Genomic DNA, 72,089 nt, shown 5'->3' on the forward strand with positions numbered 1-72,089 from the left:
ACTACTACATCATCTCTGCCGCTCAGTGCTGGTATGACGGAGAAGCCGAAGGCAAGGAAATGCAGGTGAATGATAAACAATATAATACCTATCGCAGTTTATACAAATGTGATAGCCCCAACATGCAGGATAATAAACCCTGTTTGTAACCAGATAATCACAAGGTTTATTTTGGGAATTTGCGGTCCCATCTTATCTGATGCGTATTTCAGATCTTTAGAAATATTTTCTGAAATAGTTACTGTTATGCGGGTCATCAATAAAATAGGAATATTTAGTATTTGTGTTTTCTTATTGTAGGTGGTACTGGGTACTTCGAAGCTGTTCTCTGGAGGAAAAAGGGTGTTTGCCCAATCGGTGACTTTACATCCTTACTATGACATGGACACACTGGAGAACAACATCGCTATGATCCAAGTTCCTTACATTTCATACAACAGTAAGAATATTATATTAATTCCTCAAAATAATCCTGACGTTTCTTGATTCACAATTACATTAATTATTATCACTTTTAAGGTAAATTAGTACAAATGTTTGCTGTAACGTCTCTACGGGCGACATTTTTATAGGTTCTGTGGTCCCCAAACCAGGCGCTATCTATATCTTGGGGACCTAAAAATAACCTTGTAAATCTTCTCTGTGACATTTTGCGATTTTAAAGACAGGTAGTAGTTTTAGTTATTTTACTTTACTTCGCAGTTTTAGTTTTTACTAATTTTCTTTCAGGTTATATAACTCCGATTACTCTGCCTGTCGCGTACTTCAGCTCACTTGCGGGCTACAAAGCACAAATCATGGGCTTCGGAAAAACATACTCCGGTAAGATATTTTTACGAGTGACATTCATAGCATCATTCGGATCATTTGATTGGCCCTTTTGATTTATCTTTTTACATGTCTTCTTTTCAGGTGGTCCACTAGATGGAAGTACGAGTCTTCGTGATGTAAATGTGACAGTTATGAGTAATAGCCAATGTCAGGAGACGTACAAGTCTCTTGTGACCAATGATATCGTGTGCAGCAGTGGTGAGGGGGGCAGGGGAGCCTGCGGTGGAGACCAAGGTGGTCCTTTAGTCCTGCGCCGAAACGTTCTAGCCAATGGCAACGACCTGTTGGTAAGTCTTATTTTATTGATCACGGTAATTTTGGTAGTATTATCATAGTCATTTTATCACCCTCAAGCGTCGTCCTAATTGGCAGCGATCGCGCGATGGCGCGATGCGTTTTTCATCTCACGTTCTCACTTGCGAGGTTCCGAGGTTCAAATAGGACACTCTGATGAAATCTGTATGTTTGAACTCATCGCACGACGAGAACGCATCGTGTCCTCGTACGATCGCTGTCAATTAAGACGATGTCTTAGATGCAAAACGCATCGCGCCATCGTACGATCGCTGCCAATTAGGACGACGCCTCAGTCTATAGGCCCTGCCTGTTCCTGAATTGTATAATATTTTCAGGTGGGTGTGGTGTCGTTCATGTCTATCCACGGCTGCGAGGCGGGCTACCCGACGGGACACACGCGTGTCACCTCCTACCTGCACTGGATCAATAGCTTCTTGTAAGAGAAGCATCTACTACCGACCTACTTATACTGGCTAAACTATGATTGATGTATTAAAAACAAAACATGTAATTAACAAAATTTGAATTTATTAAACCGAAGTGGTCACGAATTATTATAATTATTACATTTCCATTTAATTTAATATCCCATATCTCAAGTCAAGAGTCCAAGTGTTTAGCGAAATGCCGGGTATGCAAATTTAGATAGTACGTACAGCAGCATGAAATTTCACATAAATAATGGCTTAATAACTGAAGCAAATAGTGGTTCCGTAGATAACGCCGAGTGGGTTATAAATTACTCGCTGTGACGTAAACACTTGAGAGCCTCGTGGACTAACTCAGGACTTGGAGTGCCAGGGTCGGAGTAACGGCCTCCGCGACTGGTTAATGGCATGTTGTAGTGATTGAGATGTCACTGCCGACAAGGAATGAGGCTATGTGTCTTGTATAGGTTTCTCTACCTTGTGGATATCGTGATGTATGCTCAGGGGATTGGTGCACTGAGCCAGAATAATAACAAAGTGCACTGAGCCAGAATAATAACAGCTAGAGACGGAGGTAATGTTCAGTGTCACCTTTAAACATTTTATAAAAGAACGTATTTTGCAAGACAGACGGAGTGGCACCTAACACTTAGCCTTTTATAATTAAATAAGTCCAAGTTTCCGCACAGTCGCCCCGGCGATTCAGGTGCAGGTGACACAAATATTAGAATAGTGCTGCTGAGACACCCTACCTTGTAACATTACTTGAGACTACAACGTAAGCAGGGAATCGTTATTTATTACCCGATATTTTATTGGACTTTGAAAACCAATGTAAAGGGAGTAATAGTTCTAGATATGCGTTTGAAAATTGCCAACGTCAGCAAAAGTGTTATGTCAATACTTTTTGGTGGTAGACACGACCAGTGTACGTACACACTTAAGGTATTATATTTAACAAACTGAATGGTAGGACAGTTAAAAATAAAAGATATAGGGGAATTGGGTACCATTATTATTATGTACGTTATAAATGTGTCTGTCTACTGGATAAAGGACGCAATCAGATGTTTAACCTATTTCAATGAACCGGAAAATTGTTAGCTTTAATTTCACGGAATCCGATAAAATTACCAAATTCACTTCTCAATATACAGTTAAAATAATGGAATTAATTCATCAATTTGCTGTCATTTAACACTTGAAATTTAATTGATTACACTGGGCTCTTGTTACTGAGTCAAAATAGCCGGCACTTACAGTCGTCGCCGAGTGCGTCGCAGGTCGGAGGACTTTCAGCTAAGCGCCTCTGAAGAGGGTCCTCGTCAGAGATTTACTCTTCATCGTGCAGCGACGAATGACATTTAGATACACTTCGTTTTTATTTTGTAAATAAATAAGTGGTAGTATGTTTGTATATGACAGGTTTATTTTCGTTATAATGTTAACAGCTTTTCGTACCTGGTCTTCTTGACATGTGAGTCGCCATTTTGAATTCTACCATTCTTTTGTTCTGATAAAAATAAAACTAGGTGGTTTCGAACAAAGAAGTGTTCTGACAAAGATGGTATTTCTTTAGCCAATATTTACTTAAAGAGATGTACCTATTAGTACAACGGAACTTCTAACAATGAAAACGTCTGCCGGAAAATTGCCTGCGAAACCAAATTAACCTTTTTGTCTTCATCGCTCTTAACAAGTTGTTGTACCAGAAAAGCTGGAGATAAACAGGGTTTTGTGTTTACTTTGGAATCAGCTTGAATAGCTGAAGTCCTGATTCTTTAGAGCCATGAATATAGATTAGTTATTTATGTACAAGTTAATCTCCGTTTGTCACGTTGTGTTGCTGCCGTGACCCGAGGGGAGGTGGCTTACAGATTCATGCGTACGTCATACTCAACCAAGGTATATCAACTTGTAAAATGTGTGCAAAAAGTGTAATAGAATTGAAGTACCTTGAAACAAAACAAATGGTAAAAAAAACAAAAAGCGCTGTATTTATTGACGTTCGCTATAAACAATACAATAACTGTCTGTCATCGGCGGTGAGCGAATATATTTATTTGTCGTTGTTTGTGCGTTGATCAATCAGCCGACGGATCACTTGTTTGTCAAGCTATCTAAAGGGAATCCACTGGCGGAGAATTCTTTGTGATATCTATGTTATGTTCATAATAATTACCTAAATTGATCTCTTTGTTCTCAGTTGAATAGATTATATTATCGGCCCATGGTTACATTATTATAGAAAGTTTTATAATGTATTGTAATCTAGAATTTACTTATGAATGCAAAGTCCATTAATGTATGTGGGTGTGTTTTCATCATCCGTTATGCTTCCAACTTCGGCACGCTGGCTGTTCATCCGTATAATAACACAATAAAACTTTATAATTACTACATACTTCTAGAACATTCCACCTTTCAAATTGCTGAATTCTAGGATTCAAATATTCGCCAAACTTTAAGTTAAGCATTAAGAAACTTGGACATTCTGAAGAAACCATTTTCATAATAAATCTTGGAAACTTTTCAGCATATTGTCACCGAGAGCGATAAAATAAAGCGTCCGAATCAAATCTAGCGTACTCTCTCCGACCAACTAAATGTTTACTGTATTTACTTTACTGAAACATGTCTTGAATTTGAGGTCGGAAATAGCGAAGTCTTTTTCGGCTTTATATTTATTTTTTGTGAACATAAAACCTTTTCACCTTAACTTAAGAATAGCCTCAAGGACTTTTATCATTATTTCCGAAATACGCAGAAATTATAATAATAAAAAGCTTGCCTAGACATGATACAGATAATCTCTTTAACATGGACAAAACTTATAAATAACTATGCGAGCCATTATGTATGTAGTATAACTAGAATAGTTAGGTAATCTTTTGTGTCCGTTCATCAAAGTTGACATTGAACGAAAATATCTCATTATATTAATGATCGGGGAGGGCTGTTCCAACCTCCTTTCACCCATTGCTTGTAATACAAATTATATGTCAATCAATAATAAATGTTTCGAATAATGATGTATGTATTTTGTAAATATTGTGGTGTATATGAAAGCCAGCACTATTATTTTTTATCCCATTATAAAAAAGGAGCTCAACATAACACGGTCTACTTCTATTTTAAGCCCGTGCGACACTGTGCCGCACAAAGACTTTCATAGACCGTTCGTCCTATTTTCGTGCCCATTTTACACTTTACGATCTCCAATATTTTCATGACAAAGTTTTTACGTGCTTGCCAAGCAGACGACGTGATGTGGAAGAGCACTCGGTCATGAAGGTATAACAATGACATGTACCTGTAATAAACACCCTTTAAATGTCAAAGAGCTTGTGACATAAATAAATGATTAGGTAACCAGTGAGGTTCCTATAGTTCGGCCATTCAGAGAATGCGTTCCTGACACGTCGCGATTGAACTGACGACGTAACTTTGCAATGGCGTTGCAGTTACGATAAAAATATTTTTGCTGGTTGTTTACCGTTTTAACAATTGAGGAGCATTAAAACAACATTATTATATCAATAATCAATGAATGTTATTACGTCGTCAGTTCAATCGCGACGTGTCAGGAACGCATTCTCTGAATGGCCGAACTATAGAATGTTTAGTGCGGTTGCATGCACTACACCAGTGTCAGTCAAAACTAGCCACTAAACAATTCAACCTTTCAAAACTAGGCGATGCTGGCATTATTATTACTATTATGGTCGCGTACAATCGACCGCGCAATAAGTTAATAATGAACCGAAATGAAGTAATCGCGATGTGGCCGACCGCAGCGCACGGACGCCCAGCTGACAACTGTAGTTCATATTAAATTTTATTAAAATGGCCCCTTGGGTATTGCAATGCAGTTGGAAATGCGAAAATATAATGTGTTTCAGTTTTCAGCGTGAAATCTGAAGTGACGTTTTCATAAAGAATGAATGGTATCTTGCACTACCAACTTTCATGTTGGTATACTTACTGTCAGTTCCGTCGATATTAGAAATCAGAACTTTGGCTCATTTTAGGTTTTACGAAGTAGCACACTTAGAATATTGCAAAATGTATGGAAACTGAAGTACTACAACTACGGGCACATGAAACCAGAATAGAAGCCATCAACGTCTCCCACTTCCAGATAGAAATAAAAGCCCTCAACATAGGTATTGAATTGATTCCATTATAAGGCAGTAGCGTTCATTAACACCAGTAATGCTCAATGGGTCGGACAGGCCCGCCCCGCTCGATCCCGCACGCCTCGTTAACGACAACCTTTCATCTGATTAACTGCTAGCCTTTTAAATACCCCTCTGTTTCCCAGTTTTATTGCTCGGATTCCTTCCGCGCGACGTGACTCGTCATGTAAGGGATGCGAATTAAACAGCTTTATTGCATACCTAGTGCTGTCCTTATTACAACCCCCGGATCATAATTACACGCATAAAAATCAATGGATGTATGAATAATTATCGTTTCAAATTGAGGTTTGTGTTTCGGTAATGCGTGCCCATTGTGGAAATGAATGGTTGTTAGCGGCTAATTGGATTGACTTTCGTTACTAAATTAAAACATTCCAAACAATTCTGACTAAATGAAAATGCTTTTCATTCGATGTTATCTATGAGCATACGTTGGACAGAAAATGTATTGGTGCCTAGTTAGGGTACATAAAACTAACTGGTACATAAAACTGACAGGCTTATATTAATAAAAGTGAATGTACTATCAAGAATTTATTGCTTTGAATAGAGAAACAATTTTACGAATGAAAAAGTGATGTTTATACGGTGAGGTATCTTTTATACCCATTACCTTCTGAAGGGTTATATAGTTTTTTACGATCAGCATTTAATCCAAAAAGCGTAGAAATAAGAAAATGTATTTCAACAACTCACAGTAAAATGGCACGTCTATGAAACTTGTAATTTCGGCAAAAAAGATGTTAAACATTTATCTAACGACTGACTTTCGCAAGAACTAAAGACGAGATTTTTGCTACTAATGTCGCTATTATCACGCACAATGTAATGAACATATAAAACACCTTATAAACTAGAGCTCTGCACACTAAATTACACCGTAAATTGAACGTAATAGGGTGTAATTTAGCTTGACACCGAGGGCCGGTTATTGAATTTTTTCTGGTCAGTGGGTTGGCTCACGTCGTTGTTTTCACATAGTTTGTGAGCATGTTTCCAAAGCTAATGTATACTTGTTAGGCGAACTAATTACGACGTGAACATAACTGATTAATATCTAATACTTACATTCAAATATCTATAGCTGAGGTCTGATTTTCATTGAATTGTACGTCCCATCTTCATAAAAACGTGTTAAAATATTGAAATACTTCGAAACGAACTTTCCAAAAAACAATTGCTTGATTTAAGCAATTGTTTTCTGGAAAGTTCGTTTATCACAGAAAAAGCTTATTTGATGCTAAACAAAAAAGCACACTAAACCGTCACGATTCAATACTTTCTGAATAAAAATGCAAATAGTCGTAACTCGTCAATGAGAAGTACGGTAGTGACCGATAGTAGCAGGAGCACATAGAACGGGTCACGTACAGTATAATGCGAGTCGTGTCGCACTGTACTACAGTGCGCCCCACTGATCGTATCGCCTGATTGCCGTTCAAACTAATAGCGCTTTTCAAATTGTTGTTGTTCTCCATTATATGACTGGACGTAATAGAATTTTGACATGAATTCGTTACTGTTTGTTTTGAATTATGTTTTACAAAAAAAGATATTTATGGACAATGCTATAAAGTATTTCGGCATAATTATAAGAAATCTGATTACCTTGAACTGTTTTTCATGTGATTTAACCAAAATGTAGAAGAATTTTTGTGGAAAGTTAAGATATTGTATTCACGCACAAAACCCGAGTAAGTCGATTGTACTACATTACAATTTGTAAATAAATGGGTTATGAAAAATTATAACTTGGAGCCCACATGTTCGATACGTAAAATAACTTTCAATTTGGCCTTTTAATTCAATAAATAAAAACTTAATTCGATTTACAAATTAACAGTGTGCAGCTGACATTCAGATCACGTTTTCAACTGCCATCACAAACAAAGTGAATTATTTTAACTAATTGGATGAAAAAACAATATGTTATATTTGCATTACTCTCAGTAATTAAAACTTTACATCCAAACGAAATAACAAACGAATTTCATGAATCAATTTAAGACATTTTCGAATATTTAAACATTGAAAAGGGTCTTTTTATGCGTAACATCAGCTAGTAGGGCGACGCAAATTGAATTGAATTTCAGATAATTTTTAAAAACCCTCATCAATGGAGTCCATTTGATCGGGATGAGCAGGTCCTTGAAAAACGCGTAGAAATTGGGAATTGTAGGCTAAGTGAGTAATGGATTATATTGACGACATTATGTGGGGAGGGATTTACGAACACCGCCTCGGGTCGCCCGGGTAAGGCTTTCGGGATTGCCCTAAATTGTTTAGAGAAATTCCCAGTCTTGTTCATTTGCGAAGGCTCGGATGTTCTATTTAATATTTATTGATACTAATTTAAGGTTTGCTTTCTGATCCTTGACCTTGACCTTAATATCAAGATTGTGTTGGTATGATCACAGAACCGGAGTACGCATTCATTATTCATAGAATAAGATCGATAGAGTATTATAAGGAGAGTCTGTTTAAATGAAATGTTGGCGCTTAAAAAGGCATTATATTGTTACTGGCTATACTGACACCAAAACGTGGCTTTTCGCGTTTAAACTTGGCATTACAAACAGTTGGTTACAAAAATCATAACAATATGAAATCTAAGCTGTCATTGATATATGAATTAATATCTCGAAACTCAAGCACTCCCCAACTAGCACACTGGTGGAAATAGCAGCCTATTTTACAACTGTTAGCTGTACAGTAGTGCTTTAGGGGTTCCGAAAGTAACTTTAAGTTCTACTATTGCTTCCGTAGCTGCTCATAGCTGTAAATATCACTTAAGGCAGCAGAAACTGAACCAAATGTCACTCTAGGTTTTACAAGAGATCATTCTACAACCCATTTGCAGCCTACATCTTTAAAAGAGAGTTCAAACAATTATGTTAAAGGTTAAAGCTGCTAAAAACTCTATTGCCGCTGATGTACGCGTTAGAACTGCATAAAGACTCTAATTGTAGACTTTTTAACGGAACTGTATAAAAGATATATTTATCACTTTTCTGCCACTAAAGGTTCCATTGCAGAAGTGATTTGTTCTTTTGTGCAGGCTTAAGTAGGAATTTGAACCTCTGTTCTACTTATAGCCACATTAAGGCTCCACAATAGAAGCAGGAGGTTAATAGACATTGCCAGCTCATTTGGATACATTCTGTTATTTTATTCACAAACACAAGCAAGGGTCCCGTAGATTTTGTTTTCTCAATTACTGATAACGAATCAGTTACAGAGGAAAAATAATGTTTGTTTTGAAGTAAAAAAAAACTTATAACAGAAAATATGTATTTATTCAAGAATATAAAAAAAATCAGTAGCTCCATTTATTTACTCTCAAGTATAGTGAAACACTCCGTTTTTCCCATTTAGATGGACAGATGCAAAGTTCTTGTTTATTTTGTTGTGCATTATAAGTTTGAATTATTTTGAACGGTACTCTGAAAACAAGGTAACACATAGTAATTAAGTGTTAAACAATTAAGAATAATATATCATCGTATTATAGAGTTTCCAACGACTTCTACGGATCTCTAAACAATTAGCCATTAATAGTGTGGTTTGATATCTGCAGTATCACAGTGCAGACTTGAACTTCAATAGTGGTACAGATATTACTTGGACCTTCAGAAGAGTGAAACTTAGCGCTATGAGGCGCAGAGAGGAGTTTTTAAGGTTGAAGTTGCAACTTAAAGCTGCTTTCAATGGACGCCATGTTTACAAGATAATTATTTATTAGTAATCGAGAAATTAATAGGTTTTTATCGCATTTGTAGTAAAATGTATCTAAATATCGAACAAGCAACTTACTAAAAACGAATGTAGTCCAGTATGTAATTTTAGTCCCCAGGCCGGCGAAAAAATTTTATTTTGATACATATACATTTAAGACTTTGTGAGTGTCTTCCTTACGGTGAGTCCGACAAACTTTTCGAATGCGCAAATTTTGGTGCCGCTGCGTTTTTTAATGCTTGACTTCTGAAATTGTCGATATGACGTCACTATGGCTCTTCGTACATACACGTTTCATCTTATGAGATTCGTTTAATAAAGTTAACTGGAGAATGGTGGTCAACTTGTCCGATAAAGATCGTGCTGCGTTTGGAGTGTCCACCATCCTGAAAATGTCGGTATGACGTCACTACGACTCTTCGTACATGCACGTTTCATTTTTTGAGGTTTGTTTAATAAAGTTAACTAGAAAATTATGGTCAACTTGTCCGATAAAGATCATGCTGCGTTTGGAGTGTCCACCATCCGAAACATGTCGATATGACGTCACTGTGTCTCCCCATACATACATGTCGGTCAAATACAACAATGATAGATAATACTATTCTTATTGCAAATATCGACTTGTCCGACAAATGTAGTGAGGCAAATAGTCAGTTCGACAAGAAAATGAGAAAAAAATATTACAATTGGAAGAAGTTTATTCTTTTTGTCAATTTCTGACTTAAATATTCACGTGCATTATTTAAGTATATTGAATTGGCATACTACTTACCAATTTTAATTAATATTTTAGAAAAAGTAGCCTGACTAAGACGTATTGTTGATAGTTTATATTATGTTAAGGAATAATATCCCACATCTATTAATGGACTATATATCAATCAAAAGGTCTTTTTAAGTGCAACATTTTGTCTCAACATACCACTTACCGATTCTTAGTATTTTGGAAGACATAACTGACCTAAGGCATATTATTGATACTTTACATTGTGTTAAGGAATAACATCTCACTTGAAGTAATGAGCCATATTTCAATCAAAAGATCTTTTTAAGCGCAAGGTTGTATTAGCATAACTCCGACAAATTGTTAGTACTTTAAAAGCTAGAGCTTTTCTAAGAATATATTATCGGTAGGTTCTGTCAAGCTAATCCATTACTTCTTTAGTAACAAATTATATATTATTTGAAAAACCTTTCCAAATGAAACATTTCGTGTTAACATACTTCCGACAAATTGTTAGTAGTTTAGAAGCTAGAGCTTATTTAAAATTATAATTATTGATAGATGTTTTCAATTAAATAAATCACATCTCTAGTAATGAGTTATACATCATTCAAAAGACGTTTTTAAATGCAACATTTCATATTAAAAAAACTTCGGCGAATTGTTAGTATTTCAGAAGCTAGAGCTTATACAAGGTGTTGATTTGCATTTGTGCCATACTTCAGGAGGAGGTCATAAAATACGTAAATAATCGATTGGAATTACAGTGGACGGGAAATAGCTAATATGTACTGCTTTTTTTGTCATTGTAATGTCGTAGTATTTCAGAAGTAATCCAATTTTATGAATGAAAATTATGAATGATCGTTGCGTATGCTTTGTGTTTGCGTTTGTGTGAAGGTGCAGCACGGTTTTAAGGCCAGTAACACACGCGTCAAGTTCAAATACGGCTAGATGACATTGACGAAATTTCGAAAAAAAAAATAAAAAAAAATTAAGTTCCAATTTATTTTGTTGATTTGGGTCGAGGATCATTAGCATAATTACGTCCTTGACTATGGCACAGATACAAATCAACAGCTTGTATAAGATTATTTTATCGATAGGTGTTTTCAAGTTAATAAATCCCTCCTGTAGTAATGATACATAAATCATTCGAAACGACTTTCTAAATGCAACATTTACTATTAACATACTTCACACCAATTGTCAGTACTTTATACCAAATCTTAAAATATATCTATATTTTCCGGACGGTGGACACTCCATATGCAGCATGATCTTTGTCGGACAAGCTTACCACAATTTTCTAGTTAACTTTATTAAACAAATCTCAAAAAATGAAACAGGTATGTACGAAGAGTCGTAGTGACGTCATACCGACATTTTCAGGATGGTGGACACTCCAAACGCAGCACGATCTTTATCGGACAAGTTGACCACCATTTTCTAGTTAACTTTGTTAAACGAATCTCAAAAAATGAAACAGGTATGTACGAAGAGTCATAGTGACGTCATATCGACATTTTCAGGATGGTGGACACTCCAAACGCAGCACGATCTTTATCGGACAAGTTGACCACCATTCTCTAGTTAACTTTATTAAACGAATCTCAAAAGATGAAACGTGTATGTACGAAGAGCCATAGTGACGTCATATCGACAATTTCAGGAGTCAAGCATTAAAAAACGCAGCGGCACCAAAATTTGCGCATTCGAAAAGTTTGTCGGACTCATCGTAAGGAAGGCACTCACAAAATCTTAAATGTATATGTATCAAAAAAAAAATTTGTTCGCCGGCCTGGGGACTATTTCAATATCGTGTAGGTATGTGATACAAAAATATTTATATAATAATAATTTATATATTTTACGATATTCTGAGGTAATTATTGAGGCGCGTTAAAAATACTTCAACAATATCAACTATATTCACGATAAACTGATCTGCGTTTGTAGCTACTTACCATATAATACAAAATATAGCTCAAAAACACTTACCTTCACTTAATATTTATTTGTATTCAGTAATGTCTGACTCAGGAACAACAAATATATTTTATAAATGAGAGACAAGATGAACGATCAGTGAAGTTAAGGTCATTCAGCTGAATTTGTCATTCATTCAATCATCGCCATAAGAGCTTTAGTATGGTGTTAATTATTAGTTGCCGCTCCTGTATCGCTTTTATGCCTCTACTATGAAGTTCTAATGGAACTATAGACTGCAAATAGTTGTGCCCCTTTGGCTGCAAAGCTGCTGCATAAGGTCTGTAGAGCACGCTCTGGCGCTTAAGCTTGGCACCTTTAGTAATAATCGGATCGGCTCTAAAGCTCTTAAGCAACAGTTTTGTGCTACTTGGGTCCTGTTTCTAAACACGAAAACTAAATTATTACTGACGGAACATGTCAATAACAAATCAAAGCGAAAACGGGAAAACTTCCAAAAATGCTTGTTTAATGCAAACGTTCGCATGAGGGATGTCCGTCCGTCACATCCGATCGCAATAAATCGTATCGTGTCGCATCCGTCACGCTGACGTGCCGTCGTCGCCGCCCGGCTATTATTTATGCGCGACAACAACGCTAATTGTGTTATGGAAACCCACTCGTGTCACAACTTCATATAAATTGTACCATCTGAGCGAATGAGAAAAATATTAAGCCCCGCAATACATACGACTGCCATTGTGTAATTTGTTACATTTCAGTTAAGCCTGTAAGCCGGTTTACGTTGGCAAAATAAATTTTCAAATTTCGACACGATGACTTTAAAATGTATTGACAAAGGTAATCTCGTATTAATTATTGGGTTATTTCAATAATACAAACAACACATTACATTAATGAATGCGGAACGGCTGACACAAAAGATTCCGCTCTGTTACCCTGTAAATATTTCGTTAACATGATAATTTAATTTATTAACGTGAGTCTAATTACATTATATTGTTATTTATTTTCGTAATTGGAGGATAATTGAATGAATTACTTTCAAAAGGTTTTGACTTAAATTGACTGTTGACAATGCGGAGAAGGTTTCCAACCACCTTATTTACGCTGTGCAAACGAAGTCACAAGTAACAACTAGTGCGGCATGAAGTGTGCACGTGTGCTTAGCAACAATGAAACCAATTAAACTTGAAGTTTCATGGAAATTACCAAGTTTGATAGTAATTGTTTGTTATTTGAAGCGCGGCTCAGACCGGCCGACAAGCTTGTTGTTATGTACGTTCCTCCACACGATGGTTACGGAAACTCAAGCTTTAACTACGGAAAGTTTAGCTTTTACTACAACTGCAGACTAGTAAGTAAAAGATAATTAATATCACAAACACAATCGATTTAACCTACACTTAAGGAATATTAGTCAGGAATTCCACATAATTCTATCTCCTACATATTTTAAAGCCTCCTATTAGTTAACATGCTGCTATAATGAAAGTCTATTCAAATAAAAGATCCGCCTAGTCCACACACACGTGACCTGGCGGAACATAATAACAGATTTTGGTCCAAATTACTAGATGAAAGCTTCACTGTTCGGCGACAATAAGGCCTCCACGACCCCGACCAACTTTATTACAATACAAAATTAGACGAATATAACCCGTAAGACGTTGAAAATAAAGTTTAGATGGGTGGTAAGTATTAGTTGGCGGGTCATTAGTTTCAGGATAGTGATATTTCGCCAGCCATGCATCACGCTGATATATGACATAATGAGGATAGGACTTTAGTGTCATAAAAGAGCTTACTCGGACATTATTACACAGACATTCGAGCCGTGTTTTGTTCCGAGCTATTTTAATATCCTACTTCTAACAAAGTGTAATGAAAATGTTAGTTCTACAGAATTTAATTGCATTTTAAGCGCGTTCTTTGTACTACAAATGAGAATTTGTTATTTTTAATTTTCATATTTATAAAAACTATTAAAATGGGCATGTTTTCTTTAAGTTTCATAGATACATAAGATTGGTTCTACTTCAAAAGATTGAAGAACATTTTTAAAACTGAATTTCACTTTTGCTTGCTCGTGAATTTTCCTCACTTCTTGAACTTTGTGCAATATCGTGTGACGTGGGAGTCAGCAGAACGTGTAGAATTTAAAATTGCCGGCGCCCGGTATTAGGTCAACTATGTCCCCCGAGGTGATGTAAGCAAACTGGCTGATTTGCTTACTGACAAAAGCTGCATTACTTGCATGGATTTATGGAAATTGTCTTATGTACTATAACTTAAAATACCATCTTAATAATGTACTTAGAAAATGAAGGATCTGCCGTGGATATCAATATGTCAAGACTAGAAGTGACATAAAGCCGTCCAACATTACCATTCACGCGGCGCCATCCTGAGCGTACCTCGCTGAATGCGAGGACTTTTTAATAAAGAGCCCGCAGACGATATGCATGCCGTGCGAGCTTGCGTACAACGCCACCCATTTATGCGCATAAATGCACTGACAATATTATTGAAGAATTAGTTAATACACGTGAATAAAAACTTGTTCTAGAAAATTGGTCATACGGGGGATAAAATCCGGTAAAGTCAGGTACTTACATCAGCGTTTACTAAATATAGAAGTTAAAAGTCACTTTCAGTTTATACAAGGTCTACGTAAAGTGATATTTTGAGAGCGACATAATCTGTACGTGGGCAGATAAGTAGATATGAATCACGATAAAGAATGTAATGTGCTTATTTCTGATTAGCTACATTATAAGTTATCTTTCAAAGACGTTAATAAGATACAAGCTGCTTGATCGCAATTTCTCGAGAATTCAGAAATTCATTCACATTGTTGATCTATGCCAACGCCATAGAGTTTGTTTGATTATTTGAATGCGCTAATCTGAACTATAGGTAAATTTGAAAAAAAAAAAATAGTTTAGGAAACAATTTTAAATACAGCCTCATTATGGAGGAAGCCAATTTTAAATAGGCTTCTTTTTGTGGGTATGATGCAAGATAGTTCCTATGGAACGCAGGTGAAAACGCTGGCGGAATATAGGTAAATCAGATTTCTTAACATTCATTAAAGGCACTGCTAACTAGCAATAAGTACTTTAGTAAATCTTCATTAAATACAGTATCAACAACAACAACGTATCAATAATATCGCTGCTAACGTGTACACTATAACCTCAGAGGGTAACTACTAAACGTTTCCTTCAAACAGTCGTAAGCACACTAATCAGGCTTCATTGGCTAAGAGCTCGAGAGGAATCAGCGTTAATAACTGCCTCTAAGGGTGCGTCCTGCGTGGGTAAAACAACGCGAACGCGATGCGAAGCTAATTCAAAAATGTACGCGTACCGCGCCACGATACTTTTGTCAAAAGTAATCGACTGTTGTTTTCGCGTCGCGCCGTATCGCTTCGCATTCACATCCAGATCGCTCACATAGGGCGCAGAGTTACCGTATTCCCGGAGGCGAGCCGGCGAGTTGTGTACTATTGTGATACTATAGTACAGCATAGCTCACAATGACTGACACTCGATTATCTCACAAAGCCCCGGGGATTAGCGTCATTAGACGTACTTTACTTATTAGATAACCCGGTTACCGCCACCGCAGCCCCACAACAGATACTCTAATGGAGTATTGCTAATATTCCTCTATATGATTATTATTTAGTACGTAGGTACATAATTATGTTAATATACATACAAGCCATGTGTTGTCTATGTGTACACATACATGGATTACTGACAAAATAGATTCAACTAAGCAATTTTTTCCCATCACTAATCTTTTAAGTTCACAAGTATTTTGCGGTACAACGTATGAAAAAATATTGGTCAGAGCACACAAGCAGAAAATATTTAAGAAGCAAAAAACTAGAAATTTACAATGTTTGGCTAGGGAGCCGTTGGTGAAGAGTCTTGTCCTATATAATGTCCCTCAAATATTGACGCAGGGGCCCTTGACTCAAACATTATTCTTTCATCGAGTCGATGTTTGTTCACTTTCCTAGCTAAACAAACTCGCCAACGTTTTTCAATGTCCTTTACTAAATCTGGTGATGCATGATGCGTGAAACTGTTCCTAAAAATATATAAACATTTCGGTGAAAGGTAAACGAAAGGATTAAACGGTTTGTTTACTATTCAGTCCGGTGCTGTTATAAGAAATAGCGCTTAGTGAGGACAAACACAGATTTCGGTATTTGTGATTTCAGTGAGTTGTTGGAAAAATGAGACGCCGGTAAAAAGAGATTGGAGGGATCGGAATACGCTGAAATATTTCAAAAACTGGTGCAACGTGAGGAAGCGCGGAAAAGATAAATGTCAAAGAATTCACGTGTGACGGCGGTTTCAAATAGCAGCGTTCGTTTGACGCGATATCGCGTGTCGCACGCGTGTAGCTCCGCAAAACCCTTTGATCTCGCTTCCTCACAAATGTGGAGCGAATTCAATAACGTTTAACGGCAATTTGATTTCTATTAACTCAAATGTTTATTTTGTTGGTACACTGATTTTATTTCATCCGGACACGTGTTCTGTTGAATTAATTAATAAAATAAAGCCATTATAATTTGTCTGTTGAGATACAGTTACATGTTAATTTATCACATTTATCGTTTGTATTTGTTAATGAAGCAATCGAAAAGCGATTCATCAACTAAGGCACGTAGATTCCATTTCAGGAATTTCCGATTCTCGTCGCCAGCCGTACATCAAACGCGTATTTCCCAATTTCAAATCCACTTTACATTTTAATACAGCACGCAGCTTGTGAACAGCCGGGCGGCGCGGGCGCGTGGGCGCTTTGTGCCACCAATAAATTCGTAAAGCGTTATGTTTGGCGACGATCAATCACGGAGGTATTAACACGAGCCCGGAGCTCCTTTTATTTCATCAATATCGTGTAGCGAAATGAACTCCAGCCATTTGAAATTTAAACCCTCTGCTCTCAGCTTTAAATATGAAATTCGGTTAAAGTTCCGGTTAATTTGGTGGCTGTATGAGAAGTTTGGGAGAAGCGAAGTTTGTGCTCGAAAGAGATAAACTGCTATCGGACCGGGAAATGTTCAGCTGCGGTTCCAACACGTATTATGAGCAACAAGTTACTTGTCCGCAATTACTGAGTTAGCTATTAGATCTCTGAATGTCGTTTGGATAATATTGGTGGTTCAATCAAAAGATAACTTCGCCCAAACGTTGATGAACAGCATTCGTTATGAACTTATGAATCGTCTTTGCTTCTTATTATGAAAAAGATTAGCTACAACTTATTTCGGACATATTCTTTTTGGCTATAGTAATTTTATTTACAAAAGTCACAAATAATCTCTTTCTATTCTAACTCTCTCATAACGGGCCAGCTGGAAGAGATTTCTAATGAAATAAGCTGTGCCTTTGTACTATCTGTTCTATTTTTCTTCTTCTCTGTATTCTGTGTGTGTACATAAACTGTTAAATAAATAAATAATAAGTTTACGCTCTAAACTACCAATAAAATTTTTAGTTGTACAGCATATAAAAAGGGAAACAAATCCCTCATCACGGCGTGTACAACAAACTACATTGTATCACATTGGGGTACAATATGAGTGGTTGTACAGAAGTAGGCGATCATTACACGGCACTAAGAGTTAGATCAAACTGCTGACCTGTCGTTAAGCGCGGGTCACGCCGAGCGCTCGTTAAAACTTCGCTCTGACCTACACGACGATACTCACTAATATTGTCAAATATTTTGTACACATTTTCTACAGTTTGAAGGTTATTTTTAAATATTATTTTCCAGATTTTGAGTATCTGTTTTCTGATTAGGGAGATACGCTATTTAAGTTAGGATTCAATGGTGAATATAGGTAGGTACTTATGGTATATTGATATTAATTTTACCTACTGTTTGACATCATTTTACTGCAGATAATGACTTTAATGAGATCGGTATGGTTAAAAATAGGAGAAATGACGATTGTGAAATATTTAACCGATTGCAAAAGTACTTCTTCAATACGTAGGTGAAGCCATGAGGAAGAGATCATTAAAAAAAAACTCTAACCAGTCTAACCGGATTCAGCTGAGTACCAGCCAACCCACTTACCATGAAAGGTAGGTAAATACAGTAACATATTGCAACTTTTAGGTACTTAAAACGATTTATTTTTCAACATTTATTTTACGTCGAAAGTAATATTCGCACTCAGGTACACTTTTGGATCAAAATTCCTTGAAGTCATTTTCCAAAGAACAGAGTAATATTAATATTTGCAACTCTTGCATTAAAAATTATTATCCATGCTAAACTTAATATTATTTAGTAGAGTTTGTGTTTAATATTAATTTGTTTTCTTTTGATATACCTCATCAAAATATTAACAAAATGTTGTTTGTTTTGTGGCGATTATTTCTGCACACGGTAAACTATCTATTTGAGTTTTAGTTAACTTTATGTATCGTATTTTCATAGAGGGTAAAATGTTGGATAGGATGTGTAGTTAAAATATAAACGTACAAAAATATACTCAGTAAGTAAAGGTTATTTTCAAAAGATTTAACTATTCAGTTGAATGTTTAATAACTAACTTGTACAGACAAGAAAAATGTGATGAGAATTGCTTCAGAGAACTTGTTCTCGTTACAAAAATCTCGCAAAATCTCATACATGTTTAAGTGAGCCGGTTGAATGCTTCTCTTCATCACAACGTTTGAATGTTTTATACAGACAGATAATTTAATTCGTCGTTGCTGCGAATTATTCAAGGTAACGCCAGAAAAGATTGTTGCTTCCAGCCCTTGTTCTGCACGGATTATTGTTTTAATCCGGATGTTGAGTCCGTGTACTCCGGATAATGCCGGATTCGGAGTCGGGTTTGGCATCAGGCATATATTGTGCATGTATCATTCACATTAATTATGAAATTTATTTTCTGGATGTGTATCGTATGAAGCAGGTATTCGCTTGAACAATAATTAGACAATTATGGTGCCTTGCCCTATCAGATAGCGCGCGCCTATAGCCTGGCACCGCTCCAAGCTAATAATTGACGATATTTTGCTGTTTTGCCAAATTCTTGATACTAAAGTTCCCAGAAGCTACCTTTTATTCCGTTTACCCAGTTTTTTCGTAAGGATATAAAAGTGCGAGTGTTTCAGTTCGTGTTTTTATCGAAGATTTCGATTGTAAGAAGACTATAACAAGTACGATTATATTCTGCAGATACTTGGGAAACTTCGACAAGAAGAAGGCGTGTTTCGGCAAAGTCAGGTGCCAACCGGTCATCATATTCGCTCACGAAAACTCCGCACAAAAACTTTGCCATTAGGGTCAGAACAAAGGAAAGAAGAACAATACCAATTATAACTCTTGATCCATTTTCAGAAGGTCTATTTTCTTTTGTGCACATAAACCTGCGTAAAGCAATCATCTTTTAATTTGTTCTGTAAGTTGTTTGAAACTGTACAATGGATGAATCGAATTTATTCGAAGTGTTTCAATTAAAAACGGATAAAGCTAAGAAAACCTGCTGGAGCTGAATCAATCTCGAAAGTATTATTATTCCGAAATCAGCCCTTTGATATTCATTGGACAAATTGGCTCCTTCCACGTGCTACTTACGTTCTGTGTGTCAATCACTCGGCGGTGTCGCCCCGCGGTCGCAATCATTCCGTTTCTTTGATGCAGACAAAGCGTTCGTATTTTTCGTTTGTATTTTACTCCAAACCATATTTTATTACAGATCGAAGATTGTGCCTATCGGCTCGGCTACAATGCGGTACAAACACATCGCATGACACAGAGCCTCCGCTACGAGTTTCAGCTACAATATGATTTAAATATTGCAATAGTGCACAAGTAAAAGCTTTCCGCCCGACTTTACGAGCGAACTGACCTATTTTCCTTTGCCGCCAACAAACAGCTGATCACAGACATGTTTTTTCCTTTCAAAATCAACAGAATTCAGACAAATAAGAATAATGCTAGATTAGTGTATCATCTTGAACACTTGATATTTTATTACGCTGAGTTTGAAGGAAGTAATAAAACGAAGTTGTCCCTGAGGCTAGTTTAGTGTCGCCTTCAATAATTCTCACAAATAAACAACTTAGTGACAAACTTGTCGCCAGTTGGTAACTTTCTTCAGGAATATTTGATGTGTTTTGATTACGTGGGACAGAGCTAATGAGCCGAGTTTTTCGGCTCGTTTGTACTTGCTTGTGATTAATTCGTGAACAGAACAAACTTCACGTGGGCGCGCACAACTCATTTGTTTTCCTTATGATTCTGAGCTACCTGTTTCAGTTGGCTCGTTCTGTGCTGTAGATTAGGCACGTAATTGGGGCGTTTATCCGCAACATACAATTCACTGAAGTCTTTCCGTGGCTGAGCATGACAGAAAACACGACGCGTGATCGTTACACTGAACGTGAACAATGCTCCAAACAAGTTTCGCTAGCGCTAAGCGTCAGTAAGTTGGCACGCGTGAACGACGCGATATGAACAACCTGTGCTCTGCATTGTATCACTTAACATCGGAACTAGTTCGCGCCGTGTGAACAGTTCGGGCTAATTAATACGGCAGACAATCACAACTTGTGAACTTCGCTGGAGCTGTTTCATATTGAATATTTGTCACACACATACACGAACACCAAGTTTGCTACTGTAGCGAAGTTTCAATTAAACACTGAAAATGTTTATTCATCAGTAACTACGTGTATTTGTTGGTTCTAATTGCAAAACTATCAAACGCCCTTATGCTATGTAAACGTGTTCTAAGTTAGGCACTTATCACGCGAACAAGCACGTACGCAGCAAGAAATTACACTTATTCCGCGCTTGTAACTGAAGAAAGAACAACAATACTAAAAACTTAGCGAAGAACAGTAATGTTATCTCTTAAGTCGTAACAGGAGCGGTTTCACTATGACATAAGTATAAAGACAATGTATAAAGACAATGGAATCATTTCTGCAATTAATTGACATTATTTACTTATATCCTTACGTAGAAGAAGCATTAGTCAGTCAAGTGAGTACCTATACACGCGGCATGTACAGTCTCGCACACAAGTCAGGAGCACACTCAAAGCCGCAGTAGTACGACGATGCATTTATGCAAATGGCGGCCGCAAATCTGATGAGCCACGCTTACACTGACGGGTAATCGCTTTCGGCGCGACTGTACGGAAAATTTGCAATTTCATTAAATAAGCGGAAAAGTCTTTAAATGTTCGGCTTGTTCGGGAGTTGCCAGTTGACGGGGAGTCACGTAATCACGTTGGAAGTAAGCTAGTGGCTGCCACTATCAGGCATATTGTTTAAGCACCTTAATTACGGGATTTAAATTATGAAGTTCAAAAATTAACGGAGACAAAATTTCACGTTTGTTTTTGTCAGCCAGACCACGCGAACAATACTGAAATGGATCTTTACCTTTACCTACTACAACAAAAACCATTTAAAAATACATATAACTTCATACATTAAAGGGTATTTCGATTTCGAGTTTTATTCATAGGCAGAATATCACATGAATACTTGAGGTGTTCAGTGACTAAGTCTTCATACTTTAACTTGGATAGCAAACGCGAGCAGATGTATTGAAAGCAAAGTAAATAAGTAATGGTTTTCCGATACCTGTGTTATTCACAATCTGGATTATACTACTGCTGTGTTTGATAAATTGTGATCTTCTACAAGCATTTGGAAACAGAATTTATCCGTTCCTGTATTAACGTTATATTTGTTGATTATTTTATATCACCAGGTACATAAGTGCCGATGCATTTTAGCAATTAAAATAACTACATACATAGTTATTACTAAAGTGAAAACTTCATAAATAAGTTATTTATCGATTTTACCTATATTGTTTTTGTTTCTAATCCCCGTATAAAATATAGTTTATTTATTTATTGAAAAACACACTTGTATTATATGAATGAAATACTTTTCTGTTATACGCTTATGTAAAACAAGACTTTTACAGGATTTTCATCGCTAGCTTGCAATCTGATACTTAACAAATTTGACATTTCAATATTTTTGTGGGGTTATCTGACATTGTTTGACACTTGTTACTTACGTACTTCAATATCATTCCTATTAAGTATATCTTTTTGAATCATTAGCTCAACTAAGTATCAATAATTAAAGCTAAATTATGTTGCAAGCGCTACGCTTTTTGAAGAAAATTTCGCCAAGCCTGGTATTTATTGATAAACAGAGTTGTGAAACCAACCTGTCAATTTTACTTGCCACTCTGATATTTAAAGTAAAAACAAAACCATAAAGAGCAGCTTCGCCGTACAACAGAGAACGTAAAAGTGCAGGAAATCGGATTGCGGTCACTTGCGGTTGCTCCCGGAAATAAACAGGGAGCGATACGGACGGCTCACTTTCAACATCAATTCTATTTCGCTTTATATTTTACAATTTTGTTAAGGGTTTATACAATGTATATGAAGCCTTTTGTGTGAATTATTAGCGGTAAGATTTACGTAACAAAATACCCACTCGTAAGTCTTTGGTGATGCAAGTATAACGTGCATGCATCAACATCATCAAAAATGTGCTAAAAGCTTTACAGCTGTGAATGTGTGTGTTAAACACACACTCTTAAACGCGGAAGTGTTCACGTTAAAGTGTCGTACACGAGTTGTATCATATCTTAATAAGGTACTAACTTGACTTCATAAACTGTGCGAGTTGTAAAATTTTACGTCGGCGCCGTAAGCAACAGAGTTGCCAGTAACTGTTAGTGCTTACTATAAAAACGTACTGAACGTCAGTTCATTGCCACTAAAATAATATTTAATACGTATCTGTGTGGTCCAGGCTGTGACCATCACATCATTTCCCAGGGTGATAGGAAAAGGGAAAATATTAAACATGAAAATGGTCACTGAAATATAAGAATACAGCCATGAAGCTTAGTGTTATCCTAACAACTATTTCGTAAGTTTACAATATCTCTAATAAGAGCTCTTCGACGGCGAATTGGCTCAGCGATCAGCATAAAGACACTGTAGTATTGTTTAAAATTCAAAGGAAAAGGCAAAAATATTTGATTTTTTTAAGGTTGCAATTATTTAGGTAATTTACACATACTTCGGCCTAAGAGTATCTAATGTAGGTACGTATTTTCTAATAAATTATGTACGAGATATGTACACACGTATGATATAATTTGCGTACAAATCGCGGTGTTCCCCGTCACTTCGCCTCACATATCAAGTTCACGAGATGAATGCGAACATTGTTGCCTACTACCCCTATTTGGATGCTGGAATTATGTAGATTGCCCTCAGCCCGGCCTCTCACCTTCGTGACGGTTTATGGTAGGGTAAAATTGTATGGTGTAGGTTTTAAAAATAATGAGTGTAAAAATATATGAAACTGAAAGTTAATTCCCCTTTTCTCCGTTTATTTTATAATTTTAGCTTCTAGCTAATCGAAAAGAGATTATACTTGTAGTAGCTACAGTACCTGATAAAATAACGGTAAACTTCAACTTAGTTTATATAAGTTACTTATTTTTTTCCTCAAGAGATGATTATACATAGTTAGGGTAAAGATTGTCAGTTTGCAGCCATCGTTTTTCCTTAACATAAAATATTTTGCGCCATCATTAGCGTATCGAACACAACCCCATTGTCCGCCGCATCGGAGGAAAACAAAAGCACTCAAAAACAAGTAAAAAATGCGCCCTCATCGGGAAGAGGGTTGCTATCGAAATTATATTCAGGAGTTTGAAATTAAATAACGTGAATTGGAAATTGATGCTCAAAAATGCTTCAACATTTCTGTAACCACCTTATTATAAATACCTACATTCTGACACCTACATTATATTAAGTACATTAAGATTTTCACAATTACATTATGTCAATAAATAGATAGAGCCTGTCTCATGAAAACATTTGATGTTAAGTTCCAGAATGTTCTAGCAACGATGGATTTAAAACTGGTTAAAGAAACATGGCGTACTCAAGTGATGGTACCTACTTAACATCAAAAACAATCTCACAACAGTCCCTAACCAAATTATTCCAGGAAATTAAAGAGCGTGGGAGCAAAAGAAGCCCAAAAGCTATTAAAACAAGAAAATGCTCAAATGGTTGGACAATTGTTGAGATAAAGTGTTGTGTGCAGGGGAGCGCGCCCGAGCGTCCTGCCTCCGACACAATTAAACTTATATTAGTCACGCAAATCTCTGAGGCCTCCGTCCGGTGATAAATCACTATTAGTAAAGGGGCTGTTACGGTAATTAATTGTTTTCTTTTAAATAATGGCTGGTTAAAACATGCCTTTACATTTGTATAAGTATTATCTGGTTCTACTCAAGTGTTTTTTAAGAAACACAACATAAACTTGTTCAGCATTAAATAATACGTTTGCGAAACTTGTAGAATTTTACCTAAACCCAAGTGAAGTCCCGGTGCTACTCACTCAGGTGGTGATACCCGGTTTTATACTTACTCAGGTGATGTAACGCTACATAATGCTCAGTGATCTAGTTCGACAACAAACATGTGAACCTTTCCTCCCCGATGTTATCTCTGACTGAGATAGATCGCTCGCCTGCCTCGTCACAACCAATCCGAATACTGATGAGCTACATAATACACGACTGATCAATCCCAATGCAATTACAATATCAACCATTAAATAATCTCCTCCGATACGATCCAACATTCAGCGCAGAAATTAATTTATTCTCCAAAATGCTTTTGAAACATTCATCGGGAGACTTAATTAAACCTATATTAAGATATGCAGCGGTAGGATTAAATCAATACATAATATTTCATTGCAGACATCATTCAGTAGATTAAAATAAATTTGATGAAACCCGATAATTTATTTTTCCGCAACTCTCGGAGATCATTGGACGAATTCTGTTTAATATTGAAAGTACACAGCTTTCTCGAAGCGTATTAATATTTTCTCAATCAGAATCGGCGCAGGCTTGTCTGATATAATATCCAATTTGCATGTTCGTGTTGTTGAATTAAATTACAATTTTGGGTTGATTCAACCAAGATGTTTGGTTCCCATCGTCATTTTTATTGATGTGATTAATCTGTGATTGGAAATATAATTAGTTTTCTCGTCAATTATTCGGCGTGCCATTTCGTTCGTGACCACGAGTGTTGAAAAGTACTTAAAACGTGGGAGAACGCGAAAGGTTAAATAACGTGATACTTGTGAAAGTTAAGACAACCAATAATTAGAATAATTTATTAATTACTAGCTTCTGTCAGCGGTTTCACCCGCATCCCGTAGGAACCACGGCACGAACCCGGATAAAAAGTATCTAACACTGAAAGAACTTTTCAAATCGGTCCAGTAGTTCTTGAGATTAGCGCGTTCAAACAAACAAACAAACAAACTCTGCAGCTTTATAATATTAGTATAGATACTCGATTATACTTGATTTTTTACACGAATTATAAGTATCATACATAAATGACACTGATGTCTATTTACCTAATCGAAAGTGAGTCAAATTATCTCTGAAAGGCATTGCACAAAGATCAATAAATTAATATTCCACATCAAAATTGAAAAGCTAAAACGATTGGTTATGGCTTCGAATGAATTCCATTGGTCTTTAATAAAAACTTCGTTAACTGGTAACAAAAATCCGTCGTGTTAGTCGGAGCGTCCAATTGGTTCGCTCACTCACGCCTTTGTCAAAGTAATTGCTACAGTGTTTATAATTGACAGTTTGAACTGCACGTTATGAGTCCTCATAATGTTTAAACCATGTCATATTACCTAATACTGTATGAGTTTTGTGAGCGTGTTGCACAATATACTTAATACATTTAATCTTCTTTCATGATTAGGGTTATTTTGAGTGACATTTGTTATATTATAATGCTACTAAAAATAATTCTATTTTGTATTTCAAATAGATATACTAAACAATAAATGAGCATCATTCACATTTCGTATTAACTTCATCCACTTTAGTAATGTAGTACGGTTCAGCGCACACTTTATCTTAGACCTTTCATTCATGTCGAGTTACGTCAGAACTGTTCTATGATAACTTGCGATGCTGTTATTTGAATTTATATTAAAATGGCGTATTATAAGCCAGGTGCCTTCTAATTTAGATCACAAAAACTGTTACGCAGAAGGCTTTCGGAAGTTATCTGAGGTACGTGACTCCTGCCGCCATTATGGATAAAGTTTTAGGTATCGCACAAAATATTAAAGTGAAAACAGAACACGTAGACGTTTGCAAGAATTTAAATTATAATACCTAAAGATGTCTTTTCTGTGATCAAGTCAGAGGTATTGAGGCCTTCTATAAAGATAGGCTTATTTTTGGACTTAGAAAATAACACCGTTTGATACTTTATTCTAGTTTTTCTTTGAATATTCGCAAGCTGTAGAAGATATGTTTCACTTTACAATCGCTTTCATACCTCCTTTGAATTCAGGGTACTCGTTATTTTTAAATTAATTATAGATGTTCCCGATCTGCGCAGATGCGCAAGAAAACAATTATCTTGCCCCATTATTCCAAAACCAACATAAATTTCGCGAACCGCGCAACGAAGCGCCTTGAGACGCCTCGAGACAATTCAGCTAACAATAAAACATTCTCTAATGTACGACAACCACATGAGGAAAACGTTGAAGCACATAAACTTGCCAAACAAACAGACAGCGAATACTTAACATACTTTTTGTGTACAATTTGGAGCACTTCAATTACCTTTATGGAAATAAAAGTGCAGCTCGCGAGTTCGAGAAGTCTTCTGTCGGAAGTAAAGGTGGGTACATACAGAGCAACATGTAGCCGCGTCGTGTTCGAAGCGGCCGCGGTGCGCCGCAATATTGCAAGAATTCACAGCGGTGTGGAGCTGCCATTATAATGGATCTTCTTATCCGCACTGAATAATGTCGCCGGATATCCCGTAATGGGGGTTTTGGACTCGGTTTATGGTGGAAGGAGACAGGTTGATTTGGTTTCCTTTCATATCGGGAATTATTATTTTCGTTTGTATAATAGTGATCGTAATGTGTTAAAAATTAAAGCATTTTCAATAACGTAACTTTAGCCTATTAGGTTTTCTAATAGAGTTTGTCATCAGGTCTATTGACAGTATTTCTCAATATATTTTTAAGCGAGTCATCTCGTTAGTCAATTTATTTTGATTGAATTTGGGTGAAATTGTATTAAACGAGCGCCATTCGCGCCCCTCACTTGTACTAACACGTATAAGGAAAATTGAAATAGAATCGATCTAAAGAAATACAACGGAATACATTCGAGCTATGTACAGAGTGATTACAAAGGAACCTTTTCAATTTGAAAATTACATTAATGATTAACTAAACATAAATATAAGGTAAGTTAAGCGATTCCTTAAATTGGTCCGGAATATCTGAGTGAAAATCTCTTGTTTCAGAAGCAGTAGAAATGGGTCGTCTGGAACCGCAAACATGGCCATTACCCTGACGCGGCTCATATGTATCACGTATATGTCTTTGATCTGAGCGCGGATGTAATACCCAGCTCCAAATATTTGAACGATATCATCCGAACATTATATAATACTATCGATATGTTTGTGTGTGTGTGTGTGTGACGGAGTATGATCTCTGTAATGTATACTCGTGGGACGTTCTCCTTCTGTTCTGAAGATCTAATTAATACTAGTTTGACATTTGCAGAAGGCTTAAGCAGTAAGTATATAATATATTTGATAAAATGAATACTTAGCAGAAGGATTAAAATTCAATAACGATCTCTGGAAATAAAAACTACGTTGAGGAAATTCGTTGAAGTTTGTTTGAAAACGTTACGAACATAAAAACCACATCCCATGACGCATAATTTAAAGCAGGACATAAATAAGTTATAAAAGGCTCAGTTTACAAGACCCGCAGCGGACTCAAAAACTAAGTGGCCGTGTTGCCCTAACGAGAATAATAAATAGCATATTTGACAATACACACTTAGGGCAAAATTGCCGGGGCCTCATTTTTGTACCGTGATTTATGTCCGGCCCGGGACGGCAACCCGCCCAAATTTATCGCCCTCTACGAACACTTTATTTCTCCGCATTATTACCAACAGTCTGTTTCGTACAGATTATCACATACATAACAATATCTTGTGACTTCTAGATTCATGAATAATTTATTTCTTAATTTCTTGATGAAAATTATAATGGTTTCGAACAACGAATTAGCGGACTGCTAATTGATGTTAGAGATAACATACTAGTGTTAAAACTCTCCATAAACTATAAATATTTATCACTATTCATGAAAAAGCTCAATCACTTTCTAATTACCCACCACAACTGTTGAAACCTAATGTGTAGAACTGCTATATCATGGTGACTAGCAAATATTTAACACAATATGGGGTTTCCTTGTATAGTAAATAGAAAATAAAAAATCGGAAAAAGAATTAGCGCCATTTCATTATTAATTATAGAATACAGTACTGAACATTCGATTTTGTCAGTAGAATGGTCTTTAACTGTTTGATGATTAATTAACATCACTTATGATTGCTAATTCCCAACAGCCCATCAAGTCCCGTATTTGAAGTTTTAGAGAAAGGTCGTAAAAATGTCCATCTATCAAAGTGAAAGATAAAGCGGTTCACGAGTTCGGACAGTTTAACGAGCACATGGAACTACTGAGCGCGAATGATGAGCCGCGGTATACAGCCGTCGCGGCCGACGACTTTACTGCACCCGATGACGCTAAGCTTTATGTATTGGCCATTTTCATTATGGCTTGTTTATATGTCCCGGTTTTTTGATATACGAAATTCGAGTCACATTTCCCTTAATTTTTTTTGGTTTAAAAGAATTGAGAATCCTATTATAAAGTTTAATGACGGCCAATTAAATTATCTCCACAATAAACCCAATTAAGAGGTGTGTTGGAAATTTTATCGAGAGCTGTGATAAATTTTGCTAGGTGTGAAATATTTAACGTAATAAAAGGTAGAACATTTTATAAAATACTCTGATACTATCAAAAATATTCCATTTATTCACGAGTTTGATACTTCGTTGAGGAAGTTATTTAAATATAAAATCTATCCTTTATACATTCCAAAATATCATATTTATATACACACCAATTTTGCTAAATAAAAATAAAAATTTGTCATAATGAATGCTTTGTAGTAGGATTAAACCCCAAAGACCGTCACTAATAGACTTCTTTTTCTACGTCTTTAGCAACTTCTCCCGCTAATTCCCTCTCTATCTGCTCCACAGTCTTCCCTTTGGTCTCTGGCATGATCACCAGGGCGACCACAGTGCCCAAGATGTTGAGGCCCACAAAGATGAAGAAGCCCACGTGAGCTCCGTAGCTGCTGGTGAGGACTCCAAACGCGAGGAGTTGGATGAAACCCATGAACCACGCAAGCATTACCAGGTAGCCAATCAGTTTTGCGCGAATCTGTAAGAAAAACACATATCTTTTACATAATCATTCAGGCTCTCTATTATTCTCTAAAAGTCTGATGTAAATGTCAGATACTATCTTAGTTGTGAAGAAGTTTTCTTTAAAGTCAAAACTAATATAGGAACACATAATTCATGAGAATTTGTTAATAAGTCTGCAAAATAATGATCCATCTATTTACCTGGAAATTGAATATTTCAGGCATCACAATGAACGGTATGGGAGAGACGCCGCCGCCGTAGCAACAGACGCAGATCATCAGCATGGTAACGTTGATCCACCCGGGAGTCGAATACCCGAACCTCTTCAGCAATATGGACGTTGCAATAGAGGCAAATGCTACTGCTGACGTGCTGAACGCTATTCCAAGGATCGGCTGTGGGCAAAAATGGGAACATATATAATTTGTTATCCCAAAGACGAATTAATCCTCTTTAGAGCACCATTATTATAGTCAGATTCTTGTTATTAGAGTTATAGTAATCTAGGAAATACACAAGAAGAACTAACCTTTCTGCCAAGCCGATCAATCGTCGCCATGGTCATCAACGAACCCACTATCATACATATAGGAATGCTTAGTGACTGCAGCTCAGGACTGATTGTCACTCCTGAGTCTGACAGCAGGATCGAAGCGTAGTTCAAGATAGAATACCCTCCGTTTGTGGCGTGAACCAGGATCACCATAACCATGATGAGAAAAGCTTTCCGCCATGCTTTTGTTTTGACTGAAAAACAAGAGCTTAGATTAAAGTTGATTGTTTAATCTGACTTATCTCATAAACTTAATAAAATGGAATGATGGTCTAACCTCCCCACTCAGAGACATTAATGGTTACTTAAGCCATTCCTTAGTGAAGGATTTGTATGACATTCCGTCACTAAGGAGTGACTTAGGTAATCATTAAGTGTCTCTGAGTGGGGAGGTAAGTCATACAACAGTTTAATACTTACACACTGTAATAATAGAAATGTCAGGAATAGATTTGAAATATTCATCGTCTCTCTTGATATCGTCGAGTTCTTTTTGTATTTCCTTGTCTTCGACATCCATTCCCCTCAACAGAGCGAGAGTAGCGGCTGCTTCCTACAATTTAGAGAATACTCACAATATGCACAACATTATCAATCTGTAATCAACAACAAAAAGAAAACATTAAGCATAATTTTAGAGGCAGTAGGAGCGCAAAGTCATAGGTCTCAAATATTCAAATAAATACATATCAAAAGTATGAAATAAAAGGACATGTGTTTCAACTTACATCAGTTTTGCCCACCGAGACTAAGAAGGAAGGAGATTCAGGAGCTTTGCAGAAAAGACCCAAAGTCAGAATTGGGATTCCCACAACGATCCAGAGAACTGTATAGTAATCTAGAAATCCTCCCATCGCGTACATCATGAAGATCCCCGCACTTTGCGCCAACACGAATATGGATGCCAGAGTGCCACGGATGCTGTCCTGGGCAATCTCCTTGATATACATAGGAACGATGTGGAAGCAGCCTCCTCCAGCAAGTCCACAGAATACTCTGGCTACTATGAGGCTGGAGGTACTAGCGGGCATCAGTTTGATTATCCAAACGAACTGGAAGAAACAGTAGTCAAACTTATGTTTTTGCAAAATTCGAACAATTTTATGAACACTTAGCTTTAAATTCCAATACTCACAGCTTGAAGGAAGTTCATGATTATGATGCTAAGTTTCCTGCCGTATCTGTCCACAAATGGTAGGAACAGCACTACTCCGGCCACTCCAGCTAGGGCTGGTGCACTAGCTATCCAAGATATTTCTGTATCAGTCAGTGGTCTCCCAGTGGGAGATTCTTGTGACTGCAGAATTTTTGTCATGGGCGATACCCAGCCGCATTGCAGGCCGTATGTAAGGAGTGACATGTTGCCTAAAAAATAGAAAATCATATTTTATTTAAACCATCTTTACGAAAACTTTCAAATAAATTATTAACACTTCACGTTATTGGTACTTTTAATAGAATGACACTAAAGCACTAAACTTACACAAAATTGTGACCGCCCATTGCACTCTTGTATGTCCTTTAGACTCTGAGCATCCACTAACCGTCATATTGACTATTCACTATTATTAACTGCTAACCGAAAGATAGAATGTATTTATTTATGTAGTGGAAGAAATTGCAGTTAAATTGTATTGTGAACCCAGATATCTACATATTCGCGCGCGGCTCTCTGAGATCGAGCGAGTGAGACTGGTGCTGATAATTTCGCTGAAGTGCTTTTATTTCAAACATAAGTTTACATTAATTAGGGTGTGTTCCGAAATTCATGCGACTATTGTTGGCTCATGCAAATATTTAAACAGAATATTTGACTTAGATACGAATGAAATACTTTTCTGAACTGCGTGACATGGGATTTACTTGCGAAGATAATTTATGACGTATTCTTTGTAATTTATGACTTTCAGTCGCGCCAGATGATCTCGATCACGCTTTTTTCAAAAGTAAATAAAGTGATAGGAATTTCCTTTTTGCCATGCATTCAATTGAAATCAGGGCTGTCATTATATCTAGTCAACTAGTATTGTTGATGTTAATTAATTATTACTTTGTTGTGAGAAATTGACCAGAACTACGCGTATACATTTACCAAATTCCGATTTCCGAACTCCAACATAATTGATATTTACCTACTTCTGCAACTATGTACCTTGCAGAAAGCTCTCCCCTCTTCAGTTTTACCATTCACATTCTGCCCATTCACATCATCTTCTCGACTGACTTGTGATTGATGATTTTAGAATTGCAAAGTGATTATTTTGAATTCTGCACAAGCACGTGGGTAATATTTATATTTTGATTGCAATACTGCCAACCTTAAACGAAAATAGAACTACGATAGTCCAAATATTGATATAATAACAACACCTGATACATCCTTAGATAAATAGCGTAGAACAAATAGCTTTGTTTGTGTTTACATTTACATAATAGGTAATTTTATTGCGTTATCTGTGTGTGTTTGGCCAACAGTCGTCAGATATCACGCGGAAACTGTTACCAGCTAGTCTCTCACTAACAAAATTGTCTAATTGTGTATTTCTTGCGGGATGGAATATTTGGCTTATGCCCATTTTCACCAACAAATACCTAAATTTAGGGATCCCCCTAAGAGCATTTAGGGAACACCTAATACGAATTTCGTTTTCACCAACGTTTAAGTGTCCCTTATAACCTTTATTATTGGGGGGAGCCATTATTCTAAGTGACACTTAGTTAGGGAAACGTTAAGAGATTGTTGGTGAAAACGGGCATTAGAATCTTACGCAAGAATTATCGCTCTCTTCATGTGTATGGCATCATTTCCTAAGAACCCGAGCACATTGCAAACTTTTAGTCGGCCGATAGTTCGATCGGGTTCATAAATTAGTGTGGAGATGCATGATAGTGTGCACATTATTACAATCAGGTATTCGCCGTATATCAGACCGATACAAAATTTGATTGAATTCACGGATGACCAAATGAACGGACTGTCAACCAACCATGGACCAGCCGTCGGCCAACAGTTTAGTCTCCAGTATACAGAGGCTCTTAATTTTTATCTAATCTGCTAATGAAAACATTTAGGAAAGCAAAAAGCTAATTAACAATCGTACTGTACCACCGATCACAGGTGGATGGGTAACCATAGGACAGCAAGTTCTAACACGTGAGGAAAGGCGTGTTAAGCCGTACCCGTGGGTCCCGACTGATATTTTCATATACACACATACATCTTCGACAATACCTAGTAGTGCGAAGCCGTAAAGCCAGCCGTCAAGGCAATGTATTAAATATGATCTTCCTATGAAGTCTCATTGAGATTTTTACATATTTTAATTGATACATTTACTTTAAAAAACTTCTAACATTTACAAAGTTGTAGAACATTAGATAGTTAGTGAAACAAATGGTTGGAGTACAGGCGAGGATTCCTATCGACTGCAAGAAATACGAATTAAATGTTCAGTAAGTGCTCTCGGCGAGTGCTTTCTTGTACCGAAGTGGATTAGTATTGATCGTCACTTTACATCCGGACCACTTCCAGGCTTCATTTGTTACAGGCTCTACGGACTATTGCCTTTTTGCTTTATTTATTTGTATTGTGGATACAAGCTAGATTTACACGGTAATTTTCTATTAGCTAGCATACGCTTGTGCTTTTTTTTTATATAAAAATCCCTCCGACTGAGTCAAAAACACAACTAGTGTGTCAATAAATGTACATGTTATTATATAGATGTAGGACTTGTCAAATTATTAATCGATTTAAGCTTTGACGGGCTGAATGCCCGTAAATTCATATTAGCAAAAGAGGAAAAATTGTAGTAAAATAAATATGAAATGTTAACAATAGGTTAAATACATTAAAATAATACCCATAAACAAAATAACATCGTTAAATTATAAGTAAAGTCATAAAAAATGATAAGAAAAAGAAAACCAGTTAAGGTTTTCATTAAAATAACTGTTGGTTTAGTGCTAAAGTTGTTACTGTTTAGCAAACAAAGGTATTGTTTCGTCAATACACCTATCAGCCAGGTAAGAAATGTTCAAAGAAATTGTTTGTTTAGACGACAGTTTTCATTCAGTTTTCTTTAATACTTTTATAGATGTGGCTCTTCTAGGTAAACTTTGCGGGAGTCTGAATAAACTGATTGTAAACATTTATGCAATTTTACGATTAAAATCGTAGTAAGTATCGCAGCTATTTTGTAACAATTTAATTTACTTTTTTTTACTAACTACTTATGTTGGGGTCGGCTTCCTGTCTAACCGAATACAATACCAGTGTTTTACATGATTGATTAAATAAACTATCAATATAGATATAATAAGAAGTCTACAATAAAACAACTACTTAATGAGTCTTCAAATAGAAAACCATACTATTTGTGCATCAATAACAAATAATAATAAATGAGGAAAGTCAAGTGTTGCCGTTACAGGGTAATCATAAACTAGAAGTATATCTAGTTGCTATATCACCCCGCTTGGCTTACAATCCTATCTGGTGAACTTGTGGCAAATAATGTAACGCCAACGTTTGATAACCTCACAAGGAGAGATAATTACGATTTGTTTGCTGCCGGGGCTTCGGAAAACTTTCCAGTCGTTCCGTCGTGACGTAAATACTCGTATTTAAACGTTGTGTTTAAATGTATGTACACATGACATGCCAGGAGCTCTGTCAACACTATTGTAGTCACGCATTACTTCTGCGGAGTCGAGCAAACATAACGCCGTAAGTCAGGAGATTAATGTGCTGTAAATCAAGCTCTCAGAAGTATTAATTCGCACGAAAGCTGGGGATGAAGCAACGGAATATTTCAAGATATTTTTACTACAACAGAAATGCAGAAAAAAGTAACTGCGAGAAAAAAATATCCAATATTTAAAGTCCAAAAAAGTTTTTTATACTTTGTAGTTTTTAATTTAAAACTACATCATGGCATGGGTAGTTTTACAAGTAATAAAAATAAAAGCTTTTAGCTAGTCGTTAAGCATTAATTCGCAGCTCATTCGGGCGCACGTAACCATTCATAATTCATGGGTGGTCCGGCGCTAATTATAATTTCATCATCCATCGCAGCGTGTGCGTGCAGCGAGCGCATATGCCGGTGCGCCGCCGCCAATATCCTGGCTGCTGGCGATTTCCCTCATAATTTCCGGAGCTCCGGAGTCACATATTGCAGACGTGTGCCGGATATCATGAGCGTCGCGTGCTGCTGGAGCCACTTGCCATGTAAACGCTGAACTTCCTTCACAAAGGTCAAGGGTGAACTTCAGGTATCGACGCACAAGTTACTTAGTTATTTAGGGCTGCACGAATAAAAGGCGGAGTTAGACAAGTGCCTTTATGAAACCTTGTTGCTGAATAGAATGATAAATGGATGGTATTGACATTTAGGTAGTTCGTGAGCCTAAATTACGTGATATTTTGGAGGTAATGTCGATTTCAGGCATTTAGTATTACGTAAAATTTTCTTTCTACGTAAGTGCCTTTTGATAGCCGTGTCAACAAAACTTATATAGTTCAATATTACCCTAACATACATTATGTAAATTAATCAACAACTGTCGTGACCAACAAATATTAGGTATTCGTATAAAACGTCGATTGTTTCTCCAAATCCGTGGCTATTTCCCACAGTATAATAATACCTTGGAATCGTTGGAAGCAGGAAGTTTGGAAATTGACTAAATTAATAGGGACTAAGTTGTGGACCGCGGGCGATGGCTCGTAATAACTGCATTGCGACAATATTCCACAGACATCGAACCTACAATGGCTTTTCAAACTTAAACTTTACTTCACAATTTAATGCTTTTGACAATATTTTGTAACAAAAATAGATTTGAGTTTATTGGAATAATGTTTATAGTATATTATATAGTAGTAATGTAATGTATATGTATATTTGAGTTTGCTTTGATGTTTATTTTGGTTATCATATTCTGTTTCATGTTTTCTTAACTCCTAGGAATTATATGGTTCAGTGAAAATGTTAAATTACAAATATTTTCATCATCCGTATAAAATCTAAATATAATTAGTAAGATAAATAGAAAATACCTAGCTAAGTATTCGTACATAGTTTCGCTAAATAATAAGGTTTGAAACTGTCTAAGTGCAATTTCAGCATCAGACTGGCGAAATCGCAAATTGCTTACTTAGGGTTCATACGCACTATGCGGGTAGCCGCATTACGGCTAGCCGCGCGGCTGACCGCAGGATGCGGTTGCGAATGCGGCCAGCCGGATCACGGGCAGCCGCATTCGCAACCGCAACGTGCGGTTGAAGAACCGTTGCGATTTGCGATCATGTCGATCCATTTCAAAGATGGACGTGGAAAAAGTTGCACGTAATGTGTGTAAATGTAGTAAATTTACACACGTTACGTAAAGAAGAAAAAACAAAAAAAGAAGTACTGGGTGCATCCTTATTTGCAAACACGAGATGAGAGCAACCATTTTGCAATATTTTTCGAAGAAGTAAAAAAATATGAAGATAAGTTTTTCGGATTTACTAGAATGAGCATAAAAACGTTTGAAGAATTATTGACACAATTTCGCAATAGTATTAAACCGGATGTAAAGTTAATAATAGTGCTACGGTAAGTAAAATAAATATTTATAATTCAATTTTTATTAAAATAATGTAGGTACACATTTCAAGCATCATCGTCAGTGATGGAATTAAAAAGTTCCAGATAATCACTCTCCTGAGAATTTTCGGAAATTGGCGATTGAGCATTCGTCGGATTCCTATAATCACTCTCCTGAGATTTTTCGGAAATTGGCGATTGTGCATTCGTCGGATTCCTCACAATTTCTTGAGACGTGTCTCGTCCAAACTCCGAAGACTGCACAGGCTGCGTGTAAACATTACTTCCTGAAAACTGTGCCGTTTGATATCCATGATGGGTATTACCTCGTCCAACCTCCGAGAAGTTTGTACGGTGAGAATAGGGACTATTACCAGAATAATGTGACATTTGATAACCCCGGTAAGAATTAGGCCTTGGATAATCAATGTTCGAATAATTGAAAATCTGCGCATCTTTAATTACCTTTAAAATATCTAATTTACTTTGCAATTGCATATGTTCTGGAATTTTTTTAAATTCCTTTACTAGAGACAAGAAAAAGAGGCGATCCGCGTCATCTTCAACACTCTTTCTTTCTAAATTTCTATTTAAGGCCCCGACTAACTCTCTACCGATAAGATCATCACTATTATTTTTCTTGTTTCTCTTTGGTGCCCATGAAGTATTTGATGGAAGTGTTTCTTCATTTTGCATAGCTGTGTTACCATCTTCATTTTCTGTAGTTACATTCCCCGTTGTGCTATTGACAGTTACAGTATCTTTTAAAAATAACAAACTATCGTAGAAAACATATGAAGTCTTTTTTTTTTGCCGCTGATCCGCTCTTAGTCTCTTTCGCTTTATGGGCCTTCACAAAACAGTCGCGAATATTTCTCCATTTTTTTTGAATACTCAAACCTAAAAAAAAAAAAAACATTGTTTCAGATATTTGGCGTCAGGCTGTTCATTCGCAGAATTGCATTATATGTTTAAGATTGGAATTAGTACTATCGCCGAAATAGTTCGAGAAGTATGTGCAGCTATATGGTTTTGCTTAAAAAATATATGCCTACCACAACCAACCAAAGATATGTGGCTTCAAATTGCAAATGGTTTCTCTACTAGAGCACATTTTCCGAACTGTATAGGTGCTTGTGACGGAAAACATATTAGAATTATAGCACCTAACAATAGTGGATCAATGTGCTTCAATTATAAAGGATATTTTTCTTTGGTATTGCTAGCAATTTGTGACAGCAACTACAAATTTGTGATGATTGATGTTGGAGCATATGGAAGATTCGGTGACTCAGCAATATTTCAAAACTCAAACTTTTATAAAAAAATTCAAGAGAACCGCTTGAACATTCCTGAACCAGCACCTATTTCAGGAAACAATGCAACTTGTTTCCCCTTCGTTTTTGTAGGAGACGAGGCATTTGCTTTAAGTACGTGCATGATGCGCCCTTATCCGAGAAATAATTTAAATATTACAAAAAGAACATTCAATTATAGACTTTGTGTGGCTAGACGTTACATTGAATGTACTTTTGGCATACTTGCGAATAAGTGGCGCATTTTTCACAGACCAATTAATGTTCACATCGATTTAGTTAGTGATATTATTAAGTCTGCTTGCATTTTACACAACTTTGTAAGAGACAGAGACGGATATTCTTTTAGAGACTCATTAAGTAATCCACTAACTGAAACTATTACTCGAGATAACGTGCGAAGAAACAATAGAACTGCTTTCGGATATCGAGAATCATTTGCAGAATATTTTATGCATGAAGGGAGAGTAGAATGGCAGGATAATTACATTTAAATAAAATACCTATTTTGATAATTACCTAGTTTTTGTTTTTCCTCCTTTGTCAATTCCGTACCGTGATAAATATGCACTAACTCTTCCCATGCTCTTTGTTTTAATATTCTATCAGAATACTCTGGTTATTTGGTGTTCCAAATTGCTGGCCGACTCTGGATTTCGATGATAAATTTTTCGGTATCGAATTCCATTTTACCAGACGTACCACGTGCGTACCACGTACTCACTCAATGGCGGGCAGCCGCAGACTGAACCGCACAGTGCGTATAGCAACCGTCCGGCTGGCCGTCACTCGGGCCGCAGCCCTCCGAGCGACCGGAGCGGTCTGCGGGTAGCCGCATCGCAGTGCGCATAGAAATGAATATTACGTACATAATTGTGCTTGCGGTCAGCCGGACGGCTAGCCGCAATGCGGCTACCCGCATAGTGCGTATGAGCCCTTAGACTCGTGTTTCTGTTGAAATCTTAAATAAATATCAATTAAAACTTCTTGATAATTAACAAGCTTTCAGAACCTTTTAGTTGTATTAGTGTGAAGATATGTTTTCGTTTATTCTGATCGAAAGCACTTACAAGTTTGTAGGTATACCTCCTTTTAAACTACTATTTGATTGCCCTTTGGTTATACATATCTGCTTGTTTAAACAAACACAAGAGTCAGTTACGGAGTCGGAGACTCTCTAAAACCCTTCGCTGATAGACACACGAGGTCACAAAGGTTTCCAACACGTAACATAACTCGGGTATCGCGGTACTCCGCATTGTTATCAAATATCATACATACCGGTAATCTGATTGATTTTATTAGCGTTTCGCACGGAACTGTACACAACCGCGCTAATCTGAGGCTTTTATTTTAAACTATGTCCGACGCGGGTTATTTTAGTGCACTTTCAAATAAAATTGAAGGCTTTTCGGATTACCTTTATTTATTGAATGTAAATGAATTTATTTTGTGAGTGATTTTATATGACAGCATTAATATTTTTAGCTACAGTTGTCAGCTGGAAAGTGTACCTAACCGCTGTTTCTAAACATGTTATAAAAAGTGCTGTTTTTAAAAGATGGTAATAAAAACTCCTACACACAAACATCGTAATAAAACAGTGCGCCAATAATTTAGTGGAGAACGCGACGCAACAATAATGTAAGGTCCTGTGTATAAAAGTCGGCAATTAGAACAACAGCCGGAAGGGTCAACAACTCGCTTAGAGCTGAGCCCTCGATTAGTGGTCCCTAGCGAGAGGCCCGCACTATACAACACACTATACTATGGAAACAATAAAATCTTCTGTTCCTGAAGAAATTATTGTAAAAGTATGTTTGTAAAGGAACCAGATTTTGCATTTTTCTGATCTACATCTATGTATACTAATATCATAAAGCTGGAGACTTTAATGATTTGACCAATTCTTTCAATATTAGTCGCGCGCGAAGAACTTCAATCTCGAGTGAAACGGCAGGTGAAAGTAAGTCTACTTTATATCAGTTCATACCAATAAAATGAAGTTGAGTATCAAGCAAAAGTAAAGTAAGCTTGCAAAGAACAGCACCTAATAAGATCCAACTATCCTAGTTTCATCTACACAAAAATAGTGTAAAAACTATTTAAGTATAGTTAAGCAACAAGTTGTTACCCCAAGATTTGAACCACAAGTATTACAGCACGCTGCAGTATTTACACTGCTCGGACGACAAGCAGCTGATAAGTTATATTACTGCCACTTTACAGCTAAACATGACAACCTCACACGAACCCGCTTTATATTAGGTTTGTCCACAGTTTAAGTTTTGAAATATTGTTGGACAAAACCACCAGTAAGTCAATATAACAATAATAACTTCCTTACATTATTTTTTGACGTGATAACGTCTTTAAAATCGTTTTAGTCGGGTGACATGTTCAGAAACTTGTGTCACACCAAAACTTCACGAGCGCGATCGCAGGTATAACGAGAGAGAGACGGACCGATCTCCCGTCTCATCTCGAGCGCTGCCAGTCATTCCGTGAAACTTGTCACGCGGAATCCTCACAAGCGGAGGCTGGCATAGCGTTCGAGTGAGTGGACCGATCTTCCGTCTCTCTCACTCTAGCGGCATACAAATGGAGATTTTTACACCCGAAATTTATCATCAAAAGTGTGAATAAAACGATAGATGTAATTTAAAATTTGAAAAAATTGTTATCTTCATTAATTCCTTACTTCCCAAAAACTTATATCACCAATAAGACGTTATCACGTAAACATCTCGATCGTAAACCTACTTTACAAACAACCAATTTTTTTCAAAGATCTTGATTATCTTCACGATGATATCTTCTTATATCTTCCGGTGGTCTCCAAACCTAAAACTACAGTGTCACAACAATAGGTCAGTAATGTTCCCGACTCCCCGACTGGAATACTTGGCGGTCACAACCCTGACCCGGCCTGGCCGCATCTTTCAGCAATCCATACACATTAACAAAACTATTCCAACTATTCCAGAAGTGCTCTGCTACAGAATATTCAGTCCCTTAAAGTCAGAAACTAATGAAACTGGCTTAAAGAAAGTGCTAGAAAATATCCAAGTATGAAGAGATGAAAAGACCGTAAGCTGAATTCTGAGGCGCAGATAAATATAGTCGCAGAAAGCTGTGTTGACACCTCGATGCGCTTCAATAAAACTATCGTAAATGGACAGAAATCGAGATGTCTATTTGTGTTCCGACAACATGAAATGGAGCACAAATGAAAATGGAACTATCACAAAGCGAACAAATGTAAAGAATATCAATACTGGTATTTTTTTAAAGATGTTTATTTGCTTTAGAACGAACCGCGATACTAAAAGAAATCGAATGAGGGTTATTTCCCAAATTACATTCCACATACGGGATTTAATTTCCAGTTTATTCCATTGAATTTGGCGTGAAATTAGATTAAACGGAATGCCCATAGAAACCGGGTTAATGGGAAAAAGAAAGAATAATTGAAGTAAACACAAATAGGAGGGATAGCGACACCTAATCCTTTTACATCTTCAGAATAAGATTTCCCTTATAAACGTCTTTAGGGAATAAAACAGCTTTGCTTTTGATTGAATTTTAGAGGAGCGAGTTGTTTTCGACGTACTCTAGCTATCCTAGAGTATGAATTATGGATTTTCAGGTACATAGTGTTTTAGTGAATTGGGAAGAAAATATATTAACGGTCTAATCTTGTTGGATACTAAGTACATGACGATATCTTTATGATTTGAGAGGACTTATTACGTATTTATAAAACATAAAACGCTGTTATAAATGTGTGTGTCTGCTGTAATGTATTCATAACAAAAACACGTATTTAATAGTGTTTTACTACTACTTCTATTGATAACCTAGTTAGTATTTCTAGTCCGTGATGCATAGTATGAGCTTTAGGAACAACTTCGTGCATAGCTCGGGGAGCGAAGTTTATCTGCTCATCGCGTCAAAATAGTAACGTCATTGAATCTCATACTTTCACTGTACGTTATTATATTACTTACGTTTTAATCTTTGGGCATGGAACACTAAAAAAAGAACTTAACATAACATTTGACCTGTTTTCCTTCATTTCACGGATGTGTGTTAATAGTAAAACATAACTCTCAAAACACGTGACCACACCACCTTTGAAACTTAACACAAACTTCCTAACCGACCGCAACGGAAGCTCCCTCCCACCACGACACCAGGACCGATGTAAATCACTCTCACCTGATTCCTCAGGAACTCGTATAAAAACCGGTTTTACTGTCGGAGGTGATAAAACGTTAATTGCGTCTATTGTCGGAGGAGGCTCGTAAAAATTTGTGGTATCCTTTGTACAGCTACCGTTTGATGTGGGCCCGTGTTGATACAAGTGTCGAGTTCCCTACTAGAGCCTGTACGTAAAGGAATGTATCAAATGAACTGATGCTCTTTTGTTTTGTTGCTGTTGAATTTTTGATTGTACATCAAGTCGTGTCAAGTTATTCAGTAGACGTTCCAATAAAAGCCCTTACTTTTGAGAAAATTGTAAAAGGAAAATCAGTACTGAGAAATACTGAATTGATTTATTGTTCCATTGATGTAACTGAAGGAGGTGTTGAAAAGCCTCTTGAGGAGGCTTAAAATTACCTGTGATAGGTCCTTAACGCTTTATTCAAATAATACAGTAATTATTCGGAAATGTCTGGGCTTCTCAATCAATTAGTTATGTAAAGAATACCTTTAGTGTTACAGATACAATTGTAGTTTAGGACCCTAATACCAACTTTCTAAAGGGTTAGAAGCCTATCCATATCACAATAACAAAGTGTTTGACCTCCCAAGGCCAACAGTTTCACAGTTCACGCAGACAATCCAGGCGATACAATGAAGAACCAATACGTATACATTTCACGTTGGAATCGCGACCCTGCTCACCAGACATTGAATTATTTAGACAGATACCGCCTCAAAGACCCTCAAATATACATACAAAAGGTCAGAGCAACAAAGAGGCGATTGTACGAGCTGATTACGTCACCATGTCCGAACAATGGCGCCGTCAGACGGGTGCTCGATAAGGACCAAATACCAATGAATTGAAGGGAAGCTGAATGGTCAAGTGGATCCTTAATTAACACCTACTTTTTATTGTGGATAGTAAAACCTTTTTGTTTATCTTTACTGAGGTCTTGCGGTTTATTGCAGTGTGCTCCGCGGTAGACTCTGGCCTTATGTTCGGTGTCGTAAAAGGAAAGTCAGTGCTTAAGAACAGATAAGGTGTTGCTAGCTTTTGTTTGTAGGCTGTAAGCTGCAGGTATATTACGGTTTTGAATTATGTTAATAAAACCGCCAGTAAAAAAATCTCTTCCCTTTGTCAAAATTATTTGTTTTCATAGATATAATTTTTTTATCTGTTTTGTTTTTAAAATCTTATCAAAACATAAAGACATATAATTAAAACATTTATAAACCTTTTTAAATACTCGCTATTAAAATCCAATAAAGTTCGTTATAAAAAAGCAAGTAATATAATGAGTGTTACATAAGTTTCCGTGTCGGGAGCTCGTCATAACTCTGCCGGTTTGCGCACGAAATGTCACGGAACCTAAATTAAGTTAATTAATTGATTTAGAGATTGCTGTAATTGAATAAAGTTCTCGTGTTTCATTAAAATAAAGGCAGCCATCTGAAGTAAAAATATTTACGACACTTTTTTAATTCTTAATCTTGGATCTCGTAATTAGTATTATAGGGATCTACTTCACAAAACGAACATAGTTGTTTTTATTTCAATTTAATAGAAGTAACCAGGTATAAAATACCAGTGGCGAAGTAACAGTAATTGTACGAGTTGACAGAATATAGTACTTAATAGATACGCATCTTCATCATCCTCATCATAACTGGGAAAAGTTTGTGAATGTGTGAACCTAAAATCATAATAATTTCCAAAAATCATTTCAAATAAACAAGACGACTTAGCACGCCCATAGCTGTACATATCTAAAACTACAATACTCGTAAAACACTATGCATGGCACGCGTGCATCAAAGAGGCACAAAGTCAAACAAAAGTAAATAAACTATTAGTTTGTGAGGCAGCTTGAGTGACGAGGTCAAAGGCAAGGCACAAGGCATCAATAAACCCGCCACGATCAATGGCTACTCGTATATTTCAGCAGAATCAATGGGATCCAACCGGACCTATGGCGAGCCAAATGCTTTCTTTCACCAAATTGAATTTCGGTGTTTCTGCGGAATTTGATCATTTGTCTTTCGAAGAAAAATCACCTAAAAGCTGCGAGTAAGTTATGAATAATGTGTGGACAATATATTTCAAAATTACAACATATTTATATCATCTCACACAATTTATCATTAAAACGCAGACTCTACTTCATTAAATAAAAATTAAATCAGAGCACATTACAAACAGCACAATCCAATAAAACATCTCTTCATAAGACACCTTCACTTTAAAAACTGAAAAGGTCCTCAGTATTAAACTCCTACTTACATCAGACATTAGTGGAAGTGCAATAATGCTGGCCTACTGCCTACTGTACGTGCATAATGTCCATAATGCCGCATAACGTCGGAGCGCCCCACGGGCTCTCCACTCGTATTTACTCAGTCTCCCTCGTCTAGACGCGCCTCTTCACTTTACACCAGATATTAATTCCTCACGAACACCGGAAAAAGGGAAATAATTTTCCGCTCTTATGAAAGTTTAAAGTTTACCCCGGATGCTGCAGAGTTAGTTGAATATGGTTCCGACGTATTAGTGATGTTGTAAAGAACTAACTTTTGTTTGGAAAATAAGACGTCTAAATTGCCTCGGCTACGCTAGTGTTTGCGAGGATTCTAAGAATCGAGAAAATTAAGCTGAAGCTGAATTATGAAGCTGTTTTTCGACACAGGATTTATTTTCTAGGGAGCCTGAAGATAGATTTTTCTAGAATTCTCGATCCGTTTCGATAATATCGCAAATAATTTTGATATTTATACAAAATAGGTAGCCGTTTCAAAACAAATTAAACTAAAATTAAATTTCTAACGGGTGTTTTTTGATGCTTGATGAGATTTTCATTATATAAAACAAAAAGTCAAAGTTTAAATTAATGATCTCAGCGAATAAATATATCATACATGTAACGCAAATAAATATTAGAAAACAAATAAAAGGTAATTTAACTTCTTTGAAAACATGTAAACATAAGAGTATCTATTACCCGTGACTCACATTATTTTCTCCTTTTAAACCTAAATTAAAACTAATATTTGTTCAGCAACATGCATTAATATGTAGATAAGAAACATTTATTTACTTTCCCAAACGATCACTATCAGCGCAGCAAAAACATTATCTCATGGAAATTAATTAAACAAATACAAGAAAATTGTAACGCCTAGATAGGAACGTAGTAACATTATCTATCGCTGTTTGACTTACGTAATATTATAAAAATAAATAATTGACTAAATATTTGATAACAGAGGAAATACTTTTTGCGTTTCGTATAAGAATCTAAATTATTAAAATAGATAAAACCTGCAAAATGGAGCATTGTACTCGAAAAATATTTGTTTAATTTTGACTACATTATTAAACATTGGACTTAATCCTAATAATACATAATGTGGTATTTACGTATAAGTCTCTGTATCCGCAAGCTCAAAGAGAATACTTAACTTTTTTATTGCCCCTTGAGCCCGTAATTTCTTCAAATGCTTTTATGAAAGAGTCAACACGGTGTTTTATATAAACCCATTGTTATAAAGATAATAACATGAACCTATTGCAGAGGGAAAATAAACATTATGTCAACGTCTTCTAGAAATTCCGTGATTTAACTGATCCATGCAGTAAACACTGTGCAATATTTTTTATTGCATATTAATCGGTGATTTATCAGCCATGGTATATTTACTATTTATTTTTTTATTACTATTATTTTATACGCATATAGTATATCTTACGCACTTTCATATACCGACACAATCAGTGCTGTAACTAGTCCAGTTTACCGGTAGTCATCGACCTCTTTAGAACTTTTCACTCAATACAAGTTAACAAGTCGATTTCAACAAGATTGAATCGAAACTCAAATACAAAAACTTTTTATTGACGTCTGAGTAGTTGGACCTTTGAAGGTCTGCCAAAGGTCTAAATACTTGAAATCTTTTCTTTGTGGAAACTTTCATAATATGGACTCTGTTTACTTTCAGTTGCTATTATTTGTGGATCGAATGCGTTCAAAGTGTACGAATGTTGTTTCGTTTTTCATTTGTTTTTTTTTTTACCGATATTGACTCTCAAGTCATAAGTTGAGTCAATTTTGGTTTTTGAAATAAAAATACTTTTATTATTTTTATATTGTTGAAAAAAGGTATTGCTTCGATAAGTGGCTATCTTATTTGTTGATGAAAACAAAAACCTCAAACTAATTTTGAAATTGGAACTTCAATCAAAGCATCGTCCTATCTAACCAGTATGAAACGAAATTCAAATACGCTTCGGAACAGAACTTTCGAAAAACAAATCCTCGTCCTAGAATCCAGGATACCATTAAAGTAAGCTGCGATGGGCTATCCAAACATGGCGCGCAAAAGGATAGTTCCGAATTCAAACAGGTCGGGATGTGTGCCGAAGTGAGCCGAAACTGCACGAAAGCCTGGAGTAGCTTGTATTTAAACGGGATTTGGAACTAAAAACTCTATGTACACTGAAGTTACACCCGGTGTTGGGATGCCCGGTGTTATACATAGCTGAGGTAAATGTTTCTAGAATTGAAAGTTGGTTTTAATTGGAGTATTTTATGCTTAGTTTATCTTACACCTAATTTATACAAAACTGAAAGACAAAAATAAATGCAATTTTCTGTTTGAACTATCAGTAATTAAAGACGTTTCACCTTGTGAAGATTGTTAACAAACTATACCATTTAAAATCAGTTTCAAACGTTACTCAGCCAAATTGCTCTAGCAATAGCTAAAATGCTTAGTAAGCCATTCGATTGTAGAAGAAACGGATAATTTTATACTGAAGAAATGAAAAATCTCTAGAGAAATAATACTCGTTAAGTTGAGCTGTAAAGTTACTGCAAAACTATTGATATACGAGAGAAAATAACATTGCTGAGTTCGATTTTTGTATCAAGTTTACATCTATAGCTATTCTTACTCTTTGTACACATATTTTTTATGTTCTGTGTACTTCCTAGCTTTACTTTTTTATAGTAAAATCTTGAACGAAAGTAACGTGAAGGGTTTTAATAGCAATAGACTGATAAATGACTAGCCACTCAGGGAACCAGTCTAATAAATCTGCAGCTTAAAACTTCAAAACAATTTTCGAAGAACTTAATTACATCCCAGAATAGAAGTTTTCCTCAAATAGCTGAGAATGTTGTGAGAAAATAATAATCAATCAAATAAATGAGTTGGCGTCACCCGGCTAATGTTCTCCATTAAATGCTGGAGTGTCATGGCGACACCTAGCGGGTGAATGACACCAGTTTGGAAGCAAACGACTTTGTAAACTAGCTGTTAACTGTAGATGTTCGAAACTTTTACCTTACGGTGGATGTTTCATACTTGATGGTAATGATTTATTGAATGGCTTCTTCATATACTACTAACCTACATTTGAATATCAAAAGGTATAGTTTTGTTCATGTTTACGTTACTCAATTTTCTCATCGGATAGGCACCAAGTTACTATTGAGCTACTCTCATTAAAAGATTCGCCTCGGGAGTCGAACTGATAGAGGCGCTTGCCACGAAGCCGGTCGGCAGTAAAGCGGTGATCATTAAGGCAGCATGATGCACTGCCCCCACACGAGCTCATCCCCACACGGATATTAGTATTCCGAGGAGGCTTGCAGATACTTTATCCGGCATAGCGCCAATTCTTCACGTAAGCGTTGCTTTTATTACTCATATTTATGATTGTCGTAAAACAAATAAGATATATTTGAGACTACGCTTCGGAACATAAATGGGTATTTATAAAACACTTGTATCCTTCTCGAATCGTCAAGGGAATTTTGTAAGGAATTGTTAGTAGGCATGAAAGCCTTTGAGAAATGAGAAAATAGCTCTTTACTTATTTGTTATGGTGCAAACATTTACACTAATGGAGAGAGTCAAAGGAGTCAAGATAATGGTTAAGATATTAAACATTTTGTTTGATAACATAAAACATTGCTTAGTTCAGTTTATTACAATTTTACTTGAAATACTCTCATGTTTAATCCTATACTGTTCATAATGAGTATTGTTGTTCTCATAAAAAGTATACTATTAAAGAAGTAGGTCCCTCTTAAAACTCTTAAAACAGAAAATATAAGTACGTTGTTTCCATTTGATAAGAAATAATAGTAGCCCCATTATTTACCACCCACTTCCCAGCAGGTTTTTCATTTCCATTTTCTTATCAATCAATCTCCCTTCACAAACAAGACGGCTCAATTTTTCAATTTCAATCAAAACGCGAGTGAATACTACAAAATAACCACGTCACATACCGAAAATCCATTTTGATCCACAAAACACGACACAAATACATTGGGTAGCTGCTGCTAATACCCATCGCGCGATCCGCCGGGATTACAATTTGGTCCCGTTCCTTCATTCCTTCATGATAAAAATAAATAAGGCCAATGTATGAAGCGACGAGCGGGAATTTCATAATAGGGTTATCATTCCGTTTTTATTGTATCAGTAATGGAATGGCGGTAATCTTAATTGAAATCTCACGGAATGGACGGCCGTTGACGAGAGCTGCCGTCATGTGCGAGCCGGTTAGGCGTTTGTCTTATGCTTTGTTAAGCTGACTATTGTGCTCCGTAACACTGAACGTCTTGAACACTTTATTAGCCTCTTTGGGTACCGTAATCAGCTTAGTGAATTACAGTAATTGGTATTTATGGGTTGTAAGCCAGGGGTGTGCTCGTGTGCGTATTACATGATACTTAATGGTCTTAGCTGTACTTATTTAATGATTAAAACCAGATACACTGATGGAAATGTAATCGTTAAAATTACAATTATGTTTGACCTCAAACTACAATCTCTACTCAAATCAAAACATACCAAAAACATAGTCAAGATACAAAAAGCATCATATTTCAGTCAAATCCGATAACACAAAACACAAACTATTCAAGAACAGGACGCCTTATACATATATTCATATCTCGCTTTCCCGGTACGGATTCAAATCACGAACGAGTAATCAGAGGCAAGCATGCGATGCCGTCCGATCGGCGCGATTAGACGCGGGACCGGACGGCACCGGACGGCACCGGACGGCACTGAACGGCATATTTTAGTGCCCCGGAACAGGCATGCACAATTGAGTAGCCGTGCAGTTTTGATTGCACGAAATATAAATGAGCTATGAACGGAATGGGGGTCGTACATGGCACTATTAATAAATTAAACTGCGCGATAGAGGGTTGTACAGTAATATATCACGCTTGTTTTCCGGAGGGTTGGCTACAGTAACTATGCCACTACACATTACTGTGGGGGACTTTAATGGCGTCAACGTGGACAAATCCAAAGTAGGGTGTGGTAAGACATGAAAAATTCCATTAATCCGCAGTCTAACTTGGGAATCGAACCCAGCATGTGGCAGCCAATTTCAAAAATGTTGTTGTGTGGGGAGGCATATACTCACTTCCATAAGCATTTTATTAATAGAGGCAAAAGCTGTAAATAAGTAAAACTATGTCTATAAAATGTTCTAGAATATACTTCTACGAAGGAAATTAACTTACAAGCAGTTGTAGATCGTAACAAATACACTTGACGAGCCGAGTCCTCTCGAGCGAGTATATAATATTACATGACAGGTACAAAAAGGTTACAAAGGGTAAATACTTATTCCCCTAATGAAGAGCGGACCTTTTCACCTGGTTACTCTTTGAACTCATTATTTTCGGGATGTGAGGACCACGATAAATAAAGAAACATTCTTTTAGAACTTCAAGAGTTCCACTTAGATAACAAATGGGTTCGGAATTCGTTTGTGAAGGAATGTTTCCCCTTTTAACGAACGGAGGCGAACGAGAAATACCTTCGAACATAATGTGCCAAATTCCTTATCATCAATTTTTCCTTAATTTTGGAGCGGTGAATTAATTTGCGGAGGTTTTATTTTTGCGTCGAACTTGAGACCTCTCGTGGAATTGTTCAATGTTTTTGAATTTCATGCAATTGTTCTTGTTTCTATGCTATTCATATTTTAAATATTATATTGTAAATGTTTCATCCACGCCACAGCAATGTGTGAATATTTGGCAGTAACGCGGCTATGAATATTAAAATATTATCAAAAACTGGCAGCACTCATAGAAATAGCTATTTCCCTGACTGATTCCCATTATACACGATTTGTTTCATACAGAATTTCATACAACTAGAAAACAAAACCTTTTGTACAAAACCATGTCAGAAGGAAGTTCTGTACGTCGGTACAATAGTAGTAAAGTTAGAGTTCATTTGCAACAGTGGCATAATACGCAGATTACGTCGGCACGGCGGGCGGCGCCGCGGGTTTTCATTAGCGGACGACTTTCGGAGGATTACCGACGAGTGCATTGTTCGCCGCACAAAGACGCCTCCAAGACGTACACAGTCACGTGTATACAGTAGGACAGGTTATTCGTGATCATCTCGTTTTGAAATAAACAGATAAAAATAAATATTTTTTCGTGATTTCCGGAAAATTATATTGTTGAAGAACTAAGAAAGAATAAATTATATAGTACTATTTACAAAATTGCGAATAAAAGAAGTATGAAAAGTTACTATTAGAAGCGCTAAAGCTAATTATCTAATTTTATAATATTTTGAAGAACTTCTCCAAAACATATTGTAATAGCATAGTACGTAGGATATTCGGTTGTTATAACGCCTGTATAGATTGAAATCATGAAATTATTAATCAGAACAACTGTTTAAATAATTAATGTGGCATGAATTATTCGTGTGCAAGTTATAAGCCCGGGTTCACAGTAATTAACGACGGAAATGCCGACCGGGCCCCACTACCTGCCTGTTTGGGCATCGAAAACAAATCTCAAGCATTTTGTTATAATATTTCGTAAAATTATATACCCATTTATATGGAAGATAAACATGACCTGATTACATATTAATGGCATTCACATGTGTGTCTCACATAACTATTTAAATATGCTATTATAAGTACAGGAAACTGTGCATAGACCACTAACATAATTTATTTCACAAAGTATTTACAGCAGCATATTTTTCTAGCTATTCATCTTCAGCATTTGCTTTGAACAGAGTAATTTTGTCGCCGCTATAAATCTGCATGGGCTCTCCATATTTCAAAGACGGGTTGCAGTGAGCTCACTGCCTGCACTGCACTGTGGTGTCACTGCTACTTGCAATTACATTTTGTCTCAGTTGACTGCGCCTCTGAATCAGCTCCAGTTAAAACTTTAATTTTATGACTGGATCGTTAAGAAGGTTCGAGTTCACTGTTACCAACTTCCCCACTAATTGAAATTACTTTGTTTGCTGTTCAGAAGGTAGTACTGCTAGGCGGAAATGTAATGGAATTGCACTGAGGTACAGTTTGATATTCTCATTATTTTTGTAGCCCATACTCGGATATTTAAAATAAAAAAATTTAGACGTTGTTTCCATACCAATAATTTAATTTGGTTTTGGCGCAACATGTTCCCTTCTTCCATTCGACCCTAAAACATTTTCGAAACTTGTAATAGATTAATTTATTAAAGTCGCAGTGAGGCGTCCATCAATCCTTGACGACAAATTACCTTCAACATACATAGTAAGCTCGCACTAAGCCCGCGGAGGTTCTCTATCATTATTCACGCGAGACTTTAATCCGCGCCAAATGAACCGCTCGCGAAAGTAACTCGTCCTAACTACTGTTATACCTAAAATATATGTGAACGTGAGTTTACTCATTTGCTTTGCTTTCATTGTAAAACTGATGTATCTCTTATAATGAAGGTATAGGTATTAGGTATACCTACGTGGACTAAGAAGCGGGAAGCGGGTGATACCGAAGGAAAAGCGTAGAAGCTTAAATTAGTATCATTCGACAAGAAATTAATAAATACACTTTCACGAAATACGTCTTATTTACCAAGGAATTAGGTAGAATTTTAAAGAGGACTAAATTACTATTGTCAGAGGACTAGAAGAAATTTCCTTGAATTGCGGCCGATAAAATGCGCACAATCTAGATGTTCTATAGGTGCTAGTATTGAAATGTTTATTTGCTTGCTTGCTTGAAACCGCTTTTCTAAGTAACTACTGGTCCAATTTGAAAAAATTAGAAGGCGTATTTATCAAGAAATGATATAGGCTATTTCTTATCCAGGAGTTCTCTCAAATCGCTGTTTATAAAACGGGTAACAGCCACTGTTTTACATTACAAAATCAATTGGCTTCGCCCCGTTATTTATAAAAGTTCTATTGTGTAAAACTTTCCCACTGAACTAATGAGGCAGTATTATTCACGCGGCGGTGCTGGCTATTAGTACGTTATCGACGTCCTGCGATGTAATATGGAAATCTAGGATTTTATTCCACGCCAATATCCTGGTTATATTTCAATATTGAACCGACCATTGCTGATTGAATTTTGTTATCTTTTCAATTCAAGACTTTTTTTCAAAGTAGATGTAATTATTTTTACTGTGTTTCTATTCATAGCTTTTTCGTTAATACAGGTGTTTCATTTCTATTGGTGGTGAGAGAAACGTAAATGTTTCGCGTTGCATACATTTGTGTTGATAAAAACATGCACAAAATGGTTTTTACTATAATATTCGTAGGCTACTATGTTAGCGTTATTGGTCCTTCTGTCTAACCCTTTACTTTATACCACTGGAACATAAACTGTAATAGACACTTATTATTTGTGTAGCGGCGCGCTGTTTGCTACTTAGTTGTAATATTGTTGTTACAAGTTTACAACGCTCTTAGCTCTTAGTTCAACTTTATTTACAAGTCTCAGGTACCCACGAATGACATCAATAGTAGTTATTTTACAGGTTAGCATTTAGTAATATTGTAATGAGAAAGTTATTTTGTCTGTGTGTGACGCAATCATACCAACAAGCTTGCATCAATTGAGATAGGCACATAATTGTATGTGCTACCATATGATACTTCTTATCCAGGCGAAAAGAGCAGTTATACTAGCTACCGCTAGTCTCGCATTTGAACTATACCAATTAAGATATTAATAATAATTTTATTACTGTAAGAATTCCTTACAGCTGAAAAATAATTCGTTTACTTTGTGTTCTTAATTAGTGAGTTCTGAGATCAGCTTCGCTATTTGTTGAGCGACGGTCGGAGAGGTTTCACCGATTTCGAAATTTTGTTCCCAAAAAGACGATTAATTAATGGAAATTATATAATTAATATCAAAATTAACGGTTACAGAATTGTTAAATAAATATTGTTACTTACTTTATTATTTGGTGTATTTATAAAATTTACGGCAAAATATAGCAATGAAATCTTTTGAAATTAATATTTGTAAAATAAGTAAAGGTGATAAGGCTGGCTTTTTCGAAACTACTTTAGAATGAAATTTGAATGAATAGAGAGGATGTTTTTATGTTAAAAAACATTTCATATTTATATTCATTTGAATGTTAGCGGTGTTTGCCAGACTATAAGTCACACAGAATCACTAATAAAAACAAAACACTAAAATATCTTCACAATAAATCAGTCGCGGGATTTATATTTTATCTTGGCGAGTCCTTATCAAGTAGATTTATTGTGGCTCAAGCACAGCTTCCCGAATAAACTTTTATTTTCGCGCATCAATTAAAAGCTTAGCCGAGATTAATCTGAGACACTCCATTCTGTTATTATCTTGATAATGGGAATCTCCAGAAAGTCACTAAAAACATAATAAAGACAAGATTTTAAATTGTGAATTATGACTGATCATAAGCCCAAATAAGTATCTGAAATTATAAAGAAAACTACATAATACTGCGTTAAAATAATTGCAACAATATTACAAAATAAATTATGCAAACAATGCAACGAGTATAAAAAAGCAAACAATTATTATTTTAATTTCAGCAATATCAACATTATCAAGCAAGATATCATGACAGTTCCACAGAAAGTAAATAATCACACAAACACAAATATAATATTAATTTTAGTTTAATCAGATGCAATGTTTGCTTTCCATCAAAATGTAAAGAGTGTGAAACATTCACGGAATAAATGCAAACACTTATCAAAATGTACATAAACATAAAGTATTATATTTACTTGTACACAATGTACATACATTTAGTGATACATTCATACGACCCATTTAAATTTTTAGAAATGGATATTGTAATCCCAGGGGTTTAATAACCTACATAAGGTTTATAAAAGGTCCATCAAACAGCATTTCATTTACCTACTTTTACCTACTATATACCTACATTATTCAGTCAGGAAAACGTATATTTTTTAAGAATAATTAAATTTTCTATTACATTAAATTGGTCCATATTAAAATCATTGATATGTGAAAGTCAGTATTTTCTAGTTGCAACCAGACATTATTATCAGCTGAACGTATAGAAACACGTCGTCCAAATTATTTTAGAGCACTTCCTTGAGTAAACAAATATTTAGTTGTAATGACGTCAAAAAGATGTCTACAGACTGATAACCATCGCAGATAGCGCTGAAACAGCTCAAATTGTTAAAATTCTTGTCAGGCCTGACAAGGGGTAAACAACCACAAAACAATAAAATTTCAATGATTAATGTTATTACGTAAAGTCGCAACGATCTATCTTTATTCATATTCCCATTAAAAACGGTCCCTTTCAATTAATGAAAGGAATTTTCATCACGTCTTAGGATGGTCACACAATGCCACAGAGGACGGAAGATGAATAACATCTCTCCGCCATTGTAACCCAAATTGTGTGCCTACGGCGCTACGGGGCTACGCCATGCCGCTACGACGCCTACGACGCTACGGTCACCAGCACCTGACCACTCACAAATTAGAATTATAACTTTATTTACATTGTAATAAAGTAGCTTTTTTATCTTCCTGCTACATAAAGAGGGTTTCTGCAAAGGTAGACCCTTATAACGACGCTTGAATGATTCCATTTATCTTTCTTGTGTTATTATTTTAGCGTGATACCAGCGATTATGGCGCTTATATGTAATACTTTAGAGACTAAATTAAGGTGTAACCTGATTTATCCAACGTAATGGTGTTACTGGATCTGGGTTGCAGAAAATTATGTAAATAATTGTGTTAAATTGTGGAGTTTTAACAAAAATATCGCATGTTTGTCGAAACGTTTGTGTGAAACACTATATGTACTTATTGTGCGAGACCTGAAGAACTTGTACTATTACAAGAATCTAATGAATTCATAAAAAAATATTGTATAAACGTCGTACATACAAATCCCCAATTTGTGATACTTTGTATTGGACACTTTTCTATACATAAAATTCTTTCAAAAACTTTTTCTTTGAATCGGCTTTTGATGTACTACAAGCAGCTTCTTGAAAACGTCCGTAAACACAAAAAATACTCTCGCACTTATTATGTTATGTTACTCTTTGGCTTTTGGGTGACTTAATTGAAAAGAAAATGTCTCGAAAAAATACTCGTTACAGAAACTGGATATCATTAACAAACACAACACAGTACATACATCAAAATATTATTTCCGTTACATATACAAAGCCAGTTTTCTCTGAATATCAATTCAATACACGTTGTAGAATATATTATATCATCCAAACATGTCTTCGAGCTACAATATATCGATTCCAGTAAATCATTTGCTAAAGGCGAGCTACTTACTAATAAGCTACTGATTCCGTGTACTGTGAAGACTTTACATGCATACAACAGAAGCAAAGCTGTCATCTGCAGACGAGTCTTAGCAACAACACATCTACAATAATCTACATTACCTTCAAATAATGTCACAACCGCGGAGAACAAAATGACTAGCGGAGATGTCATAACGCAAAATCTCCCAAGAAAATTATGCGCCAAAATGCAAGTGTTCGAGGGACGACGAATGTTACTAGCTCTGCTTTGATAGGCCTTCTTTAAAACCTGCCCATTTTTTGAAATCCGAATCACCAATTAATTTGACAGATGCACTGTCTTAATGCATCTCCGCTCATCTTTCCTTCCTCCGTGCTCCTAACACACACACACACACTCACAGGTTGCTAGACAAGCGTGTGGGCGTGTCGTACAGCCGATAATTGCCTGTTGATTCAATTAATTGGCTGACAGTTCACAGCGAGCGCCTCAAAGCGTATTATTGCTTCTATGGCGAGCAAGCGACCGCTTACAGTTATGATATACTCCGCAATTAGCAATAGTTGCTGCCAATTGTCGCTTACAGCCTGTCGTGGATGGGGATAATTGGAGATCTATTTGTCTCTCTGTACGATTTTACATTTAAGATAGTGTTTTACCAATACTTAAAAAATAATAGTTGAGGTAATCTACGCAGACAGTCTTATATTTTTAATCGAAAATTATGATGTCGAGAAATCTGTAATTACGGTACAATTTTTAGATTCTTTTTAAAAAGTACACATTTGAAAAAGTAAATAAAATAAAAGACAAAAGAAATCCACAGAAATTAGAATCAAAACATGCCTATGTCCCGATGTAACAACACATAAAACAAGTCAGGATACATGACATTGTTTGTAATTGACTTTAGCAAAGAAAAACTGCGCTGCATAACATCACGAGCATTTAGTACGAAATATGAATTAGTGCGAGCTCCGACGTTCCGTTGCACGGAGCCCTAAAGCAATTTGCATGAAAAATAACGCACCCTTTACACGAGATGAGTTTCGGTCGGCGCTGCAGAATTCTTATTTGTTCTTGTGGTGCCGCCAAGTCCGTGTCAATATTTTGAGAGCTCGTTGAGGTTTCAACTTGTGGAGTGAATGTTAATCCTTTTTGCCTGAGACTTTTTCAGGCTTTTGTTTTTGCGTTAATGTGGCTTCAGCTACGCAGTTCGTTTTGTTTACTTTGTTAGGCAAAGAGCATGATGCCGCTTTTTTCGCTTTTAGTGTTTGGTCATTTCTCGGGTAGCATGTGTTAGCTCCCATTCGGCCCGTGGTTTTTTACCTCAGTGCATGAAGGAAGAGGTAGGAAAGGTTTGGTTATATGAATCTAATTCTATGCTTTAATTTTAAAAACTAAAGTAATCACACGTAGCAGAATTTTTAAGAGTTTATTAGATTCTTGCTGAATTGGAGACAGTATTACTGGCATTTATTTTCAAGACAAATAAAAAAAGGAACAGTCAAATTACAATTTCAGTCACGAATATTTCCTCCAATACATAGTCAACAAAAATAACATTAAACTCAGCAGAAAATGAACTGAAATAAAATGTATATTCGCTGTCGATCCGTAATTCTAGTGTCCGAAAGCCGAATAAAAATCAAGTGCTCGCCGAAAAACTGGCAGGATTCGGATCAATGGCCGTCCGGTACATTTAGTTGGATCTCGTTGGCCATTCAGCTTTGTTTATAGGGGTGGTACGTAATATAAATTAATTATCTACGACGGCACTTCGCCGACAACCCACCCGAAATATCTCCACGTGAATAAAGAGCCGAGTATTAATTTGGGATATCGTTAAAAGCAGAATAAAACGTTAATTGCATATACGTTTTGTGGCTTTTGTTGATGTTCTAGAAGGCGTGCCGTGTGGGGATACATCGCTTTGTTCACTTATTTATATTCGTTTAAGAGATGAATGGAATTTGTGATGCGATAAGCGATAGCCTTAATCATTGCTGTTATCTGATGCTTACGTGGGGGTTTTTAGAATATATTTTCAGGATATTATCAGCTTAGTACCTAAAAGTAATGTTGATAATTAGCCGGGTTTTTGATAAGTACATTGTTCAAATTAGGGGTAAGATAAATTTATTTGTTTTATTCACAAAATACTTACATTAATTGAAAAAAAAAAACTTATAAGAGGTAAGACTAGTTTTAATAGTATGCCATTAAAAAGTAAAATATATAAATTAAACATACGAAGAAACCAGAATCCATGGCTTATTAATGCCACGAAGCTATGCAACATGATTGTTTGAAACAAACAAAATAAGCTCCAATTTCGATTGGTTGTTTTCCTTGTGTTGGCAACTCGATGTAAAGTTTTATTATTTCATCATTAACTTCGCGTTTGAGTTGGTGTTCGTTAATAATATATTTACAGACGTTGTTTACGCCGAGGCTTTGTTTCACTTTTAAGTATCGTTGTGAAATTATTTTATTGAATGGAACATTGCGATTGACGACTTATAACAGACGTAGATAAAAGTAACTTTATTTTATAGATTTTTTGCTTTACTCAATGTAAAAAAAATAAAAATCTATTGAAGACGAGTTGTCTTCCGTAATTTACCTCAACTTCTTTCGTTTTCAATTTCTAGGCCGCCATTTAAAATATTTCAAAACACAGTTCCCAGGTATCGACAGCAACTGACATCTATAGCTCACAAAAGTCTGTCGAGTTTCGTCTGTCTGCGGCGAACATTGAGACAGACGGTATCTACTCGAGCTATTGTTTATTTGTTTGTTTGTTACGGTTGATTGACATTATTCCAGAAGTACCAATGTTTGTACATTTTGTATTGACTCTGAAAGTTCAAGGTTGAATTAATTTAAATAATAGTTCAATAGTCGTACTACTTCTTGATAGTTTAAACAAAAGATGCCGACGGTGTTAGTGTACTAATACCAATGTATTAAAGTCGTTAATTGTACCTAAGTCTCTTAACTCTTAGTGGGCAAATTCAGCAAAAGTTTAAGTAAAGTGTAACCATAATTCTATTGTTGTAAATTTTGTGAGGCAACAGTTTATTTGTAGGTAATCCTTTATCACGAAGTTTATTGAAAGTCTTGAAACTTTTCAGTCGAGTAATTTCCCAGGATTATAAAACAAGCCTCTGTAAATAATTTCTGGTGTTATAATAAATTCCTAAGCGTGTTCATTTTAATAAGCTCTGTGAATAATTTAGTGTAGTTAGAAAGTCCTGTTTTATTAGAAAACATGCGGAACTTTTAAGACACATTCTTTCCGTTATAAAATATCATCATAAAAACTAGAACTATCTTCAATTTTACGTCGAAATATAACCCGAATCGTTTACCACACTAGTTCGTCAAAGAGTCATGAAAACTTGTGAAGTCTGCTCACAGTTGATACAGTCGGAGCTGACTAAACGATGACGTCACGCGCTCGGCTGCCAGTAACGTAACGACTTGACAACTTTGCTCATCTGGGTAATGAACCCGCTGTACACGGTGACACGCGTGCTGTAAGTGAGTTGTGATGATATTTACTCACTTTTACTAGTTCTTGTCAATGTGTTGCCAGTTAATTTCGGATGATATTTCATCACGGTTGAATTTTACGTAGTACCTAGTTATGTAACTCGTAAGTTTGTATACATTTTGGTTGTATATAAAACTAAACACTAAACTAAACTTATTCAGGCAGGTCCGTATCATCCGGAATTTAATGTACTTGTAGGCACAAGCTTTAGTAAACAGCCTATAAACTACGTAAAAAATAATCTCCAAATAAAGAAATAGGTTTCAAAACCTAAAACAATCGTACAAAATTTGAAACAATCTCAAAATCTAATTTCCTAAAAACCCAGTGTCATGAGCTGAATCTCATAATGTCAGACGGTCAGACCCGAGCGCTCACATTGTCAGGATTAGCGCTCACAGCGAGTTTGTCGCACGACTCATAAACTGTTTGTCGCTACTACTTGTTGACTCAAATATTACGAATATTACTGGACAACAGTGTCTCCTAATTCCTATGACAGTGAGGATTTTTGATATGATGCTGATAGTACTGTGAATCTGGTATGATCTGATATTAAACCTGTAGAACGTAAAAATTCAATCAATTTGAAAGCTGCCTAACGTAACATTATAATCTTTCTGACCTTTATGCTAGAGTAAGCAATAGAAAAAGAAAACACGTTTAAAAATATGAATATTTTCAGAAAATCCTAAAACCTTCCCAGTGAAAAAGGCTTTCCAATTATTATTTCAACACATCCCCTACACAGAAAGTAAAACAAAAGTCAATACTGTGGAGTAGTAGGCCGGCGCGTATAAGTGACTTAGCGTGTAAGCTCCAAGCCTGGGCCCCTGGGCCCCTGGGCAACAAAACTACCCCGCATGAATCCTTTGGGCCCCGGGGATGTAATGGAGTTTTTCTATTTGTTACATTACTATCGGATTCTGAATATATCATTATTTGTCGGCCAGATGTGTGGCTGAAATGTGATGTGTTTGGATTATGCTTTGGTGATTCAATAATATTCAGCAGGCTTTTCTTCGTCGATAGGCTCTTGGTCAAAAATTCTATTTGTTTTTATTTGTAAATGCGATATGGATGCTAAAAGCTTTTGAAGTGAAATCGAGCTAGAAAAATAAAAGTTGATGGCTTCTAATATCATCAAAGTTTAGTAAGGCACAATTGCATTACAGACAATAATACGCCAGTATATTTTTACAGCCATGTCAGAAGCAAACTGATAAAGTTTTAAATAACCTTCATATGCATCTGAAATAAATACTTTACAAATCACGAATACTCCTTGAGCATACGTAACAAATTCCGCGCCATCCTTATAAAATATTTCCATCGCCATAATATTGTTATTCATAATCATACCTCGTTCCGGAAAAATCTACAAAGGAGCCCTCACAAAAAGAAACATTATTTTCAAACAGAGATTGTCACTCCTTTGTATGCGGCACTCGTGACCAACTCAAACAAAACTCAAGAAATGCTTAGAATCGTAAAAAGCTTTGTTCGACGTCAGGCTAATTATCTGCTGACCCCCTCGTGCTCGACAAGCGTTATAAGATTTTATATTTATGAGCCAAACATAATTGAATTGAACGACGCCGATGTTTTTTTGTTTACATCGGCGCGGTTCGGGATAGAATCAATATTTGCTGTTTACTTTCTAGACCCAAATATTGTTAGATGATGATTTATGATCATAAATGTAAGTATTTACTAAGCTTTATAACACACGTACTCATGAGATATTCTGATGAGTATTAAGGCACGGGAAAATAATTTATAGAACACATATTTATTATATTATACACGGTACGTGGGAAGTCACGTCTTTTCTTAAAGTAAAATATCGTACATTTCTGTACCCAGAGTTTGTAGTAAACAGTTTCTTTTATTATGGCAACAATGTGTTAGGATAACAAGCTGGCTCGTAATTCCTTTTAAGTTATTATTTTGGTACATAAAATGCTAACAAGCAACAAGTTGGGCTGTTTAGTGAACATCAAAGCCTTACCCTTTGTAATATTAGACCTTTTCAATTTATATTTCTGACATTTATATTCACAATAATGAACATTATGAAAACTTCGAGTCATAAAATAAAATTATAATATATAAGGCTATTTATATTCGTGGTCCAACTATTTGGGTCACTGAAATAGAACAGATGATCTGGTTACATTTGGAGAATTGTGATACTTATTGGCCTTGTGTCTATACTAAAAACAAAGAAATAAAGTCATTCTCTTAAAGCAGAAAAATACTGTCACCACATACATTCATCCATTTCCATTCACAAATGAGACTCACACAATGTTACAAAAAAAATATGTGTACATTTGTTACATTCTATCACATAGAATGAAATTTGGGGAAAGCTTAAAAGATTGATGCAGTATTTCACTACAGCATCAATCTCTTCGACTAAATTGAGCAAACCAATGGCTTAAAAAAGCCATGGCTTTCTGTTTGGCTAAACTGGCGAAGACATTCATTTGTTTTCTGGTTGGGGAAAGATATAAATGATAACTAGATGAACGGACACTATTGTTATACGCATCGTGTAAAGTTAATTTAGTGTAAGCTGAGTAGGTACAGATTAGTTTATTCTGTGCGTACAATTTTTAATTCGACTTTCGGATAATCACAATTTAGTTGAGATTTTTATGAAAGAAATGAAGTTTTACAAAGTTGGAAGAAATTAAAGTTTTTGTGAACTTGTCTCATTTGACGCAAAAATCAAAAGAGCCTTTGCCAAAAGTAAATTGTAGTTGTGAAAAGTTATGTCGTTAGCCGAATTGTTCTTGATTTATATTTCTTAATGTTTGTGCCGACATCTTTCGTGATTGCTTTAATTTTTTCGACAAATTGAAATGTTAAATTTTATAAAAAAGTTTTGTTGTAGGCGCAAATATTCAATTATTCGCAGAATTACGTAAATTGTTGTTAGAGTTTAAAATGGCTGGTGAAAATAATAAAAATGTTGTTATTTGATTTATCGTTTCAAGCTACGAATTTATTCTGAGGCAGATTATAAAGCTCTGACAGTAATGTATAAAAAATCTTATCTTGCCATTATTTACTGAAAGTTATCTACCTCATAGGAAAAACCATTTTATTCTATAACCATTTCGAGTAAGAATCGGGAACTGACGTGAAAAACTCTTATAATTCTGAGGAATTGCTATTGACGTCACCTTCGCCATTCATCACGAGATTTACATACGAACACACCCGCACATTCGAGTCATTTTTCATCGTCATACCGGGAACTTACGAGTGCTTCTTTTTATATTCGACTAGTCAATTTTTGCGATTTCACCCGCCTCCCATGGGAAGTAATCGCCGTATATGACACAAACAACATACATTTCTATTATTGGGCCATTATAAAAATCTTTTCTGCTGATTAAGAGATCAATGTCACAAACACACAATCTTTACTTCTTTACAATGATTCGGTTTCACCCGCGTCCCGTAGAACTATTCTGCACACCCGGATACAAAGCAACCTGTATTCTTCCTCAATTATTATTAACAGACTATCTAACACTGAAACAATTTTTCAAATTGGGCTGTAGGTCCTGGGTTAGCGCATTCAAGTCAACAAACAAATTTCTCAGTTATAACAAACAAATACAAGTATAGCCCTTTCTACGTTCAGTATGCAGGCAGTATGGTGGGTACACGTGTAAGGACTTACCCGTCCTCGAGGAAGGACGATTGAGCTCGTCCTGATGTATTACCCCATAAAAGGATCATTTCCAAATCTCCTCGCCTCCTCGATGTGATTGAAAACATTTTGTGAATTATGTGATGGTAAGGGTCTTGTGAGTGAAGTGGGCAATCAAATTAGATAATTCAATGAAAAGTTGGTTAAAGATTACAGGTTGAATAAATGCCGTTGTATATCGTACGGATGACTGAACAGTTAATTAAATAACAACAACAACATTTACTGGATAAGTTCTTTGGCCCCTGGAACTTATCTGATAACTGAAATTGTAACAACGATTATAACCAGATGAATATAAAATTAATTACATTAATTAAAACTATGGAGGTTTGCTATTTACGTAGCAGTACACAACTAAATTAAAATTATGAAGCTGTTGTATCGCAAGCGACTACTTGTATCTAAAATTAGATATATTGAAGTTTCTACGAGCTTTATTTAATAATGGGTGTTTTTCAGAAAACTTGACCCTAGCAAAATGGGCCTGTCCCACACATTCAAACATTTTTATTTTGATTTTTTTATATGGCACGTGTGAAAGTGAGTTTTTGATTAATTTAGGTATATATTTTAATGTACAATTAAATCGATATGTAGCATTAAAAGTGGATAGTTATTTTTATATTTAAAATAAACCTGAAGAGGACGTATAAATATCGTGTGTCCCATGGCGCTCTTGGAGATTTCAAATACATCTAACTTCTAAAATATTCGTTTTTAGGTATGTTTAAGTTTTTGAACTTAGTCTCTGTATTTCTAAAAACGTATTTTAAATTTTTATGCCATAAATTTATTGTTATTTTAAGAAATATCATTATTTTAATGTTGTCCTACGAAAATCATTGTTCCGGAAAATCCGGTTTCATCACGGTGAATTTGATATCGTACTGAAGACAAAATATACTAATTTGTGTTTTTTCTATCTTCTTGGCAACTTTATGATCGTATTAGGATTCCGCCATTGCCGTTTTAAAGTCAGTTAAGGCGAAAACTGTGACGACAATGTTGGTGTCATCGGCGCGCAAAATTTTTGGTCCGGATAGTGGCAGTATTTAAAAGTTTAATAAATTGTTTTTTTTTAACTCTATAACACTGTATATAACATAAACAACTCATCATTATTAGATTAGTAAGGCTAAAAACAAGGTAGTTTAAATAAATATTAGTTATTTTCAATTTTAAAAGTCTCGTGAGATGAAAACGTCACCTCCTGTGCGTCACGTTACATACTACCGGAACAAAATCGTAACGATCTTGAATTGTAAAGCTTAGTGTACAATTAAATAATTTATGGGAGCGTCCTGTCCGCGCGTATGGTAGGTATCAAACGAAAAGGCTTACATTTAATCGGTTTTGTTTATATATGTGTGTGTAAAGGTTTATATCTAAAAAAATTGTGAGTTAATACTTTATTCTTTGTAATTGTGTTTTGAAAACAGTAGTGTGGACATTGCTCAAATTATTCTTATCCATCACGAAATTTTCATAATAGTCACTGTCCCATATTCTGGATGTTACAAAAATGGTTTTAAAACATATTTTTCATTTTATAGCGTTTATTTTGGCATCATAGTATTTTGTTAGTATCTAAAATTTCTCACTAGGCTTGATTTTGGAAATTGTAGCGGGTATCATTAGTAATAACAACTTTTCTAGTGAGATGTGTCCAAGAAGTGACGAAAGTGAAATTATTTAGCTGATTATTTAATAATCTTATAGAATTATGCTATCGTTTTGTTTGTTTTTAAAAGATTTTAAGTATATCTTTATGCTACCATAAGTTGATTTCGTTTTAATACTTGTTTGTTTTATTTTTAATTAATTATATTTTGTGACGTTCAGGAATACTATGCATCATACGCTGACAGAAAAACTTTAATATTTCTTAAAATCATCTTATAATTTTAATTTAAAATGCAGATTTAGCTAGTTAACAATATATTCTTTAATATTAGAGTAAATATAATAGAATTCACGAAATAAAAAAAAAATATTTCCTGTGGCGTCACAGGGTATTCTTTTCTGAAAAACACCCTAATGCATTATTTGTTACTAATGAAATATCACAAGTTTATTAAAACAACGCGTTAGATTATCCTCAATACTCTGCTATCTAAATGCTGACGAAAGTTATTATTAATTATCATTAATGTATTGTGTTTTCTTGATATGTAAGGCGGTTAGATGAGAGGTTTTTAAAAAGTTTGTCACCCCATTTATACGTCATTTTATTAAATAAATAATTATATGTGTACAATTTTAATCATTTCCTAATTACTTACTATCCAAGCGGTATCAGTGACAATACTATAAACGTAGCCGAGAAAAGATTTGACTCCCAACTTAAACCGTGTAGGTACAAATATTATAAAATCAGCACTTCTGTCATGGCTGTCAGACAGCAGGCTCACATTGTTGGAAGTCAAAAAAAAAAAAAAGTCAAAAGTCAAATCATTTATTTCACTTAGGCTTTCACAAGCACTTATGAACGTCAAAAAATATAAATAAAGTTGATTCTAGTTGCCCATTCCAAAAGTAGCTTCCTATGGAGAAGAACGGGCAAGAAACTCCATGGTTACTCTTTTTAAAAATAATAGGTATTACAGTTTGTATGTATTGATACATACTATAATAACATGCGAAGATCATGTAGAATCACAATAGACAAAGAATATGAGAATAAATAATAATAAAAAAAGGTTAAAATGCTACATGGTGTTCACATTTACAAATCAGTTTATATTTTTGTACAAAGTTACAAACAAACAATCAAAAGAATAATACAATCTTACTAGCGGGTGTAATTTTAAATTCGCAATAATTTGATACTGTCAGTGCGTCCTATGGAGCAGGACCAGCATGTTTCCAAGCATTTTTATCTTGAATATAATCTTCTAATTTATAATAAGCGTTTTTACAAAGTGTGGCTTTTATATGAGTTTTAAACCGCATGTCATTTAGTTCCAGAATGTTGTCTGGTATTTTATTATAACATTTGACACAATATCCCATGAAAGATGTATGTACTTTAGATAGTCTAAACTGCGGGATGGCTATTTTATTTTTATTTCGAGTGTTATAATTATGTCTATCACATATTTTATCAAACAAATGTAGGTTTTTCCTAACATACATGATATTTTCATATATAAATTGGCAAGGCACGGTCATAATATTAATGTTTTTAAACAGTTCCCTAAGAGATTCACGACCACGTAAGTTGTACATAGCTCTGACAGCTCGCTTTTGTAAGATAAATATGCATTCAATGTCAGCAGCTCGTCCCCACAGCAGAATGCCGTACGACATGATGCTGTGGAAGTAACTAAAATATACCAGTCTAGCTGTTTCTACGTCCGCTAGCTGCCTCATCTTTCTAATAGCATAGGCGGCCGAGCTAAGACGACCCGCAAGAGATGTTATGTGGGGTCCCCATTGTAGTTTTTTGTCAAGAGTGATTCCCAGGAAAACTGTCTGATTTATAAATTCTAGTTTTTGACTATTGAGTATTATGTCACATTCACTACTTTTTACATTTGGCAATGAAAATCGAATGCATTTTGTTTTTTTTTCATTAAGGGCCAAGTTATTTGCGTTGAACCAATTTTGAACCTGGATAATGGAATTGTTTACGTCGTCTAGGTTACGTCTACGCCGATCAATGTTAAAAATAAGAGAGGTATCATCGGCAAACAACACCATCCTAGGTTGATTATCAAATAGATAGGGCAAATCATTAATATAAACTAAAAAGAGGAACGGACCTAATATGGAACCTTGTGGTACGCCCATTGCCATCATTGAGCCCAGTGAATTTACGCCGTTTACTTGAACTTTAAGTTGCCGATCGTTTAGATACGATTTTAATAACTGGAGGGATGTATCTTTGATTCCGTAATGCTCTAGCTTCTGCAGAAGCGAAGAAGCTCATAGACATAACGCGATTGTGAGGAATATTGAGGTCAGCTCTCTTTGAAAGCGGAGCGAGGAAACTGAATAACGTTTACTTCGATGCTCAATTCTTTTATCAGTACTTAACAACTGCAGCTTACTTCTTTTAGAAATACAAACACACATAATTATATCGAGTAAAAGTTTAAATCATCACCTAACCAATAGGGTTTTGAGGTAGTAACATTTAAACCAACCCATTTTTAGCCAAGTAGGTATAAGTAAGTTTTTATAAATCTTCTATTTCAGCTTACAGCCAGACGTATCCTTACCCCTTGTGCGATGTATCCACCCACAATACTTGTCGACCGACGATTGAACGTATTTCTATCAAATATCTTCAAGTTAAACCTCGCATCGCAGACTTATAAGATATGCTACAATTTCGTCTGGCGATACCAAAAATATTTTTTTGTTGCTCTCCATTTTTCTGTTCGGTATATCTTTGTATCCTCGTATCATGTTTAGAATTTAGGGCACATAATATAATATATCATCATCTGCCTAGCCTTTTCCCAACTATGTCGGAGTCGGCTTTAAGTCTAACTAGAAATAAATAACTTAAACTAACAAAGTATCCACATAGTTATATTCTAGTTATACCATTAAAGTTTAATCTCAAACCAATTACCTATAGCTGTATACTGAAACTCTTATTTATTTTGTTTGGTTTATTTCCTGGCAATATTTTGTGTAATCGGTTCAATTATATCGCTAATAACATAGCATTTCAGCGGTCGGCTGCAGTTGCAGGCTTCTTAGTAAACAGTCACATTGTGTTGCAATGCGGTTACCATTAAAATAATAGCTCTTATTGAAAGGTATTTAACTTGCAGTTGCTGCAGGAAAGTCAGTAATTTCATTATTAAGTATACAGACAGAAAGTTATTTTCACAGTCTTGTTAAAGCGCATTACAACTTAAGATGGGTCTTTGAATCAACTTTTTCATTTTTATAAACAGTTTTCATTTAATTTATAATATTAAGTTGACGGCAATAAGTTTAGGTACTTGTGCAATATTTAAAACGCAGAAATAATCCAAAATCTTTTAGAGCTATGGACCTTAAAAACAACATAAATTCATATTTCTATAATTCAACCGTTATAAAAGTCAAGTCTGTGTACAAGTGTACAACAACTTTGAGCAGTAGCAGTAATATTTCCGCGGATAGTTCCCGCGGTCCGGCATTCCGGACTCGTGCGGAACCTCACGACACACAAATAAATTACACCATGCCCGGGGACAGATAAATCGCCGCAACAAGATTTAACTATAAAAAGCTGCCATTCCCAACTCTTTCATGTTTTATTTAGTGAGAAAACTCTGAAGAGTCAAAGTTTTCAGTTTTTATAGCAGTTTGTCAAAGTTTGAAGTAGTTAGTTGCAGGTAACTAAAAGTTAGCGCCGGATCATTAGGGAATAGCCTTTTGTATTCCTTGTGTAAAAAAAATTAGTTCAACTTTTTGCTTTTATCTCGGTTTATTAAAATAAATAAATTTTGCCGCATTTTATTTAGAATGGCGTAAATAAGAGTTAAATATCCTGTGTAATCAAGTTTCTACATAAGTTAAGTAAATATTTAAAGGCAATATTAATAAACATCATTAATTAAATCTTACTTTACAAACAAACATCACATTGGAATCACCGATATATTTTACGTAAATACTTGTTCATCGTCGAATTGACTCGATAATATACTTCCCTAATTTATCGAGTTTGTCCAATTTTTCTTCGTTTCTGAGATTAGGAATTTTCCAAGTCGTTAATATTTTATTTCATCAGAGCCGGTGCTGGCATAAATTTAAGTAATGAATCGGGCCGCGGATTCAGCTCTTAGCCGACGATAGATCAACGAACGAAGGATTTATTGTACTTGCTTCAAATTGTGCTGTTTATTCGCAAATTTCCGCTCTAATGGAAAATTCTACAGCTATATTTTAACGTACAAAAGTATTTCTTGACTATTTCACGATAATTGGCCCAAGGATATAATTTAAATATGGTCTCATGGTCTGTGTAATAAAAGTTGTGGCCTATTCAAGAATTACTATTAATTATTTAATTATATTTTGGGATTGCTATTTAAAGAAATATCATCAAATTACACTCTCTACACAGCTAAGTTAAAATAAAACATAAAAAAGAAATCCAACTTTGCTGTCGTTAAAAACTTTAAATAAAATCACCCACCTCAATTTTAAAAATACATTTGAACCCTCAATCTAAACAGCTTTCAATCCGACGATATAGCGAAGCCAAACATTTTAAAGCAAACACATTTATTCAAAAGTGGTTTTCTCGGTATAATACGTTTCTTTATACTACATTATTTCAGTTGAACGAAAATAAATAGGACTGTAATGTAGGACTAATTAGCATAGCTAGGCTATACAGTTGCTTATACAACGATAAAGAAATTTAGAGCTCTGAATAACTAATTTATGGAGGTTTAACCTGGCATAGTTTATTTATTACGACGTTCAGAATTTGAATTAATTAAGTTCGTTTTAATTTCCTTTGTAGGGAATATTTTAATATTTTACGGTATCATATTGCTGGCTGTCGGCACGCTATGGCTTATCATAGTAAATGCTGTTGCTTATTATGAAACTTGGTTTTCAGGACGCGGTGAACAGGTCTCGACGTGATTATTTTAATATCAATGACGGGAACTGAATGTCGTTTTATTTACTTTCCTCTTTATTTATAACTTATTAATCATATTTTAACTTGTTGAAGGTTCTGCAATCAATAGGCTTTGTTAAAGTTCAAGTAGAGTTGTTTTCAGAGTTCAAATTAATATTTGTAATTCAACTTATTGATTTTGTTATTTATTAATTTGGGACACCATTAGTTTTTCGTGAAACTTTTATAATACATGCATATATGTCTTTTTTGCTAACATTGACAAATATCGTTTATCGCATCATCATCACACTAATAACATTCCTACTGTCCTCACCAAGATCACAAATAGAACCATCTCCAAACTGATAGTGAGCAATCAGTGGTGGATGGCAGGCAATGAGGGTCAGCGTCACAATTGATGGCCATCCAACTAACGTACTTGTTGCTGCGGTCAACTAATTACCTAGCCCTAATGTAATCAATAACGGCGTCTAATGAGCTACACTTGCCAACACGAGGTTACACAGGTAGGTGTTAAGTAGCTCGTGATTTCTCGTTCCCGGGTATTGTTGATAAACTGATTACCCGATTTTTAATAATAGATGTTGTAAAAAGTAATGCAAAGTTTAAAAATTTTATATTTCCAAATTACAAAAAAACTGGCTTGATTTTTTATTTATTCATCTACATTGTGCTCCTGTCAGCGAATCAGAATGTATATTTTACTCCATCGTGAAAAACTGTATAAAGAATATAACTCGCCTGCACACATAACACAAATATTGAAGCTGTAAAGTTAAAAGCTATCTGTTTTCAACTGAAACTAAAAACCAAACGAAAGCATTTGTAATGTATTTTTATTAAGTTTTAAGAGAAGGTTGTTATTTTTTCAACGACTTGGTAGTTTATCGCCGGCAATCATAGACTTTATGAGCAATTCAGCTTGTGATTTTAAAAAGCGAGCGTAAAACATCTGTTTGAGCCAGACTATTAATATTTCAATAAAATCGTTTTATACTCAGATGCAGGGCTTTTTACGAAGAATGTAATTTGAGTTGTGATGCTTTAATGGTTACGATTAATCATTATTTAATGTTTAGGTTATTAAGTTTGCGATTACTTACAATGAGTTTTGATTTATAGATTTTTTAATATATTTTTTCTTATACTAGCTTTTTCCCTTGACTTTGTTTAAAGCAAACAATACTAATGACGTGGATAGAACTTAATTTGTGTACTTTACAAGTTTTAGATTATTATATTTTCATAACAAATTAATATAGTTTGCAAACAAGGACTGTAATAATATAATTATCTAGAACAAAATCCCCACTACTAAAGAGCTATCAAATAAAATTAGAAATTACGACCTTATAACAAACGGGCGTCGAACCCACGACACAATAGTGAAGAGGTCACGTGTCACTCCAATTAATCCCGCTTTATGAAGAAATTCTTCAAATTCTCCACATTGCTCGACTTCTCCACATTCCTCAGCAGACTGTATCAGATTGCGTGATGGAATGCTGCAGCACTGAGGACTATGCATTTTAAAGACCTACACAAGTTTAAATAAAGAACAAACGGGTTATGTCCTGAATATATAATTTTTCATCGTTTGATGAAGTTTTTCTGGGCCAGTCGGGTGATTTAAATAATAGTTCAGTTTATTATGAATAGTGTCACGAGGGTCATAGCATTAATGTCATGAAGTATATACTTCATTTGTAAGGAAAATGCCACAATTTCTGCCGGAAAACTATTAGTATAGATAGTAAAAACATTAAGTATCTTATTCTCTCTATTTCATCATGAACTAGCCAATTACATTCATTAAACATAATACATAAGCCATGCCTTATTTATTTAGTTTTACTCGTAGAACAAAAATAATAACGTAATACATTATCGAGATACCGTTGTATTTTTATAACAAGATTACATAAAAATAATGTACCTAAGTCTTTAGAGATCCACGTGCGAGATTATCGCAGTGTTGCATAAACACGGCGGTGAGAACTCAAATATTATGAGCTCAAATAATAACAAAATATGTACATTTGTATAGTGTTGTGTGTTGTACTAATGTAACACGACTCGTGTCGGCAACGTCACGGTTTTAAGTAATGAATGAGACAAATGACTGCCGTGTTGGTATAATTGGGATATAAACCACTGTTGAGAAAGAGAGCCTGAATTCGATTCTAAGCTGAGTCACCTTTACTTTGAGTCTTACCTATTCAAGTAAACCGCAAATATTTCATTCTTAACTTCAGTTCTGAGCATGGAAATCAAATTAG

The 72,089-nt window shown here is 35.6% G+C and overlaps 3 protein-coding genes and 1 long non-coding RNA gene across 4 annotated transcripts in view; 2 read left to right on the forward strand and 2 right to left on the reverse strand.

Moving 5' to 3' along the window:
- Positions 1-1,679, forward strand: part of LOC124632807 (collagenase-like) — a 2,099-nt gene extending 420 nt beyond the window's left edge. The window contains exons 2-6 of the mRNA XM_047167775.1: positions 1-65; positions 301-439; positions 730-822; positions 913-1,118; positions 1,464-1,679. The exon at positions 1-65 is cut by the window's left edge and continues 64 nt beyond it. Coding sequence (XP_047023731.1) covers positions 1-65; positions 301-439; positions 730-822; positions 913-1,118; positions 1,464-1,568 — 608 coding nt within the window. The 3' untranslated portion in view covers positions 1,569-1,679. The remainder of the gene's footprint in view (positions 66-300; positions 440-729; positions 823-912; positions 1,119-1,463) is intronic.
- Positions 1,680-29,198: 27,519 nt separating this feature from the next.
- Positions 29,199-31,863, reverse strand: LOC124632397 (facilitated trehalose transporter Tret1-like). The gene is made up of 7 exons (XM_047167223.1): positions 31,659-31,863; positions 31,311-31,540; positions 30,904-31,227; positions 30,596-30,728; positions 30,152-30,369; positions 29,823-30,017; positions 29,199-29,635 (listed from the first exon to the last, which is right to left on the reverse strand). The coding sequence occupies exons 1-7, from the start codon at positions 31,723-31,725 to the stop codon at positions 29,384-29,386; spliced, it is 1,419 nt and encodes a 472-aa protein (XP_047023179.1). The 5' UTR covers positions 31,726-31,863; the 3' UTR covers positions 29,199-29,383.
- A 4,543-nt stretch (positions 31,864-36,406) lies between these two features.
- Positions 36,407-38,599, forward strand: LOC124632588. The gene is made up of 2 exons (XM_047167481.1): positions 36,407-36,777; positions 37,696-38,599. Exons 1-2 carry the CDS (start codon positions 36,695-36,697, stop codon positions 38,576-38,578), a joined length of 966 nt encoding a protein of 321 aa, XP_047023437.1. The 5' UTR covers positions 36,407-36,694; the 3' UTR covers positions 38,579-38,599.
- LOC124632589 lies at positions 36,794-39,021 on the reverse strand. Its single transcript, XR_006984643.1, has 2 exons — positions 38,604-39,021; positions 36,794-37,668 (listed from the first exon to the last, which is right to left on the reverse strand). It is a non-coding gene; the product is annotated as an uncharacterized LOC124632589 (long non-coding RNA).
- Between the last annotated feature and the right edge of the window lie 33,068 nt (positions 39,022-72,089).

The sequence above is a fragment of the Helicoverpa zea genome, chromosome 8, assembly GCF_022581195.2.
Source record: "Helicoverpa zea isolate HzStark_Cry1AcR chromosome 8, ilHelZeax1.1, whole genome shotgun sequence".
Lineage (NCBI taxonomy): Eukaryota > Metazoa > Arthropoda > Insecta > Lepidoptera > Noctuidae > Helicoverpa > Helicoverpa zea.

What these genes read in the sequence shown, in the direction of transcription:
- LOC124632397 (XM_047167223.1), bottom strand. Translation starts at nt 31,725, where the DNA reads ATGACGGTTAGTGGATGCTCAGAGTCTAAAGGACATACAAGAGTGCAA. An exon ending in TCTCGGTGGGCAAAACTGAT is followed by an intron (nt 30,729 to 30,903) that starts GTAAGTTGAAAC and finishes TCTAAATTGTAG; the next exon opens with GAAGCAGCCGCTACTCTCGC. An exon ending in CTGAAATATTCAATTTCCAG is followed by an intron (nt 29,636 to 29,822) that starts GTAAATAGATGG and finishes TTTTTCTTACAG; the next exon opens with ATTCGCGCAAAACTGATTGG.
- LOC124632588 (XM_047167481.1), top strand. Translation starts at nt 36,695, where the DNA reads ATGAGCATAAAAACGTTTGAAGAATTATTGACACAATTTCGCAATAGT. An exon ending in AAGTTAATAATAGTGCTACG is followed by an intron (nt 36,778 to 37,695) that starts GTAAGTAAAATA and finishes ACATTGTTTCAG; the next exon opens with ATATTTGGCGTCAGGCTGTT.